General features: G+C 31.9%; 5 protein-coding genes, 2 non-coding genes and 2 pseudogenes across 8 annotated transcripts; 6 read left to right on the top strand and 3 right to left on the bottom strand.

The window, feature by feature from the left end:
- The first annotated feature begins 2,974 nt into the window (after positions 1–2,974).
- Positions 2,975–3,046, top strand: TRNAD-GUC (transfer RNA aspartic acid (anticodon GUC)). Its single transcript has one exon. It is a non-coding gene; the product is annotated as a tRNA-Asp (tRNA).
- A 74-nt stretch (positions 3,047–3,120) lies between these two features.
- TRNAD-GUC (transfer RNA aspartic acid (anticodon GUC)) lies at positions 3,121–3,192 on the top strand. Its single transcript has one exon. It is a non-coding gene; the product is annotated as a tRNA-Asp (tRNA).
- Positions 3,193–9,108: 5,916 nt separating this feature from the next.
- LOC148204256 (transcription initiation factor IIF subunit beta-like) lies at positions 9,109–14,074 on the bottom strand. Its single transcript, XM_088107371.1, has 6 exons — positions 13,748–14,074; positions 11,842–11,950; positions 10,329–10,462; positions 10,149–10,223; positions 9,675–9,824; positions 9,109–9,514 (listed from the first exon to the last, which is right to left on the bottom strand). The coding sequence occupies exons 1-6, from the start codon at positions 13,943–13,945 to the stop codon at positions 9,395–9,397; spliced, it is 786 nt and encodes a 261-aa protein (XP_087963497.1). The 5' UTR covers positions 13,946–14,074; the 3' UTR covers positions 9,109–9,394.
- A 3,749-nt stretch (positions 14,075–17,823) lies between these two features.
- Positions 17,824–19,611, top strand: LOC148204257 (cysteine proteinase-like). Its single transcript, XM_088107370.1, has 3 exons — positions 17,824–18,428; positions 18,692–18,938; positions 19,106–19,611. Exons 2-3 carry the CDS (start codon positions 18,743–18,745, stop codon positions 19,381–19,383), a joined length of 474 nt encoding a protein of 157 aa, XP_087963496.1. The 5' UTR covers positions 17,824–18,428; positions 18,692–18,742; the 3' UTR covers positions 19,384–19,611.
- Positions 19,612–21,564: 1,953 nt separating this feature from the next.
- LOC124847949 (uncharacterized) lies at positions 21,565–27,661 on the bottom strand. The gene is made up of 8 exons (XM_088107369.1): positions 27,629–27,661; positions 27,411–27,482; positions 27,047–27,158; positions 26,792–26,967; positions 26,582–26,705; positions 26,389–26,469; positions 26,079–26,280; positions 21,565–24,697 (listed from the first exon to the last, which is right to left on the bottom strand). The coding sequence occupies exon 8, from the start codon at positions 24,119–24,121 to the stop codon at positions 22,325–22,327; it is 1,797 nt and encodes a 598-aa protein (XP_087963495.1). The 5' UTR covers positions 24,122–24,697; positions 26,079–26,280; positions 26,389–26,469; positions 26,582–26,705; positions 26,792–26,967; positions 27,047–27,158; positions 27,411–27,482; positions 27,629–27,661; the 3' UTR covers positions 21,565–22,324.
- A 6,544-nt stretch (positions 27,662–34,205) lies between these two features.
- On the bottom strand, positions 34,206–36,799 carry LOC124847948 (protein SHI RELATED SEQUENCE 5-like; annotated as a pseudogene). The gene is made up of 3 exons (XR_015784553.1): positions 36,211–36,799; positions 35,433–36,132; positions 34,206–34,883 (listed from the first exon to the last, which is right to left on the bottom strand). The product of XR_015784553.1 is annotated as a protein SHI RELATED SEQUENCE 5-like (transcript).
- A 6,468-nt stretch (positions 36,800–43,267) lies between these two features.
- LOC124847950 (S-type anion channel SLAH4 pseudogene) lies at positions 43,268–45,545 on the top strand (annotated as a pseudogene).
- Positions 45,546–48,125: 2,580 nt separating this feature from the next.
- On the top strand, positions 48,126–50,611 carry LOC148204258 (S-type anion channel SLAH1-like). Its single transcript, XM_088108059.1, has 2 exons — positions 48,126–49,036; positions 50,287–50,611. The coding sequence occupies exons 1-2, from the start codon at positions 48,158–48,160 to the stop codon at positions 50,524–50,526; spliced, it is 1,119 nt and encodes a 372-aa protein (XP_087964185.1). The 5' UTR covers positions 48,126–48,157; the 3' UTR covers positions 50,527–50,611.
- A 5,751-nt stretch (positions 50,612–56,362) lies between these two features.
- LOC124826868 (agamous-like MADS-box protein AP3) lies at positions 56,363–60,097 on the top strand. Its single transcript, XM_047299811.2, has 7 exons — positions 56,363–56,718; positions 56,838–56,904; positions 57,000–57,061; positions 57,151–57,250; positions 59,121–59,162; positions 59,245–59,289; positions 59,590–60,097. The coding sequence occupies exons 1-7, from the start codon at positions 56,372–56,374 to the stop codon at positions 59,767–59,769; spliced, it is 843 nt and encodes a 280-aa protein (XP_047155767.1). The 5' UTR covers positions 56,363–56,371; the 3' UTR covers positions 59,770–60,097.
- Positions 60,098–60,948: the final 851 nt, after the last annotated feature.

Here is a 60,948-nt window from a genome sequence, read left to right on the forward strand (position 1 = left end):
GTTATTTATACTTTCTATAGTATTGCGGGTTTAGGAAATATATTATAGATAATTGTGTCATGTTTACACTTGTATGTTTCATTTTGAGATAGTTGTGTTTTATGAACTCCTTATTACATTTATTTTTTAAATATCTTAGAATGATTAATTAATTATTTTAATTATATATACTAATTTACAATTATAAATTAGATATTTGCAGTTGCAGAATCTTATAATTAACATTTACATATTATTCATAAAATTATAGTATATCATATAAATATTTTATATTTCCATATTATGCTTAATTATGTTTACATTAACGAAGTTAAATAAAATGTAAGTTTTGATTAAATTAATTTTTCCCATTTATCTGGATCAATAAATAGATAACTGAATATAATCAATCCCTATCTAAATAGTCAAAACTAAAAAAATAGCCCTTGATTTTTTTAAAGCAGCTATGATCATTAAATAGTGTAATCTTTACTATGTACAGTTGCATGATCTAAAATTAAACATTTCCACATTGTTAAAAAAAATTACCTAATATATCCTCATAAAAACTCTCTGAAGATATTTATTATATATTTGTTTTAGAAGTACAAAAGTTACCTTTTGAGTATTTTACTCCTATAAATAATTGTCAAATAATAATAACGGCCACGTAACTTTTTAATTTTAAAAGAAGTAAATACATGTTAACAAAGCTTTCAGCTAAAACGCATGCACATATATCATATTGATCTAAAATTCTATAAAATAAAATAAAATTAAAAGGCAATAATCGAACAATAGCAAGTTGTTGATATTTGTGTTTATTTTAAAAATAATATATGACCGTAACTTTGATGTATATACAAGATGTATCAGATGTTTTTAAACTAATTAATACCATTGTAGTAATATAAAGTTAAAGATAATAATTTTGAGAATAAATCATTCAATTAAAATTGATTAAATAAAGTAATAATTGATATAAATCATGTCGCATGTACATATAATGGAATATTCTTTACAAAACGTGTAACCAAAGTATATATTTTGTTGACGGAAATAAATAATTTTTCTTGAAGGGTAATTTCAAGTATGTTTGGTTGTTAGAATTTCCTAAGCTAACAGAACTTTTGACTTTCCCTACAGAGTGGGTCATGCACCAATTATCTAAGATCCATTGCTCCCATAGACAAAAGTGTTGTAGCTATTGTAAAGCAAATAAAAAATATTATTACATTGAAGGTGGTTGCCACATTCCTAACCTTTGATGGCAACAAATTACAATTGAGGTTTCCTTTTAGGCTCTTCTGCTCACCATTCCCTTTCAAATCTCTATTGTGCACCTACAAATTAAGGTTCAGTGTTTGTGCCACTTTTTCCATGCATCTACCCTACAAACAACATTGTCACAATCTGTTGCTGAATTTTATGAAAAAATGTAAAATAGAAGTTATGTTAGAAAGTTAAAATGCATTGTAGACGAGGTGTAGACAGGTAGGAATGGTTAAAAAGTGAATTTCAAGTCTAACTCGATTTTACATAATCGATTTGTAAGGTAAGATTTGCATTTATTTATATATTATAAATATGTCTTATCTTTAATCAATGTAAGATTTATAATGTATATAATAATAAGAAAGTAGTGAAAGTTTGCATGAAAATGAGATATATGAGAAGAACTAGAAGTAAAAATTGGGATATGGAAGATGCCTAAAAATTGTAGACGAGGTGTAGACAAGTAGATATGATTAAAAAGTAGATTTTAAACGTAATTCAACCTCATAAAATCAACTTGTAAAATAAGATTTATATTTATTTATATATTATAAATATGTATTATTTTTAATCGATTGAGAGTTTTAACCGAGAAGAAGTGGAAGTAAAAATTGCGAAATGGAAGATGACTAAACGTAAGTGAGCAATGAATGCAACCGTGGAAAGCACATTGATGAAGTTTGGTTGTGGTTGCGTCAAAGCTTTCTCTCACACACACACAGCTTTCAACATCATGCATGTTGGGGCATAACAGAGCATGGAGAGGAATAGCCTCTCTCCCATCAATTCAACCCGTAATCGATTTTATTCCCTATTTTTCAACATTTTAATCATCAACATTTTTCAATATCCATGCTATTTACAGTCAATGGATATTATGTGCTTCCTATAACATTATTATTGCCTTCTAATAATAATGTATTCTCGTTAATGGGCGGCATGCATGCACACCATCGCTTTCATCATTACCTTCCAATAACTTATTAACCATATCATCTCCAAACTCCGTTAACCTCAATTAAATTATTTCTTCATCCCTTTCCATTATTAATTATTTATTTTTCTTCTTTTAAATATTTTTCATTTTTTTATATATTAATGTTAGTGTCAGTTAGAACTTGATATTATATAAAAATAGTAAATTAAATAATACATATGTGAAAACATTCTGAACCTATTATTTTTGGGTTTTATTGTGTCGGAAAGGTAGTATAAATTTCTTTATGTAATTAAATAGTCAATCGATAAATATCTCTCCATATTTCCCCCTTCATATTATTCAACAAGTAATATTAGTGTTGATGATTAGTGATAATTTATAATTAAACAAGTAACATATTGACCAGCGGAATTGGATTTGGGAAAGATTATCACAATTGATATCCTTTGAGAATACAATTTAGTGATGGTTTACTTTGAGGAACCATTGAGTTTAATATGAATGATTGGATTTCAGACATTTAACTGAGTTTGATTGAAAGGGTTTAAACAAGAATTTATCCACGTCTATCTTTACTAGTTCAAACTTTAATTTAATTTGTATTATTCAAAGTTATAGTGGATAAAGGAATAACTAAGGAATTCATTTATTTTCAAATATAGATTTTCATCTAACTAATTCAAAACTCTGAAACTTTGACTGTGGAATTGTCTTTCAATGCGTCAGGTGAATAGATAAGCTTTTTGTTCTAATATATACTGAAGAAAATATGAAGTATCGGTCGTTGTAGTATAGTGGTGAGTATTCCCGCCTGTCATGCGGGTGACCCGGGTTCGATCCCCGGCAACGGCGACTAACATTTTATCTCTAAAATATATATAGATTCCCATAATTATATTAAAAACTGAAGAAATTGTAATAACTTGGTCGTTGTAGTATAGTGGTAAGTATTCCCGCCTGTCACGCGGGTGACCCGGGTTCGATCCCCGGCAACGGCGAGGGTTTTTTTTAAACCATTTCTGCTTGCCTGGTGGTTTAATGGGTAAGATCCCAGAAGACGTCTGGTCTTTTATTTTTAACCTATTAAAATGAAAAACTGATTTAGTAGCTCAAATTCAATTTTGAAATTCCCCAAGTTTTGGAATTATTTATTCTCAAAATTATGATATTTAACTTTGACCATATTGACTGAAAGTTTATTAATTTAAAAGTATTTAATACAACTTCCGTATACATCAAAGTTACGGTAATATATTATTTTGAAAATATATACAAATATCAACAATTAGCTATTGTTTGATTATTGTTTTCTGCTTTTATTTTTTATAGAATTTTAGACCAATACGAAATATGTTCATGCATTTTACAAAATAGGTTTGTTAACATACATTGACTTCTTTTTCTAAAAAAATAATAATATATCTATATCTTTACAATACAAAGAGAGTGTATACGAGGGCATATTAGGTAAGATCTTTTTTTTAACAATGTAAAGAATTTAAATTTAGATCATGCAATTATATATAAATAGTCAGGATTAAATATCGATCCCCACAACATGTGTTTGGATGATGCGTTCATTTTCTTCATTGCTTTTTAGTTTTGGAGTTTTGCGGGAAAAGGTTAAGCCATCTTCATCAGGAACACCGTGCCTCTAACTTTCACTCTCAATCTTTCCCACTACCAACGTTATTTATTAATAATATTATTATTATATATAGTTCAATTTTAATTAAAATATTCTCCACAATTTCAACATCGTTCAAAACTCGAATTAAGGTAATCTATATTTATAAATACTTTTCTGTCTTAATTTACCCAGACTTTTTTTAACAAAGCGTATAATTCAGAGAAATCACTAAAATGTAATTTTACTTGTGAAAAGACATAACAACTAATGCAGAAAAAAAAATTCCATTCAACTTGCTCCTAAAATGTATTCGAATTTCAGTTGAAAATATATTCAGTTATTACTTAATTGAAACATGAGTTAGTATTAATGTAAAAAAATGTTAATTATTTATTTTTAAATCATTCCATATTAATTTGAATTATTAAATATTTAAAAGTATTTAATATTTATTCTTTGATGATTAATAATAGTATTTTAGTTTTTTAAGTAACAAAAAGTATCCTATTTAAGCTAAAACAACTAAATTTTAAATTAATTTATATAAACAAAATATTTAAAAAATGAAATCAACAGAATTTAAATTTCCTTAAAATTTTATGATTACTGACCTGAAAATTTAATTTGATATTTGTGAATATGATTAGCTAGCACTTCCACGTTAACACGTCAAATAAGTTGTTTGTGTAATAAGCCCGTAACATAAAAAAAAAGTGTAATGTGATGTGTTTTTGTGCTAATTATTTCCAAGTCCGCCTTTTTGACCATACAATCTTTCGCGATGATTACGGAAAGAGTTGAAATCATATTCTTCCATCTCAATATGACAAAACCCACTTTTTTCAAAAAAATCTCACTTTTTCCATATCTATTAACTGTTTTTCATAATGAGTTAAAACCCAACTATTATTAGTATATAGATAACGAGAGAGAACAATTGTAAAATTAGTAAATTAACTTTTTTTTATTAATTAGTTTCAAAATACATTTAAAGTAAAGGAAATCCTACTCTATCTTTTATATATCTAAATGGTGCTGTACTCTCACTTGGTATTAAGTTCAAACTGTTTGGTTATACAGATAGTTTTACTGAAGTTCGAACAAGCATATTAAAATTACATTGTTTTTTTAATTATTATTTAGAGATAAAAGTGTTTGTAATTGAGAGTTTAGAAAGGTGAAATACTCACGACTCGAGTTAAATTTCATAGAATAAATAAATCTTTAAAAAGAAGTGAACAATTTTGAGTGTGATTAAACTTCACATTAAAGATTAGTTTTATAATCAGTCCAAAAACTAGAGTTTACAAAATACTTCAAAATTTCATCAAGCAATAAAACATCCTTATTGTGGTGGTTAAAATCAACTTACTGTTGTAGCAAAAAAATATAGTAACTAAAGTGTTTCCAAGTTTGAGACTCAGCTAAAATGTTGGAGAAAATGTCACGTAAATCATTACGTAAGTTAAAAGAGCATTATAAAATATATATTTGGTGTCGTTTTTTTTTTCTTGTAAAACCATCTTATTTTTCATACATTTTATTTTATTTTATTTTATTACCTTTAGTGATTTTTCTCCTCATTTATTTCTTCTCTAACAAATGGAGGCTTAGAAATGTGGCAACAGTGATGTTGAATAGAAGACAGTAAATTAAAAAGATACACTAATTTGAAGTTTCCAAGTGATGCTCTAGTAAACATTATTACTTTAAAGCATACTTATTTGTTAACAAAAAAAATTATTTTATGAATAAATTTATTTATTTTTATTATTATTATTGTGTCATTCATATTATAAAAATACAATTTATAAAATCATATATATCTGTGACTATCAATTCACACAAAAAACTATTAAAATTTATTAAAACATTAATTATTTTGCAAGACTTCAATGTCTAATACATTTAACTACTCATTATATTCTAACAGTTAATACATTCAACATTAAATATTAATATTATTTCATCTTATATAAATATTTTTTTTAAAAAAAAAATCTTATACTCCTAATTTAAGGTTGAATGACATTTAACTACTCATTATATTCTAACCATTAATAAATTCAACACCTTAAATATAAATATTATTTCATCTTATATAAATATATTTTAAACAAATTCTTATACTCCTAATTTATTATTAATTTCGAAAACTAAAAATTATTAAAAAATTAAAGAAATAAAAAAAATTAGACCTAGAAAATATTTAACCATATACTTCTAAATTTTTCATATTCATTTTTTTGAAAAAAAAAACTTAAAACAATTAAAAAATGTTAACACACTACTAATATATTTAACATGATCTTATATTTAATATTCTTTTTTATTATTAATTTTTAAGTGAAATTAAAAAATTTAAAAATGAGAGAAAAACTAAAGTTGTGCACTCCCTTACAACATTTTAAGTGAAATTATGCATCTCTTAACAACATTAGATTTAAATTGAATTCTATCTTACCTCTACACTTTTTTCTGTGAACCAGAAACTGAAGATACACAACTTTTTTAAATAAAATCATTATCCCTGATGGACTTGTTTTTTTTAATTCTTTTGAAATTTGCCTAGTGGCAAATTTGTGTACTAAAAAATCTCATAACATCATATCAAGGGATACTTATCTTTATTTTCTTTCTTTACCACTGTTATTAGAACAAGAATATCTTCCTTAGTTTTGTCTGGAGTTCAATGAATAAATGATGAGTGATATGGGAAGATATTTACTTATGCATGCAAAGAAATTTCATGAATGGGTAGGACAGCGACCATTGACAACATTGTTCAAAAATGACATTCCCCAATCAAAAACGGTTCTTCTCTCTTTTCTGTCTTTGTTTCTCTCTCTCATCGTTTATTAGGTTTCCCACGCTAGGAATCCCACGTTCATGGGAGTGAGAAATTAAAGTCCTGAAATTCCATTAAGCTGTTTGGTGGGACACTGAAACCCACACTCACCATGCAAGCTAGCTAAGCCAGGTCTACACCAAGTTGATCTTTGGCTTAATTCTGATGTGAAGATGGTATTGGAATCTTTGAAGACTGAAGAAAGTTTGCTCCAAAAATCTTCAAAGCTGACAAACAAGATTCCTAGTTGATTTTCCACGACGATAACATCCATGGTGGGGTGACCAATCGTCTTTCACACATTCAAAATTCCACTTCATCATCATCATGCATTCTAATAATATGCATACTCATATATGCTGTATGCTTTTCACACCAGATACCACCTAAGCCTAATCTTCTCATTGCAACCATGCAAATTTCATCTTATCAACATGCTGGATCATGGCATGCACATAAACACTCATGAGATTATTGTCTCAATTTTATAAATCTCTACCGTATTAATTAGTTACACAGATTTTTTTATTTTGGTTCCAACCGGGATTATTACAAGTCAATATTAAAAACTAAGTTTTTTTTGTTAAGTTGTAATTAGATTGTACATAATTTAACTGACTTATTTTCTATAAAAACTTCTTTTTAAGTTATACATAAATTAATAAGTGATAAAAATATTTTCTTCTAAAAGTATTTTTAGAAATTTTTCCTTAAACACAAGTGATTTCGCCAACATATGTAACATCAATAACTAGAAAAAGTGTATTAATTTTTATGTGTGTGTATAAAATCACACAATTTCATGTCTAAATTCTTTCTTGTCTCTGATTTGTGAATGATTCTACACAATTTTAATTTGGAAAACTATATATACAATTTATAGAATTAGTCACAGAATTTGAAATTGGGTGTCATGGAGTTATATTTGCAGTAGAGAGACCAAATCCCGTGTAAAGTAAACTATGAGATTGTTATTTGAAATGAAAATTATCATATCTCTTTATATTTTCCTTCTTAGTTATTGTGGTTTCTCTTTAATTAAAAACACATAACATCTAGTCAAACAAAAATAGAGGAAATATACTATGAATTGACTGTGAAATGAAATTATTCTTGTTATTTTATTAGAACTAAGTTAGTTGACTTTTACAACAATTATTTTAAAATTTATACAAACAATAGTTACCACGTAAATTTTATTTCACACTAATAATTCCTAATCAATAACCTCATGTTTATTTGAAGTGATTATGGTATCTTCAATTTTTTTAGTGGATAAAAAAATGATATATATATATATATATATATATATATATATATATATATATATATATATATATATATATATATATATATATATATATATTAAAACTACATAATAAATTATTTGAAATTTAATTCTAATGATAGTTAAATTTTATAATTAAAAAAGAAATTGATAGTTATTTTATTTTTGTAAAGATTAAACATAAAATATATAATGGAGAATAAAGGTCACTTTAGGTTACTTAACAATTAAAAATTAACAAGATTCTAAACAATAATTCACATTATTTATAAAGCGAAACTTATAGGTACAAGCATTTATACTTAATAGTTTATTAAATAAACAAAGAGTACTATTAAAATTAAAAGACAAGATAGAATTTACATTTACATTATATTAAAAATGAATTCAGCCCTGGTTTTTCTTTTCATTGTAAAACTTTGAACTGTTATGAGTTCAAAAACACCTCGTAATAGTCCTATGCAATAATTGAATGAATTCCATCAAACTCAACCATACTTTAAACTAGAAAGATATCAAATAGCTGTCTAAATCTATATAATCAAAAATCAGAAAGGGATATGAAATCCTCATCGCATATAGATGTCCTTATACTGATTTAATCTCCAATGGCACTTAACTTTTTAATCCAATTTTCAACCATAAATGAATAATTGCCTGGAAGCATTATTTTTTCTTTATCCTATTCAGAATATTCTCAAATTTTTTCGTGCGATTCCACATTCTTAAAGTTTCACTTTAGACCGATGATTTTCTTTTTTATCGGCAATCTTTGGTCAAAAATGGGGCACACATTTTCAATAATTGAAGAGCCCATCATCTTAAACTGGTACTGACTTAGCATAAAATTACACTATCACTTCAACGAAAGGGGACCAAGATTTTTAAAAACTTTTTCATTTATCAACTCCCATTAAGGAAATCATAGTGTTCCATACACCACACCATGCATCTTTCCTTTTGATAAAAATCAATATGGGGGCATAAATCAATTATCTGAAATAATCATAATAGGCTGTGGCTTACCTAATAAATTTTTCGCTCACAATAGATAAATTACCTCGCTAAAATATAGAATATCTAATATAGCATCTCTAATGCATACTAAATTTAAGACTTCAGTTTTACAAAAAGTAGAACTCGCGGGAGAGAGAAATTATACACTAACCAGGCAGCATATAATTATTTTTTCGGTTACTAAAATTCGTTTTTGAAGGTATACAGAACTGCTCTTTTGACAATTTATCGATAAAAAAATACATTAGCTAAGTATCCTTCACACTTCAGATACACTGTTTGCTTGTTGTTTGACCTCCAAAGTTTCTTTCTTCGATCACCCTATTTACCCTAAACATGTTGACTCTTCTCAGCTAAGAGAAAGATACTAAATTTCGTTTATGGAGTTAGAATAATAGGCTGTAAAGAACAAAACACTCATTCAGCATTTGTATCTTCAACAGATTTCTTGTACTCAGGCTTCAGCTCATAAGTTCCTTGATTGGCACCTCTTTTATTATAAACACACAGTTCGTTCAGAATCTCTTTCAAGAATTGCTGCAAAAGAAAAAGTAACAACCATTCAGGAGCTTTCAAATATTGCTGCAAAAGAAAAGAGGGGCGCAGTGTATCGGGACAGGCAGCAGAAAGTGTGTGCGTGCACGCGCTACAACGACAACAAAAAGTTAGGAACTCAAAAAAGATCAGAAAAGCATACGGCGGGTTGATCAGTCTCTTGGACAAGCTGTTTCAGGGCCCAGTTAGGCTGTCTTTCAAATAGCTTGAACATTATATCCTCCAGCTCTCCCCGATCTCTTCTTGTTCTCTTTGTATCAGATTGTTTAATTGGCTGTGTCTTTTTCTTGTCCTGTGAGAGTTTCATGAGCAATTAAAAAACCTCAGAATTATTCCAGCAATACACAAGTTTGAGGGACCAAACTTTCCAGTGAATTTTCATCGAGATTGCATGAATCTATGGTATAATTATCTAATATATATTGCTTAAGATTTATGACTGGCACTATATCAAAATGCTTTTAAAGCCAAGATACTTGGCTGTTCTAATTATTAACTAACGTAAAACTTCCACTCTGCCAGAAATTTCATGCAGGCAAAAAATGATAGATAGAGAGTCAATTAAAAGAACGTCACTAACATGTCCAAGAGATTGTATTTTGTGCACATTATGTACCTTGGAATTGGATGAAACTAGACCAATCATTCCGGGCATTGGCCTCATTAGAACTCCTCGATCATTATCAATAACCTTCCAATTGAGTCGAGGGAACCAGAGAAAGAGAATTAATTATTTAATCAGACAGAACGCAAGAAATGTTATAGGATAATTAAATAATACACCTGAACAAAATACCTGTATTTGTCGATTTTTAATCATAGATCTGTTTGTCCTCTCACGGCACAATTTACCATATTCTTCAATGTTTTCTCCGTGGGGCTTCATATCAAACTTATGTTCTACTTTCCCTTCCATTGCAACCTTGCCACCTAAAGTAAAATATAAAACCTGTTACTTAACACAAGGAAGCTAAGTTCATTGTGACAACCAGGGAGAAAATACTCTGTATATAGAAGTATTTTTTCATCCATTTTAAATTATTAAATTATACTATCACAATTCACAGTTACCACTTGCCATGTCATAATAAAGCAAATTATTTATTATAGTCAATCTGGTGGGTTTCTTAATTCCATTTATAATAGTCATCATCCCCGTATGTGAAGAGATTTTCACCCCCTTTCGGTCCCCAACTGGTGGGTTTGTTTACAACAGGGGCTACCCAAATTCATATTTGCTCCTATCCATTAAATTTGAGCCTTGAAAGTGGCTTAATTTCTTAATTCCACTTATAGTAGTCAATCTGGGTCAGTGGATGCATATCCCTCTCTATTAAATCTAAGTCATTTTACTAGGCAGAGAGCACTGACATAATTTCTTAATTTAATCGTAGCAATCGATCTTGATCAACAGCCAACTCCAATTCAGCCGCTAAGATGATATAACAGACCAATTCAGCCGCTACACTAAATAACAAATACTGAACAAACTAACATATTTATAAGATGCTAAACAATCAAGAAGTATCGTAAACTTAAGACATATTCAACATTAATACTTATAAGTCATATCTCAAAGACAAAATGATCATAGCTTGAAATCGCATAAATCCTCAATTACGCCACACAAAATGGTTATATTATAAAGATGTCCGGAACATGTCATAGATAATTGCAACAGTCAACGAAGGATCTGTTACCTCAGTCCAGTACTTGAATTGCAAAAAAGCGGTTGCCAATGTAAAGAGACAATGATGTCACTTTTACTTGTGCTTTTGTACAATCAGCAATTGCAATCACACTCACACTCAATGATTCAATTTCGTAAGATCAAGGTAGGACTGCCAAGCCAGATAATAGAAGTGGAGTAATTGCCTATCTTTAACATTCTATAGTTTTGCCATTTAAGCAGCACTATTTGGCACTATTGTTTTGACTATGATTATAATCTCCTTAGATAATGAAAATGACATGTTTCCCTTTTAAACTACAGTAACTATTTAAATTTCCTCTAAACATTTGCTATGTTAATCTATGCTTACCCTAAATGCTATCTAGACTCTAAAGAAAACCCACATGGTATCTTTTATCATATATATATATATATATATATATATATATATATCAAGTTAGAGAATGAGAAACATTACAGGCTTCGAATGAACTCGTAAATAATTGGTACAAATTACAACTGTTATAAGAACAGTACTTACTATTGATGAATAAAAAACTACAACAGATATAAAACATAACTTGCCATTGATGAGTAAAAACTACAAATGGTATAAACCTGAGATTACGATTCTCACCTTGGCTAGTCTCAGAGAAAACACACATAGGAACAAAGTCCTTAAACATATTCAATGAATAAGTTTTTGGCATATTCACAGCTTCAGAGCCAGCCATCTCCATTGTAAACTGTCATGGTTAAGGAGCTATAAAATCAATATCTCACATGAAAACAAGCAACAAATATTCATCAGAAATTATTGCCTATACTGTCAAAAATCTAGAAGCAGAATCTTTATTCATCTTGCACAATCAATAATGTCATGTGGTGGAACTTATCATGAAGAAAAATTAAATGAATTTGCAAGTCATATTCCACATTTGGAATACCTCAAAAATGAATAGAATTCATTTTAATTAAATGGGGCACTCCATCCGTTACTTAGAATATTTAAAACAGGTAACTTAATAAGGGAAAAAATTGTCTCTTATCACTAAAATCAAAGTAAACCCACTTAAATTCGTAGATTTTTAAGTATACATCACAGTTACCCAATAGCAGCAGTCTTTGATGATACAGGTGCATGATATATTGCTGCATTAACCATATGGTATGCAAGGGGATACTTGGTTGGTACAGTAGGGCATGTTTTTGGTGAAACTCCTAGTTTACAAGCGGATAAAGGCCCGCTCCCCAAAATCAAGCAGAAATGCAAGAAAAATTATTTTCTGGTGAAATTGAGCAAATGTGCTTGGGATTGATCAAGCTCACAAGTTCTACATGTAGTTTGTGAGCCCATTAAGGCTACCATTTCAGAGAAAAACCTCAACCTTTTACGCTGTTTTGAATTACAAAAAAGACAAGTTTCTGGAGTGTTAAGGCTCATGCGAAATCTGTTTCAAAGGTGCTTGTCCGACGCACGATTCTCTCTGTTCTTGGTTTTCATCCATAGGTCTGATCCAATTATCTCATCTTAGGATATTGGGTTTGGGGCCTAAGTCAAATCTACAGCTGAAACACAATATTTGTCACAATTGCTGATGTGGCCAGTTTACTAGAGGAGGCAATGTAATTTAGGGAGAGAGCGTGACAGGGCGAAGGCATGAGAAGTGGGCAGAGAGAGTCATCTCTTATTTAAGGAGCATTAGCTCTAGGATTACAGGGGTCATCTTCTGAAATAGTTTGTTTTTTCCCAATCAATAATATTGTTGCGTTTCTATTGATTGCTCCTATCATCTTGTCACGTCTATATGCAGGTGTCATTCCCTTATCTCCTTTCAACAGTACTCACATCCCCATCAGTGATGAAAAGAAACAAAATAGGTTCCCACCAACCTGATGTCAAAGCTCTACCCATTAGCAGTCTCAAATGCTCACTCCACCACCATGCATGGTCTAGCCAAGCTCCATACATCATTTTCCAGGAATTCGCAGGCAATGAACCACAAAGTGGAACAACCAAACCAATTCACACTACTCTAAGGAGAAACCAACTACCGTGGAAACATTCAATGAAAAAACATCCGCAATCAGAATTGCGGCCATAACACCATTAATGAGCTCTTCACGACCACAATTCAAGGTTTTCCATCATATAGGATCACATAATAAACAAAACCCCCCAACCAAAATTCAAAACCTTGGTATCATAGATAGAACTCGTATCTAAAGGATTCAAGAAACCAATCGATTCCTATCTGATGACCTTCACAGCAAGTCAATTCCATGACTCCACAGTGTCTAGCACACCTCGCAGTCATTTATTGGTCAACCACGACGTAGTAGAAAAGTTAAAGTAGTTGCTATTCATTGCATTTTTCCGAAATTGCGAACCACATAAGATTTTGACAATCTAAACGAAAGGCACGGTATCCAACTTAGAGTCAATATCAATTTAAAGAGCATCGAATATGTGTGAATCTGTCCGGTAACAGGAGCAGAATTGGATAAAAGTAAGGGCGTAAAAAAAGAATAAGAAGGAGAACCTGAACTGCAGAGGGATCTTCTTCAGGGTGGAGAGGATCGAGGGAGAGGACGACCTTAGCGAGGGGTTGAGAAGGAGGATGAGTCTGCCATGACTTAGCCACCACCAAAGGGCATTTCATCAACCACACAGATCTCTCCGCCTTCAAAGTCTCCAAATTGGAGCTGCTACTCCCACTGTAACCATTCTCTTCATCCATCTCTCTCTCTCTCTCTCTCTTTCTTTCTCTCTCTTTCTTTCTCTCTCACTGTGCTTCCTCCAGGTACCAACGGAAACCACGCTCGTGTCTGGAAACCGACACCGCCCCAAGTCAATTATATTTGACCTCGAGCTCAACCCCTCGTATTGAAACTTTAGCATTTACATAGCCTCTTCTTGGGCCAAATACAATACTATAGATTTACTGGGCTTATTCTGCTTATATGTAAAGCTATTGGGCTGAATGTTAGCATAGCCTGTTCTTGGGCCAAAAATAAAGTCATTCCAATCTGGGCTATTGCTTCCTGCACCCTGTCGTATTTCTTCCAACATCCTATTACTTCTCAAATTTATTTTCCGGAACACTATAAACATCTCCATAATTTTTTTCCCGGGAAGCAATCACCCTCTCCTGTTATGGAAAAAGTTTTCCGGAAGCTTTTGTATGGTGAGAGAGAAATTTGATAGGGGTGTGGGAAGCAACAGCCTCCAATCTAACGTATTCGCCCATAAACATCAAAGGTGAGTTGTTTAGTTAGCAGTTTCTTTGCGCAGTTCCATATTTTCTTCCTGTACCTCCATGTAATAAAAAATTTCAATTTTACTTTTTTTTATTTTTAGTTTCAAAATGCATAATTCTTAAACATGCATAGTACACCCTCCAAAATATAAAAAATTATAGTCCAAATTATACGTTTTGGAATACAAAAATTGTATTTTAAAATATACAATCCAAAATATAATTTTTGTATTCCAAATTGTGAATTACGAAATACAAAATAAAAAGATGCATTATGAATTAGATAATTTGAATGTATTTTTAAGAATAGTGTGAATGGTGGAAAGAGAGTGCTGCTGATAGTGAAACGAAGGTAACAAACAAATCGGGGAGAGTCAGTGAAAGAAAAAAAAGGGATGTGAGCGGAAGTGGAGGAAGAGGTGTCGTCATTCAAGGTGAAGGAAGAAGAAGGGGTACCGATAAAGATAGAGGACGAAGGACTAAAATGGAGTTCGAGGTGAGTAAAAAGGATACCGTTAGAGGTTGAGGAGGGAATAAACAGATGTTTTTAATATATATGAATATATTTATAATAAAGATACAAGTTATATATATATATATATATATATATATATATATATATATATATATATATATATATATGGGTTTGCTAACGCGCGTACGCCTGTTTTTCAGTTAGTACATTTTAGCAATGTGTACCGGGTTTTAGTAGACAAAAATATCCTTATATACCATGGATTCTAAGTTATAAGGTTAAGGGTATTTTAATAATTTTCATTTTCAAAACTAAAAAAAAAAAAAGAAACCCCCAAACCCTTACTCACCTCTCTCATTCCTCTCAACCCTTTCTCTTTCATCTTTCTCACTCTAATCTTTTCTCTGTCATCCCTACTTAGCCCCAATTGAAAAAATCAGAAACACCCTACTGTAGCCCCAATTGAAAAAATCAGAAACACTTGTCATTAAACAATCTTACAAAAAAATGATTTTATAATGAATTTTGATCTTATAATTTTTGTCTTATCTAATTTTATCCAATTTTCACAAGCATAAAGGAATTGGTAATTGACCTGGAAAAAATCAGAAATACTTGTTGTTAAACAATTTCTTACAAAAAATGATTTTATAATGAGTTTTTATTTTATAATTTTTGTCTTATCTAATTTTATCTAATTTTCACAAGCATAATGACATCCGAATGCAGATGATGAAATTAGAGAAATTAGTAAAGATGGTGAAATTGAAGAGATCTTGAATGAACATTTGCCTCAAGAAGGTGAAGATGTCAATGACTCAACTCTTTAGAAAGACAAATTGTTTAAAGGCAAGCAAGTGTTTCTGATTTTTTCAATTAGAGAAAAGGTTGGAGTGAGAGAGATGAAAGAGAAAGGATTGAGAGGAATGAGATATGTGACTAAGGGTTTGGGGGGTTTCTTTTTTTTTTTTTAAGTTTTGAGAATGAAAATTATTAAAATACCCTTAACCTTAAAACTTAGAATCCATGATATATAAGGGTATTTTTGTCTACTAAAATCCGGTACACATTGCTGTATCAACTGAAAAACACGCATACGCACGTTACCAAACCCCTATATATATATATATAATTTATTAATTAATCATTTGTATCTGAATGTAATATTACTTTAACTATTGATCATTTAAAAAATACATTAAAACCATGAGAGACAGTTGTTTTATTCTTATTAAATATTAGTCTGAGAGACGTCACAATTAATATTTAATGATGTTTCTTGTCTCAAAGTTTTGGGATAAAATACGGAGACATTTTGAGAAAAAAAAAACATTTATGAAAAAAACTTTTATTATGAAATATTTGTAAAATAAAAAAAATTGTGTTATAAATTATACATCAACCGAAAACAAGACAAAAGCAAAGTCATTAAAGAGTTATGTAACTTTAATAAAAAATAAATAAATATCACTTAAGTCGTCATAGAATTAAGCAACTTCTATTAAAAATTTTATCAAATCGAAATCGTTCTAACATTGAATCGAAATCGTTCTATTAAATATTAGTTACTTTGAAATCGTGTTTGACATTGACAATTTCAATCTAAAATAAATTTATACTGAAATTATGTCATGGCTCGATGACTGTCTAAAAATAAATGAATTGAAATTGTACTTTGAATTAGCTACTTCAATGTTAATAAAGATAAAATTGTTTTGATTTCTTTTTTAAATCGTTTCAAAAAATTTTAATCTTTTCTACTTATTATGCCTTAAATATTTTTTTCTTTGTTATTTAGGTATGACTTCCCTTTTTTCTTACTTAAAACCTCACATTTTTTACTTCTTTATTTTTATAATTGTTTGCTTTTCTCATATTTATGTATAATTTTTTTTTTCATTTTTATTTATTTTAAGAATTTGATTAACCTTTTACAATCTTCTAAATTTGTATATAATTATATATTTTTTATATTGATGTATTTATTTTAATAAAATAATTTTTGTATAATATTTTATATGTTAAATTATTATTTTAATAACTTCATTAATAATTTTTTAAAAGCTTTTATTAAGGAATACATATATAACTTTGAAAAATAAGGGTACAATAAAACAAAAAGAGAAAAAATAAATAAAAAGATGTAAGATTTTCAAAAGTAAGAAAATAAAAAAATCAAAGTCATTATATAAAATTACAACTTCATATTTATTTATTTTTATTAATAATAAAGTTGTCAAGTATTATTTCAATTCAAGTCATGACATTACTTCAATGCAAATTCACTTTAAATTGAAGTCTAAAACCAAAGACGACTGTAGTGTAACTAATATTTAAGCAGTCGCTAATTCCTCGAATGACTTCAATTTAATAATTTTTTTTAATAAAGTTGTTTAACTTTATAACGATTTTAGTGAGATATTTTTGCATTAAAGTCGTATAGTCCTTTGTTTAAGCTTAATTACATCTTATTAGTTAAATTTAGTATTCACAAAAATCTTTAACCCGTGCCACTTCAACATTGTTAAACAAATTTTGTTATTTTTCCACGACTTTGTAAAGTAAAAAAATTATACATTTATTTAACAACTTACAAAACAAATCCTTAACCTTTTCGATAATTATTTTTAAACCAGCATAAATCCATAATTTTGAAACTAAATTAACCAAAATTCTTAAAAAAAACGACATTCATCTTCAGTTTCGTCTTATTTATGTTGAAAATATCCGGCCAAGACGATAAGTGGGCCTGGAACTATGGGCTAAGAAGAAGCTTTTTCTAACCTCAATAATAGAGAAACACGTGTGGATATCGTATTGGTTACGTAGTTTACAATAATCAGGGAAGCGTGCATAAAGATTCCCCAAAGATCAAAATATCCATTGCTCTTTCTGAATTTTTTCTTCATGTAATGGCGACTCCGTCACTCTCCCTCCTCTTCAGTCTTCTCCTTTTCTCTGCCACCTTAGCCATCGCCGAACGAATCGACGGTGAAGACGACCTTCTGATCCGTCAAGTGGTGCCGGACGCGGAGGAGCACCTGCTCAACGCCGAGCACCACTTCTCCGCCTTCAAGGCGAAGTTCGGCAGGACTTACGCCACGCAGGAGGAGCACGACCACCGCTTCCGCATCTTCAAGAATAACTTGCTCCGAGCGAAGTCGCACCAGAAGCTTGACCCCTCCGCCGTCCACGGCGTCACGAAGTTCTCCGATCTCACTGCCGGCGGAGTTTCGCCGCCAGTTTCTGGGTTTGAAGCCGCTTCTTCTTCCCACCGACGCTCAGAAGGCTCCGATCCTTCCGACCAACGACCTCCCTAGCGATTTCGATTGGCGCGACCATGGAGCCGTTACTGGCGTCAAGAATCAAGGTTCTTGCGGGTCGTGTTGGTCGTTTAGCGCTGTGGGAGCGCTGGAAGGTGCTCATTTTCTTTCGACCGGTGAGCTCGTGAGTCTAAGCGAACAACAACTCGTGGATTGTGATCACGAGGTTAGTCTTTTTTATTTATAGAAAGTATTGTCTCTTCTTTTTGCGAATATGTCATTCATGCACTTGCATAGCAATTGATTTGACCACAGTTGTGATATATTGACGCATGATGCTCCGATCAGTGGAATCTTTTTATTTTTTTGAGAATTTGAACACAAGTTGGATAGTTAGGTTGATGCTAAAAAGTAAAATTAACCTCCTGTGACCTGGTTTGGATTTTGCAAAAACATCGTGCATTAATCATGTGCCTACAACTTTCTTAGTGTGACCCGGAAGAGCGTGGAGCATGTGACTCTGGTTGTAACGGTGGGTTGATGACCACTGCATTCGAGTACTCACTCAAGGCTGGAGGACTAATGCGAGAAAATGACTATCCTTACACCGGAAGAGACCGCGGCCCCTGCAAATTTGATAAGAGCAAAATTGCAGCATCTGTAGCTAATTTTAGCGTTGTTTCCCTTGACGAAGAACAAATTGCGGCTAATCTGGTGAAGAATGGTCCTCTTGCAGGTAGCTCTGTTTTTTTGCCTGACTCCCTTTTATTTATAATCATTTACCTCCAAGGAAATACTAAAATATCTCCAGGATAGTTTCAATAATTTGATCGTCCCACCAAGAATAAGATATGTTGAATCTCTGATTAGAGGAAACACTGACTTTTGCTTTCCATGGTACAGTTGGTATCAATGCAGTTTTTATGCAGACATATATTGGTGGCGTCTCATGCCCATACATCTGCGGGAAGCACCTGGATCATGGAGTTCTTCTGGTAGGCTATGGTGCTGGTGCTTATGCTCCAATTCGGCTTAAGGAAAAGCCTTTCTGGATCATAAAGAATTCATGGGGGGAAAGCTGGGGAGAAAACGGATATTACAAGATCTGCCGAGGTCACAATGTATGTGGGGTGGACTCGATGGTTTCAACTGTAGCTGCTATACATACTTCTAACAATTAAATATGGATGCCTAGACGTCGTAGCGGGCACCGGTATAGTGCGTATGTAAATAAGTTGGATGATGTCATGTTATGGAGGAGTAAACTACTAAGACAATGTTTATGATTTACTTTATTCTGCAATTCTCTGTGCTAGGTTGTCTAGCTTCAAAACATTACCCACCGTGATCGATAGTTATTGTATGTAACCTCAATGTGATGAATTTGTGTCCCCATAATTAAAGTTGTCCACATTCCTATGCCTTGTACACTTATAAGAGAAATCTGCTATAGGAGAACAGATAAACTGGTGTCAGTTATAAGTTGTCTATTACAGTAATTTGACATATGTGGTTGTAAACAGCAATAACTAACGGGTCAAAACAATTCCTGGACTTAATTGTCTTTCTTCATGCTGGAAAGATAGGTTTTCAATTGGGTAGGGCCTGATTTTAATCATGTAGGATAGTTTTACATATACGACAAGTTAAGCTGTCGTATTTCTATCTATTTGGAAATCATCCTAGCAGTTTCCAAACTTACAGCTCATCCTCATCATGTAAATAAAAACGAGAAGAACTTGTCATACCTCGTAGAATTTGTTCTGGAACTCCACCCATTGAAGTCTCAAAACATGCAAGAAAGCACAAGTTTCCATTATGAGTAACACACAACAGTTGCACAGATAAAAAACAAAAATGCCAACAACGAGAATAATAGTGTTATTATACCTTCTTTAATGGCCCGCCACTTTTCTATAACACAACTAAAGAACGTAACCCAGGCCAGAAGCAGAACTTTGTCATAGAAAAGACTTGACAGTTCCGAATAAGCTAAGCTTAAGCTGAACAAAACCAAAATACAAGGAAAAAATTATAATGAAAGGATACGATTTATTTAAAGTAGAACGGTTTACAATAAAGGGTTGAGCTAAAAGTGCCTTAAAAGTTGAGGAACATCAAATATGCACTAAATGCTTCTCTGATTAATTATCAAACAAGTGTTTCCCTTTCCAACAAATATCATCTTTTAGAAACAATTGAAGCATTGTCGGGTAATAAATAAAGAAGTATCTTCAAAAGAAAATTCAAACATTAATTCACCATATTATAATCTCTTCTGATAGACTCAACTTTCATCTAAAAAGTGTCATTTCCTTTTATATTTCCAATAATTTTCTTACCAGATAAATCTTTTTCTATTTTTACACCAGTCACTATTTATCTAAAATAAAATGGTATGAAAATCTTGTAGAACAAGTAGCTGCAACTAATGCGTGGACGACAATAAAACCGTATCAGTTTTTGTCATTTAACTACCCTGACTAGAATTTCCAAGCAACCAACCCTTGAAATGACAGAAAAGGGGCCCGATCCTGAAACTTGCTTACACAATAAAAAGGACAAGAAATTAGTGTCGAGGTTTCTTCATCAGAGCTAATGATAACTTTGTTATCAAATCAATAACACATACATGTGGACCTAACCAAGATATGTGGGCTTACTGACTGGTAAGTTACAAGATATAGGTTTTATACTGTCTTTCATGGTTTCGTCCATGATAAAATGCCTACATTTGCCTATCTATAAAAATCTAACCAAGGGGCGATGCATTCAATTCACGAAATTACTAGGCTGTGTACAATCAAAAGACGATGGTTTCACACTCCTTCAAAAACCAAGTAATTTTCGGAGGTTTCTTCCATTCTTAAGGCGATATCAGGATTCCAAAGCCCGTTGGACTTCATTCAAGTTCTTGCCATCCACGGGATGCAAGTTCATCAAAAGGCAATTTCCATGTCTATGTTGAATTTTGATTAATTGAAACAAAATTTTACATACCAGAATCGAAGGCTTTCAACTACCAACCTGAGGGCCCGAAAACGTAGATACGAAGCTGTATTAGACACAGCTCCAAGCGCAAATTCGATTATATGTATGAGTTGGTGCACCAAAACCTCGCTGAAGTCAAACTCATCATGGTCACGGGGAACACTGTGTGACTCTGATTCGACAGGATCATCCGTCTTGTATAGCAAAGAGTAAGATTAACCTTGATGCCCTGAGGAAGAAAGGTAGTAAAAATTAGAATGTGATGTAATAAAAATGAGAAGAAAAGAAATAAAATCGTAGTTTTGAGTGTACTTCTTGATGTTGCTTCTTCAGGAGAAACGGCTTCGGTGCTAGCATCCATGGTACAAAAAACAAGTGCCAAAAGTAGTAAGACAAGCTAACATCAATGAAACAGTGGACAGTTCATATTGAGAAGAGTTCCATCATCGTAATAACATAGCGTATACCAAAAGCCATTTCCATTAAGTCTCCAAGTTTCTGTCGTTATTAACAACATTGAACAAAATGATAGAGGCATAAAATAAAATAGGAGGAAATGTTCGGATTGACTACAAAAAATCGATGACTTTGAGTTAAGTAGCTGACCGGAAAATTGTTTCTCTACGACTACAAGACACAAAGCAGTCAGTAGTAGGCATATGCCATTGTTAGTACCAAATATACTTTTATTTAAAATAAAAGCTTTCAGAAATACAACAATCACTCTTTACTCTCACAGTGGTGCACACAATCATCACAACTCACAATAACTTAACACAATAACATACACTCCCACTCTTTACTTCTCTGGAATTTCACCCTACACACACCACACTCCTCTTTCTCTTTTTTTCACACACTCACAAACCTTTCTTTCTCTACTGCACCTTTGCTTATTTCTTTCTCGGTGGTGGTTGTTTTTCTTTGCACATCTTGCTCTCATTATATAACCAATAAAAGAACTAAACTCCAAGAAACATTGGTGCAGATTTTCGGTACTTCACTTCCTCAAAATCTTCAACTTTACAAAAGTGGGGAACATTGGCTTCCTTATTCAGCAAGTGGGCCCCATCCATTTAACGTTTACCCAACAAAATTCCCCCGTAAACGTAAATGGGTCTTGAGTTTTTCTCATCCTATACCAAATTTACTCATTCCATTATTACTTGGATTCTTCCTGTCGAACATCTCTTTTGCTTCGGTAGTCTTCTTCTTGACCTTGACTCTCTTCTTCTTAACCATAACTGATTTTTCACTAATTGGATTCATCTCTACACTTTCATCTATTCTATTCGCCATACTGCTGAAGTTTTCAGCCTCCGATCGCAGTGCGACCGTTGCACTTTCTTCTAGTTGCTTCGTCATTTCTTTCTTCTCACGAAAAATATCATCTCCCAAGTGGTCAATTTTATCACGCTTCTTTGTAGCATCCGGATCCATCATCTTTAATTGCTTTAATGAATCATGCAATTCGGACATCGTATTTTCCGCGGCAACACGGGCTCGACGCTCTCGATCCAGCTCTGCAAGAACCTCTTGAAATTTCTCTACAGAAACATAATCTGAGTTTCCCACTTTCTCTGATGGACTTTCCGGACTCTCCACCTGCTCCTCTACACTATCTGGCAAAATCATCAGCAAACTCTCCATTGTGCTTTCTGTTGAGCTATCCACCACGCTCTCTGCAAGCTCCTTCGAGCTATACAAACTGACCAAACACCTTTCTGGACTGTCTGATCTCCATGACTTTGCATAATCTGGATGCGTCTCGACATCCGATCTCCACAACTCTTCACACCTCGGACGCATCTCGGCATCCGGTTTCCACATCTTCACGCAACTTGGACGCAGTTCAACATTCGATCTCCAACTCCTCAATGCAGTGTCCGGGCTCTTTCTCGGCAACGCTGCGTCTGGACTCCTTGCCATCAACAAAACTCCTAACTCTTCACTTTCTTTCTCTGCTTCCTCTGTATGGAGATTCATCTCCTCCTTTTTCTCAGCCCTACAATATTTTGCTATATGACCGGGCTTACCACAATTATAGCACTCAGCCGATCTACAGTCATATGCATAATGGTCGTGCTTACCACATCTAAAGCACTCTACACTTGACCGATCTCCTCGGCCTTTCCATTGTCCTCGGCCACGCCAATTCTGCCGACCGGTTTGCTCTTCCTCATCTTCATAATCATTTTGGCCTTGACCTCTTCGTCCTTGGCCTCTTCCTCCAGGATCACCTCGGCCTTGAGTGTTCCGAGCTCCTCTCCTCAGATCAAACTTTGCCTGAAGTGCCTGATCAAGTGGCTGATACAACTTTCTTCTCCGTTGTTCGTGCGCCTCCAAAGATCCTGCAAGCTCTTCAACCGAGAGTTTTGACAAGTCCTTTGACTCTTCAATGGCACACACAATGCTTTCAAAATCATCTGTTAACGATCTCAGAATTTTCTCCACAACCCGACTGGCTGATAACTCCTCTCCGTTTCTACAAATTTGATTTGCCACTGCTTCCACCCGAGATATATACTCGGTTACTCTTTCTTTTTCCTCCATTCTCAAACTTTCAAACTCGCCTCTGAGAGTTTGAAGCCTGACTTGCTTGACTCGGTTGTCACCTTTGTATACTTTCTCCAGAATTTGCCATGCTTCTTTTGAAGATTTAGCATTTACTATCTTCTCAAAGCCAGATTCATCCACAGCTCGGTACAAAATGTATAGAGCTGATTTATCCTTCACACGCGTTTTCTTCAATGCTGCAAGTTGGGCAACCGTCTGTCCTTCGTCGTCTGTGGGTTCTTCGTACCCATTCTCCACTACATCCCATACGTCTTGGGATCCAAGAAGAGCTCTCATTTGCACACTCCAATTATCAAAGTTGACTTTCTTTGTCAATTGAGGAAGGGACACACTGTTTGCAAGGTTTGCCATTTCTCACTCTCTCCTTTTTTTATTTCTCGGACACTCAAGTTCTCACAGCTCTGATACCAATTTGTTAGTACCAAATATACTTTTATTTAAAATAAAAGCTTTCAGAAATACAACAATCACTCTTTACTCTCACAGTGGTGCACACAATCATCACAACTCACAATAACTTAACACAATAACATACACTCCCACTCTTTACTTCTCTGGAATTTCACCCTACACACACCACACTCCTCTTTCTCTTTTTTTCACACACTCACAAACCTTTCTTTCTCTACTGCACCTTTGCTTATTTCTTTCTCGGTGGTGGTTGTTTTTCTTTGCACATCTTGCTCTCATTATATAACCAATAAAAGAACTAAACTCCAAGAAACATTGGTGCAGATTTTCGGTACTTCACTTCCTCAAAATCTTCAACTTTACAAAAGTGGGGAACATTGGCTTCCTTATTCAGCAAGTGGGCCCCATCCATTTAACGTTTACCCAACAGCCATGACCCTAGTCACCAGCAAAAAAAGGAATGGAAACGTGATAATTGCGTATACACCAGGATTTGCTTCGTGGTACTTGACGACTCTGTCAAGAAATAACGATTATTTTAGTTTCAGGTTGATTATCAATAGATCAAGAAGCAACAAAGAATCGGTTATTGGACTTTGATGACTTCATTACTGTGGCCAAACACTTCAGCAATATTAGATATTAATAGAAAGGCTAGCCAGACACACTCTAAAAGAAAACACAAATCCTAATTTAATTACATAAAATACATTTGTTACCGTTGTAAGGTCTGTAAAAATTGGAAACCTGTATCTTGGGATGTTGGCCAAAAGAGTTGATTATCTTATGCCAGTCCCCGGTTTTTCAGAAAGTATGCTCCACTGTAAATTTAATATACATGATACATCATTGGAGTAGGAAAATGTTGGGTTAATATGATAATTTATAAATACGATATAAATTTCAATCTAATCGAGAATTTTTTTTTTGCATGATTTACGGGCCTGAGATTGATTTCTTATATAGGCTATAGCTGTCCACATATCCTGACAATAGAGAGATAAAAAACACTATTTCTATGTTGACCTACGAAAAACAAATCAATGTAAAATATGATAAATCTATAGACAACATGAGATCCATGGCAAGGAAAACAAAGAGGAAATCTTAATCGAGAATGAAGAAGAATGGAAAATATCGTGGACGTAGAGCAAGGTAGCATGCATGAGAAGGAATAAAATAAATACTTGGATTGGTAAAGTAATTTTTTTTTTCACTTCTTATATTGCTAATGGGGTTTGCGAATAATCACCAAAGTTTCATTTTAATTTTGGGGGCCAGCGCATTTTTGGCGGGACTCATAATGCAATCATAAAGATAGGGGATAATCTCTTTATTTTAAGATGTAAGTGATACTACCATATATATGTTAATTATGTACTTACCATATCTTGAAAAGTTACAACAATTATTATGTATAAATTATATAATTATCAGAGGAAGTACATGTTTGTGGAGACCTGAACTTGATATATGTGGTTCTAACACTTTTGCTGGGTTTAGTTTGGACATATGTATGTGTTATAGTGATCAAGTTTTAATCGAAAAAACATATTTCTAAAATTCATTGATGGATTAAAATTTCTTCTTTGTATAGATTATGTCTCAAAAATTTATATTAATCCACAGATATTTTATGATCTGTACTGGTCATATTCTAAGAATAAATAGTGACAAATTGTTGCTGCTAACAAGCCACCAAGCATGACAGAAGCTAATATTGTAGTGATTTCACTTTCTATATTTGTTCTCAGCTATAACAAAACAAATAAACAAACGAGTAAAGTTAGAGCGACCAAGAGGACCCGTATAACATGCGCCATCACATTGGATTAAAACTATTGAATCTTTAGGCATGATTCTTTATGATTGAAAGAGCAAGTCAAATCAAAATTACCTGATGGGGATTTTTTTCAATGAGAGGAGAATGAAATTTGAAATTCTCATGCTGAGGGCTAAATAAAGCACCCATAGGCATCTACTATTTCTTGAAAAGAATAAGTGAATTGTTTGTGCAAAAATAGGCAGGCTGTGATTCCTTTGTCCCTAAAACCTGAAATATCGCCTCAACTTGAGAACTGCTGCAATACTCTGTGAATCTGTCAAATATTGAATAAATTAATTAGCTATGCCATCCATTAAAACCGGCATTACTCGTATGCCTCAGCACAACGCATCAGAAATTAAATCACAATTCCAGGACAGACCCGGTTTATTGCAAAAATAGGACATTTCTTTGTCGCATTCATACTTAGCATATTTAGAGTGTGATAGATGCATATTTCCTTCTTCATCAATAAGTTAAAATGCAAGAAAGGAAATGTTAGCATTGGAATGAAGATTAATTGCAGAAGCTTAGAAATAAAGCTGAAAAGGAAAACATGAAAAACAATGAAATACTTCATCTAAAATGAAACAAAACTGAAGGCTCCACTGCTCATAGTGATATCCAATTGTCTGCAATAGAGTGCTCCGGTGAAGCAATCCTGCATGGAGTCTTCAATTCTGCAAGTCTTCCTGAAACCTATCAAGTTCGTAATAATCAGTAATTAGTTTCTACATATCTAATTGCAAGATGCTCAAGACTTAAATTTAAGAATTTAAAGTAACCTTCTCCCCTGACAAAAGATCAAGAACAGAATGTTCAACCACAGCCTGTTTGACTGTCTGAGAAAAACGTTTCCCCCAGTAGCACGAAATAGAATTTTTTCGAATGTAACTGATTTTTCCCTCGAAACAAGTCCACCGATAAACCCCAGCTTAATTTGCTTTGTTGTCATCTTCTCCTGAGCATAAATTTTCTTAGCATCAGAAAGAGAACAAAACTCTAAATTAACAAATAGAAACTACAAAGCTGCAGCTAACCTGTTCCAATAATAATGGGCTGTCAATAGATCTTTCAGCAGTTATCTGAAATTCAAGCTTTTTCTGGTGAGCTACGGCATTAACTTTTTGCTGAATAGAAAAATTCGCCAACCTGAAATGATATATCAAAAAAGGCATTACCACTTGGACCTCTGTTTTCTTATCCAATCAAGGAGAGAAAAGAAAAGACCAAGCTATATGATCATATATGAATGCAACTAGCCCGAGAAAAAGTTTGCTTCTGTACTAACTGTATGTATACACTTCTATTTAAAGTTTAAACACAAGAAAGATCAACAGCAGAGTTAACCTAATCAGAAGCGATTATAGAATTTGTGGCAGTGAAGAACTTAGCAAATCATACCTTCTTTTGAACAAGTTTATACTCTGATGGCTCATTGTAAGCGTGTTTCAACTTCTCATTATTTGCGTTAATCTGAAGATCACGTTCAAGTTCTTCAAGTTTAACCAAGACAAACAAAAAAATAATCACCAGATACTGCGTTCTTGAACAGAAGAACCGGTGACAATTTTCAGAGCATAAAACGACCTCCGAACTTTTCAGATCAACATTATCCTCACCTGCCGGCCATGTTGAGGGTGATACACCTGCTTTCGCCATTTGTTCCTTAAACAACCGCAGCCTACGCGCCATTTCCTCACATATTTTAATCTAGATGATAAAATGATAAGTTTCTCCATTCAGAAAATCAAAATCAATTCTCTTAAATATGCTGCCACGAATTTTTTTCACAACTGTTAAACGTACGAGGATATTGGGTATTTTAGGAACATTGATAATTTCCATTAGCATACGATACCAAAATTAATAGTGTGGAGCTTAAAGTTTCCTGAAAGACATAATACTATCTACATTAAGCTGACAAAAAAAATTAAATAAATAGTTACCAATGTAAGAAACAAATAACATTCAGATAGATGAAGGCATCAAAACACAACGGAAAAAAGTGAATCAGAGCATCAAATGTCATAGCAATGTAGGTTTCAAAATTCAGTGTAAAAGAATCTAAAACAAGAGCAATGAGAACTGAAGAGGAGCCGCACGTCTTTGAATTAGAAAAGGCTGAGATCGCCGAGGTAAGAGATGGATCGATAAGCTGATTCGATTGGAATGAGCAATCGAACTATTTGCATGGGCTCTCTGACTGTAGCAGATCCATCGTTGGGAGAGAGCGACCTCGATTCACCGTTAGGACTTCTAAAAATGCACAAACACAAAATAAATTAACCAAACTGTGAGGCAAATGCTCTGGCTCTACAGAAAAAGAATTCATTGGTAAATCAAATCTTGCCGCTATTTCCATCTCGCGGTTTCTAATGTTTTCTCAACTTCCCGCGCATACAAATAACATACATACATACGTACGTACGTACGTATATATATATATATATATATATATATATATATATATATATATATATATATATATATAAAATTTATTATTAATGTTATCTTTATTAATGTATCATATTTTATATCTCTTCTGTTTAGTTTTGCTCTAACCTATTTTAAAATCTTAGATTTGTTTATAACATTTATTTATTTTGTAAATGTTTTAACCTTACTTTGTAAAATGTAGTATTCCAATTTTTAACAGCTTACTGTGGTTTAAAATAAGAAGTTATAAAATTAATAAAATAAACATATTTATCGCGATTTATAGATATAGTATTAATACATACACAAAAAAATAACTATAATAATAAATATATCTAAAAGAATTAAAAGTAATTATTGAACCATGAAGATTCTATGTAGTATTCGGTATAAATGCTTCAATATATGAATTTCATCCACTCGTACCAATAAAGTGATATTGCAAAAGAAAAAAAATAACACACAAAAATCAACCAAAGAGACAACATGACGAGCAATTGTTCAAAATAAAACTTTATAAACAATTAAATATATCACACATTAATTCAACATTAAAAACATTTTATAACTCATATGTACATATAATCATTTGACTTTATACTCGATTATCCAGATACATACTTTGACATAAATTTCACTAAAGGTGTACACTTGTAGTATCGTATATCATTTATATTTTGCATAGACATAAATATGGGTTTATCAACCTACTACTTACAAGGTTAATCTTTCATTTATAAGACTAAAAATATAGAGTAAAGACCTATTGTCATTCTCTTCCCCACCTCAATCATTTATACACGAGTTGAATAGTTGGTAGAATATCACGATACCTCATTTATAAAATTTGTTTGTCAATCACAGTCTTAGTTTTTCAATCAGACGAACAAAAAAAAAGTCTTTAAAAAGAAGTAGGAAAATTCTAGAAAAATAATTTCTAAAAAAATGATGTATTTTAAAATAATAAAAATTATCTATAACAAAGCTATTTATATTAAAATCATTTCATATTAAAATAATTGATTCTTACTAATTTTCAATCATCGTCACTTATAAAGTATTACTTTATGAGTCTTTCATAACATATCATGTTTCTAATTAGTTTGAAAAAAGCTATAAAGCAAAATTTATATTATTAGGATATAAATATTATCGTAGAATAAGTGATCAATATGATACTTAATTAATATGCGTTATAGTTTCATTGTTGTCTAATTAATGTAAAAAAAAAGCGGTAAGAAATTTAAAGTGATTTATCATTAGCTTATATACACTTGACTTAGTATAACATGTTTTGTTAGTGCAAGATTGACAACTTTGATCAAATTTTAGTAAGCGTTAGGTGTTAATTTATAATAAAACATGTTTATCTTGATTTAGAATACTCTATAATAGGACATATATTTTATTATGACATTATATGGTTTATGTTATATTTCAGTTTGAAAAATGTATTTTTAACAATTTTTTTCACAATCTTTTTATAACAATCTATGTGATAATTTGTAAATGGTCAGTTTCAAATATATAAACCAAGAAAATAATGACACATAATCTATTGTCAAAAAGTTGTTAACATGTTATAGTCCAGTTAGTTTTCTATCTTTGCATGCTTATGTGTGTTTATAAGTAATTAAATTTCTAATTGATTTTATTAAAAATTACGTAATGAGTGAAAATTCACTTACTTCAGTAGCAAGTTAAATGAATTGTTTTAATCTTAAAAAATTATTTTATATTTTAACAAGTCAAGTATACCAAATCATTCAAGTAATACAATACAGCGAATTAAGTTAAGAGTATCGTTCTTCTAAGGGAATTTGAGTCATGTTATTCAATTAAAATTATTTATCAAGATCAATTACTGATAACATTTTAGATTTCAAATTGGCAATTAGCATGAAATTAACAACAGACAAAAATTTAAGATTTAAAAATACGATAAAAGATCACTGGAATTGGTCTAAGACTAACATTACAGTAATATCTTGGACAACATATATGATCGGTTCAAGCATTCACATAAGAGTATCTTGGTTTAATTCCTTAAAACAAGGTCTAAAATTATCTATTGAATTATTAATTCCTTAATTAATTCATCAGATAATTTTGCATTAAATTCAGATGTTGAGAATGACCAAAAACTCATAAGCTATTCCCAGCGTAGTTACTTTTAGTTTATGGTTCTAAAAATACTTCCCAGTACAAAAGAACTTTTAAAGAGAATAATACTTTCGTATAATCAAAAGCAAGTCAAGAAAAGAACAAGAATAGAAACATATATTGCACAGGAAATTTACATTAATGTGTCGTCATACAACCAATTTCAATGAACAGAAAATTTAGTCTATCCTAGACATCTCAAACGTACTCTTTACAACAATTCATTGTAGAAAATGAAGTCTTGATGTTTTGAAAGGTCTCCTGAGTTCTCCAGTATTTTTCTAACTTTTTCGTGTGTCAGAAGATGGTTTCTGCTTTTTTGTCACGTCTTTTAAAGTCACCTAACTTCATTAATTCGCTCAGCGCACAAGTGTGTGTTGTGCGCTGCTGTATCTAAGCTAAGGGAATGTGAGAGTAAAACTTCGTTTGAAACGAAAAATAAAAAGCAACGCGCGGCTTGAAAGACATGATTCAATTAGGGGTGGATTCTGATATCCGCCATTTTTTCTAGTATTTTAGAAATGAACATGCTCTTGACATCATTTTTTCTGTTCCACTAGACCCCCTTTTTTTGTTTTGGGGACAGGAAAGGGATTAATGATGTAAATAGTACATGATGGGGCTCGAATTTATTCATTTCTCGGGAACAAGTATCTAAAATTTAATAAATTATAAAAAGTTCATAAGTATATTTTTAACTGTTGCACTTTAACTGATGTTATTCGCTCAGCGCACAGGTATTGATACACTATGCGAATTTCTTTTTTCTGGCTGTGCGAATTTTGGCTTTCGTTTTGCGAAAATTGGCTGACAAACTCCAAATTATACACCTTTTCCTATACAATAATTTACATAACAATCTACTTCCTATTATAACTTTTCACTGAGTAATAACATGAATAATTATAAGATTGAGATCATTTATAAGTGTAAAAATAATTCTTTTTCACACTTATCACTCAAATTATATCAGCACACATGAATAATAAATAATTTCACAAAAAAAAAAAAACTCTCACGTGGACGCATATAAATAAAAGTAGCACTGTACTAGAATCTATGGATCTGTAAATAAAGAAGATCCATAACAGTGTTTCTAATTAACTGTCTGATATGAGAATTCTCGTGCACATTAAATTAATATGGCATCAGGGAAATCAATTTCGAGTTGACAATTGTAAGACATGCATGCTATTCCAATCAAATATTTCCACATAACTCTTCCAAGTGCCACAAATTTTCTCAATCTCAACAATGACACATTTTTCTAAAGATAGTTTATTATCATTGTTCTAAAGCTTCTTCAAGTAAATATTACATTGTGGAAGATTGGTTTCTTCCATTAGATTTAATCTTATTAATATTTTTTTGTGACTGTCATCAATAATGTAAAGAATCCAATGGTTTTTCTTGTCATTAATCTTTGTCGAGAAATTTAATTGATCACTTTTGAAGAGATTTTATTTTGTCTGCATCAGTAGAGCTTGAATCTGAAACATTATTTAAGAGATTGAAAGTGAGTTGTAGTCATACCAATCAAATGAGTCTGTATTTAGCAAATAAATGTATGTCCTTGAAGCAGTTGGTTGTGAATGAATTAATGTTGGAGCGAAAAATATTAATCCTGACATGCGCTTCCAATGCCCCAAAATGAAGTTCCGAATTTCGTGCATGCGTAATTTGGGGAAAGAAAGTCGTTGCTGGCATGGTAGATGGAACTATTTATTCGATCAGAGCACTCAGGATTTGATCGTCTGAAAACGAAACGATAAAATTCTAATGCTATTATAACTTAGCACTTTCGTTACACAGATTGTCGTCATTTCAACTAGGCTCCAATTTTTCAATTCTAACAATTTCTATTGCCCTTGCGTGATAAGTATTTTCAAAGTGAATGAAAATTTCAAAATAGCATCTTAAACTAGAAATTCATTAGTATTATCAATGCTTGAAAAAGCTTAAGAAATGCTCTACTAAAGACTTACAAATACAACACAAAGTGACGGACAAATTTCACAGACCCACCCATTCTGAGTAAACATAAGAAAGACCAAGCCTTTTGGAGTTATAGTGTTCAGTTGATCGATCATCAATCTTAGTAGACAACAACACATCACATATTTGGACATAGTATTTTGCTAACGAGGGTCTTGTAATGAATGCAATGTCATTGCACATCTCACTTTATATGTGCATGTGTGTCGTGTCCATTGCCCCTTATCAGAGTAATTTATCAGGCTTGAGTTATGTTATTGCTTGATGCTTCAGCGTATGAAGTTAACAGCAAAAATTAGCGTCTTGTATACCAATTCTTTTAGCAAAATCGGAATATTTAACGGTTTTATGGGCAACTTTTGTTTTTGTTTTCTTCTCTCTTTCTTTTCTATCGACGCATGTGGCCAACAGAAGTGACTAGACTTAGAGCTACAATTATAGATTTAACTCTTTTCTTTTTCCTGTCTGGCTTTTCCTCCAAAAAGCATGAAGTTTTAGTCAACTCAAGTAATCTTAATATAATCACAGAGACTATCCACAAAAGATAAGCAGAAATAACATTTTAAAGTTGATTTTGCCAATATAGATGACGGGATCGAGAATTAAAAGGGTACAACCATGCAACTTTATTTCAAACACCTTCTCCACAAGCATGATCAACACTGGTAAAAAGATCAAAGAATTAGAAACTGGAGGGGCAATATATGACAGAAAAAGATGTTATTAATCTTAGATGAAAGAGAAAGAGACTGGTATGTCTCAATCAAGTGAAGGTTCTGTAGCACATGTTATGGGCCAGTTATTACAAAACTAGGGAAATTTTTTCTAGAGTTTCTGATTCTCCCTTGTGCACTAAAACAAGCAGTCTATTAAAGTATTGTTAGCCCTATCATATGGTATGTACCTTGACCTATTTCATTGGGCACTGTACACACTTATATGTATAAACATACATCACATGCACATACTTTTAGATGCATTAAACATTGAGCAAAAGAAGACATTTGCCAACTCAAGTCACATCCCTGGATCATGGATGTCTATTTCAGTGGATAAATTTTATTGTTTTTCAGCGATACAGTTGGAAAATGTTAGTTGTAATTCTTCATTCAGACGTAGTGTAGTTATATATGTGCATATTTCGATCGATTAAGGAGGAAAAAGGCATAGAAAGTGAGCCATCCAGTGTTTCGATCACTAGACTGCTAGAATGCTTAATTGCCAATTAGCTCGCAATGCATGGGTGGCAAGTTTCTCCCATAAATCGTTTAAATAAAAGAAATAAAAAAGATGTAAAAGAGATAAAGAAAAAAAGAGGCTCTAAAATTCTATGCTAAACCACACACGAAACCTACTCATTCTATTTCGATCTGGCAAGCAAACGGATAAACGGGAAAAAGTGGCTTCGAGTTCAGCACCAACCAGAAAGCTCATTCAACATTAACCCAGAAAAAGAAAAATACTATAAAGAAATTAGAACATTCAGCAAAACACTACTTAACACAATGATGCACACATATCCAAATGCTGTCCGTGTCAAGCAAACACACCACAGCCCCACAGTCACGGTAAAACGAAAATGAAAATGTATGTGCTCTAGAATTGAAAAGTGACAATGAGTTTACCAATAAAATTAAAATACCAATGAAAATCTGAATTGACATTCGGATGACACAAAACAACTATCCCCGGCCCATTTAATTTCATGCACTGGAATCATTGGCATAATCATTCTTTTAAGAATTATTAACTACTTTTCCTTCTAGCTAGCTAGCTACTTCAGCTTGCATCAAGTTCCATGGATGTACCGAGGAGCAACCATAATCAATAATTCCAAGCAGACTCAATTAATGACAAAAAATAAGAGAGAAAGAAAGACTCGGTTTCTTCAATTACTGTCCGCATAGATAGAGAAAGAGACGTCTTTAGGACCTTGGGGGATGGAAGAATTGTGTACCAGACATGAAAGCATTCAGCGAAGCGGGGTAAAGTGAAGGCTCAAATGGGTTGTTTCCACCGACTGTTGTGGCTGTGGCTGTGGCTGCGGCGGTTATTAAACCAAGATGTCGGGGTTCACCACCGGAGGAACCCTCAGTAACTGCACCGGTGTAAGAACTTTCAGGACCTTGATCGTAGAGAATTCCCTTGAAAACATGCCCTCCGATGTTGACAGAGGTTTGGTACGCGCACTGTTCATCTGAAGCGTCCACTGCGCTGACTCTCACACACCGAACACCGCCGAAGTGCTCACTTCAGGTGGGAAATGCCCCAGCTCTAACCCTAAGTACAAAGAAATCACACATTAATTAAATCAAAGAATTAATCATCCAAAAAACAAAACTAAACCATATTAATTACTTGTGTGTGTGCCCTCTACTTTCCGCTATCATCACAAGAGGAAAAAAGGAAGAAAAAAAAAAAAGTCTTGGCAAAGTCTCACATGGATGGAGCTCAAATAATTTCGTCAGTTTTACTCAGAAACAGTGATGGAATATGGAAAAAAGAAGAAAGAGAGGGGCGGAAAAACCAAGAGAAAAATGTGATGGGTGACCAAGGAGCGTCGTTGCATTTTCATACTTTCAGTCAAATACTATGGACTAGTCAGTTGTATCTAGTCATAGAATAAAAGACTACAATGAGTGTTACATCGAGATCTCAGTGCATCATCATCTGTGTGTAGTAGCGGTAGCAGACTAGTTCAAAAAGTTACAAGGTTGAAATCCATATCTCAAGAAAGTTACATTTATATACAGAAGAGAGACAATTAATTAAACCATTTTTTATTTATTTGAAGTGAGGACGATACTGTAATGTAATATGAAAGTTAACCTGCGATGGGTTGTGGAGCGGAGACGAGCTGAGTGTCTCTATGATATCGTTTGGGAATATTCTCTGGGCGAAATTGTTGTGGGCTCTGCAAGGAAGCGAGTTGTTGTTGTCGTTCGCGGCGTTTGGCTGCTGGAACCCAAGTGCTCTTAACGTGGGTTTGGCACTGAAACCCTCGGGTCTTACAGCAGGTCCTGCATCTGAGATGTGTACAATCTTTCTTGGCTTGGTTACCACAGTCCTGACAGTTCATGCCGCTGCTTCCTGCACCTCCGGACCTCATGACAGTTAATCCAAATCTCGTTGACTCATCAGACACACAGAGCGAAACCTCCTCCTCGTTCACGCTCGAGCAGTTCCTGCGACTAGGACCCACTCCAAACGCAAAGTAGTTGCTCAAGTTTTGGGGTGCAGCTTGGGGCTGATACGACTCTGGCCATATCTCGAACCCCTTGTTGTAGATCTCCTCGTTCCTGAACAACAATAGGTTATTCCCGTTGTTGTTGTGGATATTGTTATCTCCTTTTTCCACCTCTCCCTCTTCCTTGTTTTGTGGACCTCCCCTTCTAGTTCCACCTAGAGAGAAGAACCCGGCCATTTGTTGCACCCCAAAGCTGAAACGATTTTCCCCAATTCAGACACAATATCCATAGCAGAACCTTCGCCCAATCTTAAAATCTTTTACCCAAGATCGGGGCTACAGCTGTAAATTTTGGGTTAATTAAGGCTAACCTTGCACATACAAAAAAAAAAAAAAAAAAACACTGCTAGGTTTGCTTACTGCTTACTACTAGTAATTTTTGACCCGATCGTTTTCTTTTCTTTCTCTTTTTTTTTTTTTTGTCTTATTCAGTCTTAGTATGTGGGTGTGATGTGTTGTGTGGTGGGGCGTCTGAAATATGATCTTCTCTGGGCTGGTTGAGTTTTTGCAGCTTTTGGGGGAAACTGTTTCTCACCAAAAAAAGAAAAAGACGTAAATTAAAGAAAACACAGGAATTATCAAATGTGTAAAGAAGAGAGGATTTGGAGTTGGTGAAACCGAATTCCCTTAGAAGCAATTATGGCACGGAATTAGAGCTTCTGCTACGCCGCCACGGTAACTGCACCCATCTACTCTACTGTATAAGTCTCATTTATGAATATCGTCTCACCAATCCCACACAATCTCTCTCTACCTCTTTGCTTTCTAGTTTAGACTTTAGACTGCTCTATCCTACGCTGCACGAGAGGAATTCAAGCTAGCTTTGTTTCCATGGTGTCTTGCCCTGTCTAACTGGGAGTGTGGTACTGTCATCTGATGAGAGTGTGTGTGTGAAAGAGAGAGAGAGAAGAGATAGGTGGTAGTGTGTCATGTGTGCGTGGAGGAACATGAAAATCTATCACTTAGCATTTCTCTACAGTTCTCTTTCAGTTTCAATAAATCTCGGCCGGGATGAGTGAACCACAACTGTGCTTTGACCATCCAACGGACACTACTTCTCCACGTGTCATATCACCAGCTTTTGCTTATTCGTCCTTGCACCGGAAAACCCGCTGGTACTTTCTCTGACCGTCCCCATAAATTAAGATTTTTTTTCTCTTATTTTTAACGTCTCTGAAGCAATCTTCCCCATTGTGGAATACCAGTACTGTGCACCACTCAACCATCAACCATCAACATGCATCTACGTCCCTCCTTTCACCGCTCAAATCTTTCACCCCTTACTATCCAACGGCTCTCATAACTCTTACCCTAGCATAAGTAGCCATATTTTCTAACTCTCAAGTCTCGTTCAATATCATAAAGGATGTTTTAAAATGACAGTAAATATTTTTTATGAATTACACTTTCTTTGTCCAAAAATTACAATATAGATTTATTAATGGTTATATATAAAAGATGTTTAATATAATAAAGATATAAAAGGTAATAAATAGAAGTAGAAGTATTGGAAAGGGAGTGTGGGGTAGGTGTTGGGAGTATTTATGAAATGGTTTACTACTCCCGCTGTGTTATCTGTCCCATGCCTCGTATTCCACCTCAAAATTCTTGGCATAATGATTATATGATTGACTCGCAATGTGGCATAATAATATGTTAATGGATGGAAAATTCATTGGAGGCAATAGAAAAAGAGTTTCTCCGTGAGAGGTCAACACCTGTGATGCAAAATTTGGCCAGACATGACCCAGGAAATACATCCCGTGTCGTCTACATGGAAATCGCACACGGGCCATTTCTCGCTAACAAGTGGGGTACTCCGATACTCTTCATTTTCACCAACTCAAAAAAGGAAACATTCATACAATACTAGAATTTCATCATCGTATTATAGTGCATCTATGTGTATTTTGAATTCACATTGGTGATTACGAATTGATGAATCATAAAGAAAGAGTTAAATTGTTGACTTGGTGCAAAAATAAATTTAGTTTATACACATAATGGTTTTTGAGTTGAGAATGTAGTCAATAATCATGCACGTTTCCCTTATTTTGCGTGAGTTTGTTTTTCTCTCATGAATCGTATTTCTTACAGCGTGTGTAGCAAGTCGTTTAGTAGTATATAGTTTTTCTTTGTTTTTGTATTTTATTCAACAAGCATGAGTAGTAGAATATGATTGTTGTTTGCTCGTGTTCCGAATTTATAGCAGCGAATACTGGAATATTAGTGCTGGATCAGACTCGGAAGACAACCAAACAAGTTTAGTGTGGGTTAAAGAGTAAAGCTCTATACTTAATATAGAAGTCATATTAAAAAAAAAAACCAAAGACACGTTATTTTCCGTGAAAATTATAATTAAAAGTGAACTATTTTATTTCAAAAACAAATAAAATTGTATGGATTCTTTTCATTTATACTAACAATTAAAAGTGATTTCGGTTTATAAGTTTTAAATTACTTTTTTATGTCAATGAGAACTAAATCTAGGACACACATTGACTAAAGGGAAAGATTATAAGATGATCTTTATAAAATGTATTGGACCACCTTGAAAACCTATATACATAATAACGCAAAATTTATTCATTATAAATAAATAAAGAAAACAATAATTAAAGGAACTTAAAATTATAATTAGGGAACAAAATTTAAGGTGTTTTCAAAAGAATTTAACATAATAAATGTTAGATAGCAATTGCTATTGGAGTGGAGGAAATAAAAACAATTGGAACAACTTTAAATAATTTTTTTGAAATAAATGATAAAAGAGATTTACCATTAGTAAAAAAAATTGTTAGAAAATATAGAGGTTGATAATTAATAATATAAGTATTTTTTTTATGTAATTGTGATTTTTAATTTAGGCGAGTACAAAGTATTAATAATTCTTTTTATCATAGATTTCCAAAAGAAAAATTATATATATATATATATATATATATATATATATATATATATATATATATATATATATATATATATATATATATATATATATAAGTTTTGAGCAGATTTGTATTCTACAAAAACTTCATCTTCAATTAATTTTGTGTATCAACCTCTTTCTTCTTTTTTTCAAAGAACTATCGTTCTCTATTTCCCATTTTTTTTCTAAATAGTAATTTCATGTTTTTTTATAAAATATTTCTGTTTATCTAATTCATAATTTTGAATTCATATTTCAATAATTTTTACCACTTTTTAATATTATCGTTGTCAATAAGTCAAAATTTGTTTAAAGAACTAATCTTTCCATGGTTTCGACAGTATTTTACTACACTTACCGCACACATAAATGCAAATGAAAAGTTATATGGTAGACAAAAACAAATAAATTAGTCACATATAAGTAAATATATAAGCAAACCTAATTTAGTAAGTATTAAATGGAACGAGGTAAAATTTATTGTGTGGTGACATGGTAGTTTATTATAAAAAATCTTGTCGGTGTTTATCTCCCGTAAAATATACGTATCTAGACCATATATATATATATATATATATATATATATATATATATATATATATATATATATATATATATATATATATATCAATAAACTTAATGTTAGAAAGCCTTTTTGTACTAGCATTAATTAATTTTAATATATAGGAAAACAAATCCTAAAAGTACATAAGAAATTAATCCAGAAAAATTTAAAATTAATCCAAAATTCAACAATTTAAAAAACCTAAAGATTACCGATAAGATTCGATCCACAGCCTGAACTTCCGCCCACAAAAAAGTACACAAATTAATTAATCTTTCATTCATCATTAACTGCATGAAGTTCTTAGTATCATTATTTTTAAAAATAATTGATTCTGAATTTATGTTCTCTATAATTCAGTTTGGAACTTAATTAATGGCTAGTTATATTTTGAAATTTGAAAAATGTGGCAGTATATTTATAGTAGAATTTATAATCCTTTTTTATTCTTATTGCAATGTAGGCATTGTTTCTCTAGAACTAAATGGCTAAGGTATCATCAATGTTTAAAAAAATCATGTATATAAATTGAATTGTTTTTGTTAGAATTAGAGTGAAGCTCTGTGGGATGAGTTTTTGATAATATTGTAATTTTCCTTATTGATTTAAGGACGGATTACGAGTGGATATGATAAAAGATATTTGAAACCAAAATTTGAAGATATAATATAAGTGAAATCTGAATATAACTTCATAAAAGATTAACATCACTATTTATAAAAAAAATTTAAAAAATAAGTGAATGAATCTTTAATTTATACGAAGCTTTACTTTCTATTTTTATGAAACTTAAACTCATACATGAAATTGTAAACATCAAAAACATTCAAATATCAGTCAAGTAGTATTTTTTTTTATTCCAAGTAAATAAAATAATAGTAGAAAAGGGAGAGTTGGGTGCAGCGTGGAAAACAAAATGTAAAGGTGAATGATTCAGTGTCACGTGAAGAGGAACGTAATTAATTTAAGATAGGTAACAGGTAAATAATTGGGCTCAATAATATAACGGAACCAGGTAACAGAGCTAAGGACAGGACCTATGGGTCTTCAAAGTCTAACCTAAGCTAATATGGCTTTGACATGTTAAAAACTTTTATGAACAATTAACCAATGGCTGCCAGATGCAAATGCTACTATTCTATCCTTCACATAACCAAACTTTTCAATTCTAAATTAATTTCTTATTTGGGGCCCGAGGAACCAAATCATTTTCCTTTAAATTCTCATCACTATTTTACTATTATTAGATACATTAAAATGATTCTCTCATGTCTTAATCCTTCGTGGTCGACAACAGGACCGACAGCTCTGGATTAAGAAATGTGTCCCAAAATCAAACGGGTTGATTAAGCCTTGAACGAATGATTGATAATGAAGTTGGTGGCTAATGGTGTGAGAATTACAGAGATTAAGATATTGGGTGTGCCATGATTGTTGGAAACAGGAGACCTAAAGGCTTGAGAAGACGTAACCTTCTTTTTTTTTCTTCTCTTTTCTTCCATTCCATTTCATCATTCGATTGTCGACCAATTCCAAAGTCTCTTCGCCCTGTCCCTAACTAAATTATTTACCTTCCTTAAGTACCCATCATTGCCCCTTCTGCCTTTTCTTTTAACCCATACCTTCCATTCAAATATACTTATTTCATTTCTTTTACGTTTTTAATACATATTTCTTTTAATATAACTATTTCTTTTATGTTTTTAATACGTATTATTAGTCCGGATTCAAGTTTCATTAAACAAAAACTAGAAAGTCGAACAACATATACAAATGAATATTTATTAATCTATTATCTTAATATTTTAAATAAAGAGTGGAGATGATTAATCAAGTGCTGCATCTTAATGCATTTTGGAAAGAATCAGTTACTTTTGAGTTTGAATGACATTTCATTTTAACCATAACTCATCCGTTGATTTCTCAACATCAATCGGTTTAGACTTTTACTTAGTTTCACCTAAGCAGTTATAATTATCTTATGAAGATTTGTGAACGTTTTGAAATATTTATCAAACTATTAGACGGTCATTCTGGGTCATTTAATGACTATCCAGTAATGATTTCTTTACAAAAGGCATCCTTTTAATTTAGGTCAATCCCATCTAAAAGTGACATATTCTTGATGTGTCAACTCAAAATATTATTCATCTATCTTAAAATAAATATTAGGGGACCAAAATCAATTATTCCAAAGTTTAGAAGGACAAAGATAATAATACTTCTTTAATAGAATCTAAAACCGAATTTCACACATTAAAAAAATATTTTAAAATGTTACAAATATGAAAAATAATTATTTTATAAAATCAAATAAATTAAAACTCACTGATTTTACACATAGTAAAACATTATTATATCAACATACTTTATCTACTTGGGAATAAAAGGGCCCGAATCCTGTTCGGGTTCTAGATATCGCACTTTTCAGTGGACCTGTAGAATATTCGGGTCCTATAGTAAACGCATCTTTGGGCCTAACTGTTTTTCTTGAACCTTGGAGGTTTGAAAATGGATCCAATTCCATTCACGTGTTTTTTTACCATACGAAAGTGTGTCTGCAAGTAGCAATTCCATTCTCTTTCAGAAACTTATTTTTTAGCATCCTTATTTATTATTCTTTACACGTCATCTACGTTATTATCTACAGGTTTATATATATTTCCCCCCTTTTTTCTTCTCTATAAAAAAAATAGCCGAATTTGATCAAAATTTCATTTTGTATATTTTATTTATTTTTTCCCATAAAACTTTACAATTTTTATATCGACAGTGTTTTCCATCAACACGATATTGTGCATGTTCGTCGGTAAATTATTGCAATATCGAATTCGTCCAAAGTATGTTACGAAGTTGCATTTTCGTGGTATTGATATTAGATGTGACTTTTTTAATGTTACTGAAATTACTTTTTAAAAGGCATACATACTTCAGAAGGTGATTTGAAGTACTTAATTAATACTTTATTATTTTTAAATTTATTTTATTAGGACTTTATCCTCACTTCCCTGTTTGTTGGAGAAAGTAAACACTCGACAAGATTCGTCGGCAAGAGAAACTAGGAAATGAGGTAAGCAGAATCGAGAATCACGTTCATGAAAGGGAACAGCAGAATAACAACAAGGACTTCGATGCTATAACATTGCAGCTTAATTTAGTGTTTGAATGGTATAAAATTAAATTAAATAATGACAAAATTTAAACATGGTAATGTATTTCTCTTAAAAATAATAATTTATTAAAGAATCCACGAATATTCTCTTCTAGAAACCAAATTGATGACACAATATATCCCAATCTCATAAAGTTGAAAAAATAGTTGGACTTATGTTACATTTTGCAGCCCTTTAAAGTCTTCCTGATTGCTTGATTCATGAATCATGAGACACACCCGTGTACATTCATGCCTCGTGCAACAAGTGATAGCAGAAACATAAAATTCTGAGAACAACATTAAATATATGGAAAATGTTATTTGGACAACAAAAGTTTGACACAATTTTGACAACGGCGACGTGGCAGCTGTGCATTGGCTCAGTGAACCGGGGTGAGGGGTATTTTGGGTTTTTTCTGGTTTGTTTTCAATTCACTGAGCCAATGCACAGCTGCCACGTCGCCGTTGTCAAAATTGTGTCAAACTTTTGTTGTCCAAATAACATTTTCCTAAATATATACGAGAGAGAGAGACACACACATACATACTATACTGTATTATTGTCCAGCTACGACGTGCCAAAGCAACTGAAAAGGATCACCCTATTCCCTTGTTTGAATCAAAATAAACAAAAACAGAGCTTCTATAATTTATTTTTAAACTCCCACTTGAACATTCCTATGGCTCATGTTCTAATCTTACAAAACCCTTGCATTGCATGAATTCCCTCTCACAAAAACTCTTCTTCTACGAGTTCGACAACGAGGGCATGGCAACCCAAGGTTCGCCATTTCAGATTGAACTTGTGGTAGACACGACCATGACAACCTCAAACGTTTGTAGCCACAGCGACAGTTTCAGCAATCACCAACATTCAACCTCTTTCTCAAAGCTCCTAATGTCTGTTCTAACCAGATTCCATGCAGGCTACTTCAGAATAAGCCTTTCCCTCGGAAGCCAAGCATTACTGTGGAAGACGGTAATGACATCGGCACAAGACAAAACCACTCTACCGCACGTGCTTTCCACGCTTCCTTCAGTGGCTGTCTATGCACTCTGGTCTTTCTCCCTTTTCACTCTAGTGTTACTCTCCCTCCTCTACCTCCTAAGATGCTTTTTTTTCTTTAAGATGGTGAAGGCCGAGTTCTTGCACCCTGTGGGGGTTAACTACTTCTTCGCCCCCTGGATTTCGTGGCTTCTCTTGCTTGAATCAGCGGCGTTCGTGGCGCCCAAAACCACCTTGTACATGGTTCTGTGGTGGGTGTTTGCGGTGCCGGTGGTGGTGCTTGACGTGAAGATCTACGGACAGTGGTTGACGAAGGGGAAGAGGGTTTTATCCTCTGCGGCGGGGAATCCGACGAGCCAGGTGTCAGTGATAGGGAACTTGGTTGGAGCACAGGCTGCTGCGCACATGGGATGGAAAGAGTGTGCGTTGTGGTTGTTTTCGGTGGGGATAGTGCATTACGTGGTGCTGTTTGTTACGCTTTATCAGCGATTATCGGGTAGAGATGGGGTTCCAGTATTGTTAAGGCCAGTTTTGTTCTTGTTCATTGCAGCGCCTAGCGTAGCAAGCTTGGCTTGGGAATCCATTGTTGGAACCTTTGACACTGCTTCCAAGATGCTCTTCTTTCTATCCATTTTCCTATTCCTCTCACTGGTAAGATTAGTTCCTCTACGTGTGCTGTTCAAAAATTATTCTCCAAAGGACTTTGATAACTGACATTTTAATACACATTTCTTGGAAGACATTTACGATATGGTGTTTATATTATCGACAGATTAAAATATATTTTATCTTCTTTTGCAACCGTTGTTAGCATAAAAGTTAACATCCCATTCCATAATGATTGGATGAGTGTATAAATTTTATACTATATTTTATTTAACTTCTATCTTTGATTTTATTTGTAATTTTTGTGTCCTGGTATGTATAATTATATACTACTTTTGTTAAATTGTTTAAAATAAATATAAAAATAAAATAAATCTGTCTTTTTTTGTCTCTTTTCTTTGCTAGTTTACGAACTGTTTATAAGCTCGATAAAATGATAAAAAAAATCCAAAACTGTGAATTATTTAATAAATATCTCGAATATCTCAGTTTCCCCCACTTTTTAATAGCAGTAGATTATAATGGATGATGGTATTTTTACATGAAAGAAGTTTTTACTCTCTTTTAATATTATCTTTCATTCATTTTTTTTCCTTTTTTTTAAATATTAAAAAAATATTTTTATTAAAATAATAATAATATCACTTTTGTGATGGATTATCAAACGATAATAATATGTCCAGTAACTTTTTTCCATTATAAAATTACAAAGGCTGGAAATTTATTTCCTAGTACATCATCACGATGGTAAATTTCTTAGACTGTGTGTTTGATTTCAGTTTTATCTGTAAATTTTTTTGGTGGAAAACGGGAAAGGTGGTTGAACAGAGGAGAAGAAAGACACCCTGTATTTAACTCTAGTTATTACTTTCATCCATGCAATTAATAATGGTCTCTTTCCCATCCCTAAAATGAAAAAACATACAGGCTGATACTGTTACAATAGCTTGGAATTAAATAAAATTTTGCAGTATGTGGGGATCTATCAATCCGATTCATCTTTCAAGTAAATGACAAAACTTCCATCTAGATATTTAGTGATAGAGAGATTTATTCATTAAATAAATACCAAATAAAATTGGAATGTACTCATTCTCTTGTAGCCTGCGCATATGTTTTTATATGAAACAATTATATATTGATGATAATCAACATCCATAAGCAGATTTGCAGGCCAAACCTATTCTGGAGATCAATGAGAAGGTTCAACGTTGCATGGTGGGATTACTCGTTTCCCGTTACTGCACTTGCTCTTGTTTCAGCAGATTATGCAGAAGAAGTGAAAGGAACTTTTTCTCACATTCTAATGCTCTTTCTGTTGGCTCTTTCTGTTCTTGTCTCTCTTGCTCTCACCATGTTTACTCTTCTCAACTTTAACATGCTTCTAGTGGATATATATCCTTCCAAGCTTTCTCAGTCAATCCTTGTAATGTAATGTAACAAGCCCTATTAAAAATTAACACCACCTCTAACTTCAAATTTCTGGGTTCTGTTTTAAATATCATCTAACTTTATAATTTTCAATTATAAAACTTAAATTCACACTAGTAATGCCAACAATAAATAGGATTAAATTAATCTTAATTTAATCACAATTTCCCATTTAAGATTAATATCTCACCGACTATATTGAAACATATCAATGATTGATAAAATATATGTATAAATTTTCATTACTTTAAACACTATTTTTCCTTTTTTCCTTTCTATATCTCAATTATATAAATTATTATACAAGTTTTAGATGAAATTTCTCTATATATGAGAGAGAAAAAAAAATCATTTTCATAAAGTATTAATTAAAAACAAAACTTTAGAAAAATCAGTAAAAAAATCATTATTTACATAACTTTATAAGTAATAATTTTAGTTAAGGAATAAAATTTTATTTTATTATTGTTTATATTTTTCTCTTTCAAAAATACTTAAATATCCTCCGAAGGATTTAAAAGAAAGTACAAAAGAAGATAGGATAATATGCAAATGAAAAATAAAATAAAATAAACTACTCTTTCTAACTCCTGAAAAGGTTTATAAGGAAAGATAGGTACATAACGATTATGAGTAAAATTACAATGATTATATATTTAATTTTTTATTAATAATCTTGACTTTTAGATAAATAATTAAAAAAACTTAAATAATGAACTTAAAAAAATAATAATCTATCTTAAAATAAATATTAGAACCAAAATCAGTCAATTAAGATTTTAGAAAAATAAAGATAATTTTAATTTTATCGAAATTAGAACCAAATTTGACACATCAAAAGAATAATTTCCAAATGTTAGAAATATGAGAAAAATTATAAAATAAAATAAAAAATCAAAACCCACCAGTTTCACGTATAGTAAAACACAATTATACCAACATACTTTGTGTGTTATATATTTTTGGGTAGAAGGGTCCGGATCCTGTTCGGGTCCTAGATATCAAACTTTGGAGACTCCTCCATATAGTTCCACAGCTTTTTCCTTCTCCAAACTTTCTCATAATGCTAAAACACAAAGGGAAATTTTTTCTCTTTTTTATAATTATCTAATGCACTTTCATTTTTTTTCTTAACCTAACTCTAGTCTCTCTCTCCTTTCTTTTTTTGTCTCTGTTCATTTTCACCCCACTCATGCACCATATTTTGTCTTGTTCATATCATTTTTAACTCTTCCTCAATAAATCGTTCTTATTTTGTTATATTTGATTATAAATGTTTGATATAGTTTGATGGAGACAAAAATGACTAATTTAAAGTTACGAAAACTGGAGAAATAGAACGAAGTTCTTTTATGGATTTCGAAATTTAATGGTTATTTATTAGTGTTTTAATTTTATTCAAAAACTTATCCATTATATTTCATTACTAAAAAAAATACATAGCAATATATATTTGTATTTAATTCTGATTATAATGCTATTAAATATAATATTTATTAAACTTAATAATTAAAATTTAAACTTATTAAATATAAATTTTTAAACTTATTAGATATTAAATATTTATTAAACTTATTAAATATATATATATATATATAATATTTATTATTTTATAAAAATATATCTTTTATTTTAAACAACTCAAATATTTTTAAGCAATTTAGAACTCATATAAGATTTATAATTAAAAAAACATTTACCAAAAACAGTTCATACACACGAAAAATATTTACTTTATGGAAATTTAAATTTAGTATAGTAAGAAGAAGATTTGGTAAAACTTTGAGATCAATTTATACTTTAGAATATTTCACGGACTCATACAAAAATTAATTGAAATGTTATAATTTATCAAGTTCACTCTATGTCTGATCTTAACACACTTTATATAGAAGTTTTGGAACTGAATTTTGTTTTAACTCATTTCGTTTGTTGAAGATGAAAAATAATTTATTTTAAGAGTGTGTTAAAATATTTTTATATAACATATATGTACCTTTTTACGGGTTTATCATTTATTTATTATTATACTGATTTACTTTAAACTCAATAAATAATAAATAACACTACACCTGTTAAGTTGTCAAAAAAAATCTATGTAAACACTTGGAAACTTTATCTAGAACTCAAAACAATATTCTCCTCTACAAAGGTCAACAACACACAGCAAGAACCCCTCTCATCAAGTTGAAACAAAAGTGGTACCTATGTTAGACTTTCGTGCCCTCAAGTCTTCCTGCAATTCTTCATTCATGAATCATGACACACTCGTGCGTTCATGCCTCGTGCAACAACATTGACAGTAGGAACACAAAATTGGAAGAACCATACTTTATATATATAAATATATGTATACTGTACTCCATTAGAATGTATTTGTTATCCAGCTACACAACGTGCCAAAACAACTGAAAAAGGATCACGTTATTCCTTTGTTTGAATCAAAATAAACGAAGACAAACCTTGTATAATCTGTTTTTATGCGCCCACTTGCACATTCCTATTGCTTATGTTCTAATCTAACCTTCCCCTACAAAACCCTTGCATTTGCACGAGGAATTCCCTGGTACGTCACAGAAAATTCTTCTCTTTGCGAAAGTGTTGGACAACGTGGGCATGGCAACTCAAGGTTCCCGATCCCAGATTGAACTTGTAGTAGACACGACCACGACCACCTCAACCGTTTCCAACAGTTTTAGCAACTACCAACACTCAACCTCTTCCACAACGCTCCTAATCTCTGTTCTGACCAAGTTGCATGCAGGCTACTTCAGAATAAGCCTCTCCCTCGGAAGCCAAGCATTACTGTGGAAGACGATAATCACATCGGAACAAGACACAACCACTCTACCGCACGTGCTTTCCACGCTTCCTTCAGCGGCTGTCTATGCACTCTGGTCTCTCTCCCTTTTCACTCTAGTGTTACTCTCCCTTCTATACCTCCTGAGGTGCTTTTTTTTCTTTAAAATGGTGAAGGCCGAGTTCTTGCACCCTGTAGGGGTTAACTACCTCTTCGCTCCCTGGATCTCGTGGCTTCTCTTGCTTGAATCAGCGCCGTTCGTGGCGCCCAAAACCGCCTTGTACTTTGTTCTGTGGTGGGTGTTTGCGGTCCCGATGATGGTGCTTGACGTGAAGATCTACGGGCAGTGGTTGACTAAGGGGAAGAGGGTTTTGTCATCTGCGGCGGGGAACCCCACGAGCCAGTTGTCGGTGATAGGGAACTTGGTGGGGGCACAGGCTGCTGCGCACATGGGGTGGAAAGAGTGTGCGCTGTGGTTGTTTTCGGTGGGGATGGTGCATTACGTGGTGCTTTTTGTTACCCTTTATCAGCGATTATCGGGTAGAGATGGGGTTCCGGTGTTGTTAAGGCCAGTTTTGTTCTTGTTCATTGCAGCGCCTAGCGTAGCAAGCTTGGCTTGGGAATCCATTGTTGGAACCTTTGACACTGCTTCCAAGATGCTCTTTTTTCTTTCCCTCTTCCTCTTCACCTCACTGGTAAGATTAACCTATCTACTTGTTTGCGTTCAAAAATCAATTTTTGTACTGTAGAATTCGGTAATCCACATTGTAGGAGACACTCTGGTGATACATTAAAAATCAAAATAATTATATTTTTTCAACTTAAAATTTCAATACATATTATTAAATTACTAAAATGTGCTGTTATAAGTAGGCTTATTTCTTTGTAGCAGCAAGTGTCAAAATACTATGTTACAGATATTTACAATATAAATTTTATATTATCGAAAACTTAAAATATATTTGAATTTTTTTTGCAGCCGTTATTAGAATAAAAGTCAATATCCCATTTCATAACATTCGGATGAGTGTATAATAAAAGAATTGTACACTATATTTTCTTATTTAAATTCTACTAAAATGGCACGTGTAAATTTTATGTTTTGGTATGCATCGTCTTATACTAAGTTGTTAAATATTTTAAGAATAAAAATAAAAATAAAATAAAATGTGTCTTTTTATTTTAGTAATTGTCTCTTTTCTTGGGTAGTTTGCGTTTGAAAGAAACAAAAGATGTGTTACGATCGAACTGCTTATAAACATGTCGAATCTCTTTGAGTACACCCAATTTTTAATAGCACATACAAATCCTAGAATTAGTACATGATGAAGTTGGTATATTTATTAGACTGTGTGATTTCGGCTGTTTTAAAGTGTATGCGAATTCAATATCCCCTTATTTCTAATTTTTTGTCGTGGAAAACAGGAAAGGTGGTCGAACAATGGAGAACAAAAACATTGTATAATTTAAACTGTAGTTGTTTTCATCCATGCAATGTTTTTCCTTTCCCCGAAATGAAAAACATAGAGGGGTATACTATTATAACAGTTTAGAATTAAACAAACTGTTGTAATCTGTCTCTCCGATTCATCCTTCAAGTAATGAAAAATCTCATAGCTGGATATTTAGTGGTAGAGAGATTTATTTATTTACTAAATAAATACCAAATAGAAAAAAAGAAACAAGTGATATTGGTCGAAGTCAACATCCAAAAGGATTTCAATTTTCAACAGCGGTGATTTGATTGGATGAAACATAATTGGTGGTGTTGCCAGCTAATATTGAATGCTGTTTTAATTTTTCAAACAAATGAAAACGAATTTTTCTTTCAGAAGTAGACTGATAGAGGAAATGAAAAATATGAACGAAAATTCATTTAAAATGTATTGAGATGTTGTGTAGCCTGAATATATGGTTGATATATATAATTTATATGTTGAGGCAGATTTGCAGGCCAAAGCTGTTCAGAAGATCAATGAAAAGGTTCAACGTTGCATGGTGGGCTTACTCATTTCCCATTACTCTACTTGCTCTTGTTTCAACGGATTATGCAGAAGAAGTGAAAGGAACTTTTTCTCACATCCTAATGCTCCTTCTGTTGGCTCTTTCAGTTCTTGTCTCTTTTGCTCTCACCATGTTTACTCTCCTCAACTCTAACGTGCTTCTACCGGATACATATATATAGCCATATCCTATTATTGCAACCTTCTTCCTTACTTAATCCATCCCATCATATCTAATGTAATTACATAACATACAAATACCACTCCAACCCTAAATATTTAAGATAATCGATGTGTGACTCTTGTTTGTTTTAACTTTGTTTTTTTTATAATTAATGGAAGATTTAGATTCATCTACTCTTGCTGAATTAATATTCTAAATAAATTTAATGTACTGTATTCAAATAAGTACAAATTTAGAGAAATAAAAGAGAAATCATTATTAGAGAAATTCATAACTTTATACAGTTTTAGTCAATGAATAAAAATGATTTCATTTTGTATTTTTCTCTTTCAAAAATACTGTTAACAAAGAATTAAAAAAGAAAACACACAACGAGATAGAATAATGTTTAAAATTTAAAACAAAATACTCTTCTAAACTTTCTGAAATTCAGATAGATAGGAATATACTTAATATTTTATTAATAATTACGTTTTTTAGATAAAAAATTAAAACTACAAAATTTTTAAATAATAAATAAATTTGATTAATTTAAATTTTAATAATTTGTAAACTAATTTACGTTAATATATTATTATTTTAAAATATATATTTTATTTGTAAAATTTTATAATAATTTTAGTTTTATGTTAACTCTACTTTATATATATATTTTTTAAAATAAATTAATGTAAAAAAAATCACTTTATTATATCAACCCATCAACTACAATATTTTCTCTTATTTCTCACATCACTTTCTAATATCTTTCCCTCGTTCATATACCTACACTTTCTACTTCCATTCTTCTTTTGTTATATATTTTTCTTCAATTCAAATATGTCCTAAATAAATCTTTCAAATGTGTCTCTTCTCTACAATCAAAATTTCCATACCCATCTTCATATACAATTTAACTTATGTCATACTACCATATTTAATTTTATTATTATGGGTGAAGTATATGAGAAGGGAAATGATATGTTTGTCATCTCTCCTTAAAAAAACATAACTACTTGATATATTAATATTTTAATATTATTATACTGTTAAAATAGGTTGTAAAATGAATATATTTTGTTTTATTAGGTGTGTATGTATAACTTTTTATGTGAAAAATATAACTGATATCCGAAATTTGAACTGTGCTACCAGCTCGACCAACTACACAATCAACACAAGTTACTGCTACCTCTTACTGAGGAAGTTATAAATATAGACTGTTAATTTCTGCTTCATGTTATGTCAAAAATAGCCACACCTCTACCAGAGTTTAAGTTTTACCTCTCTGGCAAGCCAGAGAAAACAATTATTCACAGTCAACACACTTCTCTCTGTTTTCTTTTTTTCTTTTTTTCTTAAACAATATATACGTTGCTTATCCCTTTGTCGAAACGCAAATTAAACACATATTTAAAAAGGGGAAACGGAAACGTAGAGCATTTGGAAGAAAAAATTGGATTTATATGCATAAAATTGAGTACTGATATGCATTACTCGTATAATATACGTTTACATGTTCAGTTTCTTTGAACTAAAGATCACACCCTGTCAATCATATCAAACTAGCATGAAAAAAATAATAATAAATAGGAGTTTTCTATGCATACAAACAAAAGTAAATTTTTTAAATTAAAAATGGTGGATTTTCTTTAAAAAAAAATATCAAAAGTAATGTTATTTAAAATACGAGACACGCAAGTCCAAGGAAAGGAGGAAGCGAATTCGCACAAGGAATAGTATCGACAAGGGTGTTGGCTAAATATAAAGACAGCCAAGTTCGTGCATCTTCATCCTGTTGTCGAAGTTTTGATATTTTGTTGCAATACATTAATTATATCTTCTTTTTACCTAACTCTTTAATTCGAATTTAGATGAAAATATCTTTTTCGTTCATTTGTGGGATCAGGCAACGAAGGGTAGGTCCTTAGTTTATAATCAAGCTATGGAAACAGTTATAACCATTGAAGACCACTTATTTAAAATACTATATCTGTTCTAATCACACCCTGACCCATTTTTATTTAAACCAAAAAAAATAACTTAGTTAAATAGCACAAAAGGTGCATGCTATTTGATTATTCTTGCGAAAATGTTGATCTTTAGGGTGTGGAAATACAGCCAAAACGTAAAAGAAATTAGGCATGTCAAAATCAAATGGATTAGGTAGAGGTAAGTGTATGACTTTTATGTTCTTTTCGAAATGCAGATCAAACGTGAGATTTTCTATTGTCTTCTTGAAAGCTATATACAGAAATATAGGAGCGACCAAATACTCAAGCAAGGGGAAAACATTAAACAACCGAAGAGTACATATATATGTTCGATCATCAAGTGAATAAAATAATGTCTTGATAAAAAAAATAGCATCACAGTTAGTTTCGCCATAGAGAAATGTAATTAGTTAATTAGATTTGAAAACAACAATTCGCCGATGTTTTTGTAACATGGTCGTAGAAAAATATATATCTTTAATGGGATAAAATAGATATTTCACTCTTTACTTTATAATGAATACAAACGGTGAAAATTGAGCTTGAGAATACCTTCACGGGGTCAAATGCTCATCTAATGATTTTTATTTCTCTATTGTCTTAATTATTTTTTTGTTCAATTAATGGTTTTGTTTTGTGATATTACTTTATATATCATGACAAAAGCCATACCTACTATTAGGTCTTATTAGTGGTTGGATTTGAAAAATTTAGGTCCAAAGTTACCAATTTGGCCCAAATTGACCAAACCATTTGAAGGTCAAATGCATGTTTGTTTGTTGGATGACTTTAAGCAGGTCCATGTTGGAACGTACAACGAAAAATTATTAGGTTACACGAGTGAAAGCCTCAAAAAGAATTGTTCGGTCAAACTTCAAAAAAAAAGAAAAACTAAACTTTGAAAACTTAGTTTCTCGGCTTGTATATCTTGGTTCTTTTTAGCTAGATTATAGCATGTTTGATGTATGAAAAGCTAGGGGCATATGTGGAGGATATATTGGAATAGTTTTTGAAGGAAGTCTCATATATTTGTCATGGAAAGGTTCACAAAAACATAAGTAAGAACAATGATGTTAATTAGGTTGACTTAGTAGTAAAATTGGACAAAAGAGTGGAAGAAATTGAGTTCAATTTTTTTTACTAATATTTACGAGTTATAAGGTCGATTCAATGAATTTTAAAAGAAACAAAAATTATAGGTTTAATTCTTTTTTTATTGACAAAATACTAATACAAATTATGAGATTTGATTTCTTATATATGTAAGAGTAAGTGCATAAGAACTTGGTTTGAATTGTGATTGTTTTTTTTTCTTGAAGGTTTCTTGGATGATATGTGAGGTTAGGCGAAGGATAAAGTGGTTTCTTGAAGAAACTTGGTTAGGTGTAGTGAAAGGAGTTTACTAAAATATGCCTTGGATTTTATGTGGTTCTTGACAAGATTTAATTATGAAAAACTAAGAAAATATAAACAAAAGCACAAAAATAAAATGAAAAATGAAATTAATACTAACAATGGAAGATAGTGAATATGAGAAAAATAAATGCAATAAAGATAACGTTGAGTTATTAACATCATACTAAATGTGACCATGAACCTGTAGGGTCTCTTGAAATATTCTTTTGAATATTCTAAGAAAGACAAAGGGAATAAAATATCAAACAGGAAACCATAACTCCCACACAAAGAAAATAAAAAAAGTTATTAATTTTTTTTTTCTATCAGGCATTTATTCAAAGGCGATTCCTTATAAACATATATGATTTCCTTTGATAGGATAACAAAATCTATCTTAAATAAATAAATGACTTCATTTTACAAGTTAATATTTAGTGCCAGGACAAAATTAACGTAAAAAATATAAAAAAAATAAATTTATCATTGTTTTAATGTTATCTATGATAAACTAATATTCTATCCTTTTAACAACTTAATAATCTCATTTTAATAAAATAATTTAACAAGTATGAGCACTCAAAGTGCAAAGTACTTAAGCTATTGAAGGAAAAGAAAAACATAAACTTATAAATCAAAAGTTCTGAAAGACACTATACATGTGTTTACGCATTTTAATGAGTTTTTATTTTTAAGTCTAAATCTTAATCTGAAGTTTCACATTGAAAAATATACAAGAATAAAAGGCATATATAAATACTTATTGATTTTGGTAATGTCTTAATAAAACTTCGAGTTAAATATGATATTGAATTCATTTCAATGGTTGATTCTTAGCATATTAATAAAAAAAAATGACATTATATTTTCTCTTACATATCAGGAATAAATATTATGAAAAATAAATTAATGTTCAGTATAGATTTTGTGGAAGTCTTGTATCGAAAGTCATTCCAACCATATATGAAAATTGAAAGTTTTGTTTTTAATGTAAAGTTAAATATATATGTTTTTTTTTTTTAATTTGAACTAACAATGGTATAATTTATCAAAAACAGTACTCGTTAATAATGAAACTTTAAAGAGAATATTTAATATGGAAGAAACGTAAATTAAAGAATAAAAGTGTCAATAAATGGAACAAATATAAACGATAAGAAGGACAAACCTAATGCTTATGTTTATCAAAGTCAGCATAAATTTATTTATATTAATTGTAAATAAATAATAGAAAATAATGTTAATACAAAGCCACTGATTAAAAAAATATAGAAACAAATATAAAAGTTTGATGAATGTTCAATATAAGAATATAATTTTTTTATTTTAAGATTAAGCTTTTGTATTATTATTTATAAGCACTTATTATACTTCTCTCCGTTACAAAATTACTAACCTAAAGTTAAATTGAGTTCTTGCAATCCACTATCAAGTCATGAGTTGTTCTGACATGATTGTTCTATTCTTCTTTAAAATGGTATTTATGTCTTTCAAAATAATTTTACTCGAATTGAACGACTATCATGAAATTAGGCGACAAAGCCCTAATAGTTATAAAAATTTAGTAAAAAGAGATGAGAGCGTTTATGAAATCTTTAAGAGGGAACAAATTAGAACTTAAAAATTGGATAGGTTAATAACTTTTTTAACAACTTTTTTACAATACTATTTTAGTCAGACCAACTAAGAACTATCACATGAGTAATTGTAAAAAAGTTAAAAAAAAAATGTTAAAAAAGCATTTTCTTTTTAAAAATTTGGTGATGAGAGAATTGGAAATGTAAAAAAGTTATAAAAAAAATGTTAAAAAAACATTTTCTTTTTTAAAAATTTGGTGTTGAGAGAATTGGAAATGACAAGACCAGAAGGCCTGGATGAACAACGTTAACTTTTTTCCAAATTAGTGGGGCGTGACAAGGTAAAGCTTTTGAATGTTTGAACTTTAAATCGGTCATTCACTTTCATTTAACACCTAAACCTAGCTACGAGTAACACAACAGGGGTACATATAACTATATATATCAATGTGAGGAGAAATCTGTATAATCTCAAGGATATAGCGTTGCGTTCAACGCCGGAGGCAACAGTTAACACGGAACTCGCTTCTTATGGAAATCACAGTTTTTAATGGCATCACTCACAGCGTTTGTTTGCTTCAGATAGGAGCCATTCAGACGGCGGAAACTCAGATTATAATTAAGTGGTTTTAATGATGCGACATTCTTAAAAATATCATGCTGTCATCTTACGTTAAGAGTGTTTGAAACGGAAGTGTATAACGAAAGAGTTGCCCTAAGCATGAAGCATGGTGAATGATGGTTAACGGTTGGGTGACGGAGAGAGACGGAAAGTAAGGGTCCCCAGTGGGCACATGGGAGCGGCGTTGACGATGAAACGAGAAAGAGCATAGGACGTTTATGACAAAGCCTGCAATAGCTTTCGTTAATTTGGCAAAGAGGTGTCCCATTTGAGGCAATGCATCTCCCCCCACCTTCCCTTTGTATTTCTCTTTCCCTCATTAACTCATTATCCTATTCCTGTTCCTATTATCACTCAGAATTCCCAGAAGAAGCAGATAGAAAGGAACAGAAGCATAAGCATAAGGAAGCAGAAGCAGATACAGCAACAACAGCTATGGCTCGTGGAAAGATCCAGATCAAGAGGATAGAGAACACCACCAACCGCCAAGTCACTTACTCCAAACGACGCAATGGCCTTTTCAAGAAGGCCAACGAGCTCACCGTTCTCTGCGATGCCAAGGTTTCTATTATTATGTTCTCCAGCACTGGCAAACTCCACGAGTACATTAGCCCCTCCACCTCGTACGTGTTCGCATTCTCTTCTCTTCTCTTCTCTTCTCTTCAATTCAATTCCCAAACAAACCCTACCTACCTACCTATCTATCTATCTATCTTCTCTCTCGTGTCCTTTTCTTTTCCAGAACAAAACACTTCTTTGATCAATACCAGATGACCCTAGGAGTTGATCTCTGGAACTCTCACTACGAGGTTCTTTTCTCTTTTCTCTCTCCTCTCTCTCTCTCTTTCTCTCTCTTCTTCAGATTTACTTCTTCCAACTTATTTTCTTTCTTCTTCTTCCCCAGAATATGCAGGAGAACTTGAAGAAACTCAAAGAGGTCAATAAGAATCTTCGCAAGGAGATTAGGTATAATTTTCGCTCCATGTTTTTCTTCTGGATCTATATGCGTGTGCACGTGTTTTGTATTTTTACTACTGTCGTTGCTCATGGCTTAGGCAGAGGATGGGAGATTGCCTGATCGATCTGAATATGGAAGATCTCAAGCTCCTGGAGGATGAAATGGACAAGGCCGCCAAGATTGTTCGCGAGCGTAAGGTGAAATTACTTTTCCCTTTTTCTCTCACGGCTTAATTAATGTATGCATGTGTCTTAATTGAAAACTTTCTGGTGTCGGGTAGCTATCTATATATAGATAGGTAGATACATATCATGAGGCACAGATTTGAGACTGCTAGCTATTTTGGCATCAGTTTTTTCCGGGATATAGTTCTTTGGTGAAATTTCATACAAAAATATAGATTTAGTTCCTAATTTAATTCTTAAATTTTATCATGTTTTTGGTTTACCCTTATTAAAATGAAGATCACAGAACTTGAGATTATTATACTTAGTTATTCTAACTGTGACTCATACCGATCTTGATGCATTGGATTACATCAAAATTCTTCAGCCAAGATTAAAAATTAATGAAGGAAATGATTTGATAGTTAGGTTAGGATTTCATATTTAACTCTAACACCGAGTCGTCCAAAAATACCATTTTTAATAAGATAATTAGTTCCATATGTGAAATAAAAGTCTTAAATACCTCTTGGTAAAATAAAATTAGTGACGAGGTAACTAGGTATTAAGGGATCATTTTTATTAAGGAAATGTAAGTTTATAGGTTTTAACCTTGAAGCGAATAGTGTTTTAAACTCTTAAGCAGAACTGGCTAATTCTTTCCCAACTTTGCTTAAAAATCCTTGGTAGGAAGGGAGCCCTCTGCTATTTGAAGACAAGAGTAATTTTTAAAAAATGTTTATTAATAAAATTTCATATTTCTTTTAACTTGTTCATTAATCTTTGAAATCCACCAAACAATTTCAGTTGGTATATATATTTTTTAGTGTATATGTAATTTAAGAGTGTACATAGGAACAAAGCCTATTTACGATGTGTGTACAGTAATGATTAATTAGTTGTCCAATATTGAATTGGTTTGAGATATCTTTCTGCTGAACTTTGGGGACCCCCTTTGTTCTTTTGGATTCATTGCCTGTGACACAATTTTCGGATCTGAGCAAAACCACATGAGCACACGACATCATTGGAAACTGTATATTTTCAATTAAAAACATGTGAAGTTATTATACAAAATTTGCTTCTTTTCTGGGTAGGATTTCTTTCTATTGGTGAAGGAGGGTTATGTGTGTTCCTTTTCCAGTTCACTTGTTAATCTGGAGCTAGCTGGAGCTGCTCAATATTTAGTTTGAACATATATATGCTCTGGATGACTGAATTTTAATCTGCTTGTTTTTCCAAAATAATATTTTTTTCATAAAAAATGTGGTATGAAATTTTGTCGAAAAAGTCATGCCATAACAAGAATTGAAAATATACCCACCACTAATTCTTTAAAAAAATTAAGTACAGTCTTCCAAAAAATCATTTTTTCCAATAATTAATTTCGTAATATTTTTTTTTAATTTTTATTTCATTAATAGAGTTCCTTCCTTTAGATTACTTGTTAAATTTTGTTTTCATGCATGAAAACGTAACTCCTTTCAAAAAACTTTGTCAGGCTTATAAAACTTATTTTCAATTATTATCTATTTATCCATACAAAGACACAAAAGATTATTAGACAGTTTTAGATACCTTCTTTTCCACATATTTTTTTTCTTAAATCTAAAAACTAAATATATATTACTTTAGATGGAATGAAACACTGGTATTATCTCCGAAAGTTATTTGCACCAAGCAAGTAATATTGCTGTTTACTGAAGTTAAACTGTTGAATATGATTGAAATGGAAGCACTTTAATTAAGACGAGTGAGAAATTTGATTACAAAACATGTACACAGGAACATAATTTGGTTGTTTTTAAAAGGAAAACAGTGGTTGTGGTCCTGTTTGAAGATTTCGAAATTACCATATCTTACCATGCTAACGAGTTCCTTAAATTGTGACAACTGTTGACAGTATAAAGTGATAACAAACCAGATTGACACCCAAAGGAAGAAGGTAAAGTAGTGAACATATTTCGTTAATACTGTTTTCTTTCGTGCTTGCTTCACTCATATTGACATTTCTGATTTTTTTTTAGTTTAATAACGAGAAAGAAGTGCACAACAGACTCTTGCGTGACTTGGTATGTATTTTAACACACTTTTGTTTTTGATTTCAGTATACCTCATGCTTCCTAACTTATATAAAAACACACAAAGTGAAACAACAATTGTAGTCTTATATTAATTTCTTTATTGCTGCTTACAATGTCCTTCTTTGCGCATTTTCACCTCAATCAATTTTCAGTTTTCTTGTATACATATCAGACTAATATTTCTTCGTATATACCTTGTTTCTCTTATTGATCCTGATCTTTACGTTAAGACTTTGGTATGAGCTTGGAAGTTACTTTGTCTGATTAATAACTTTTGGTGTATTGAAGGATGCAAGAGCAGAAGATCCACGTTTTGCATTGATAGAGAATGCAGGAGGAGAGTACGAGTCTGTGATCGGGTTCTCAAATTTAGGTCCACGCATGTTTGCCTTGAGCCTACAGCCAAGCCATCCTAGTGCTCATAGCGGACCAACCTCTGATCTCACCACTTACCCCTTACTTTTCTAGTATGCATCGGAAATACCACCTTTTCTCTCAGTTTTCAATAAGTAATAGCCCTTAAGTTCTAAGTTCTGTTCCCTCAAACTTTACTTATATATCACCAAAACAATCTCACCAATCTTCTGCATGTTTCAATTCATTTGCAACTCATCGTCAACTATTACTTCTACTGCTATTTACCCTAATCATACCTGATCAACTATTATCTCTATGTTACTTACTACTGTTTACCCTAATCACAGAAATGCGTCCTCCTTTCATCACAGAATGTTGAGTATGATTATTCATAGATATAATAGTCAGTTACATCTCAGTGTTTGAAAGATTAGTCAAATCATTATTGATTTCCCGATAAAAAAAAAATACTTATCCTGATTTTTTATGTTACAGACACTTATGTATATATCTTCTAATTTTAAACTAGGAATCAACTTCTTCTTTTTTTTAATAAAATAACCAATGGATTTGTTCTACTTTTTACAAGACAAATGTTTTTTTCATACTTCTAATAGAATGATAAATTCGTCTTCCATATGTTTTTAATCTTATTTTATGTTAAAAAAACATAATGTTCAGAAGTTAATTAAAATTATGGAAATTGAAACTTAAAATTTTAAATATAAAAATACATTTTTATAAATAAAAACTTCACTCATTTAATTATGGAAAAATTATATCCGTGTTTCTTGAGTTTTTTGTTAAATGATTTCATACTTTTTCTAGTTCTAAAACAGTAATTTTAAGCCCTTAAATTATTAATATAATAATATTTATATTTTTTATTTGATTTATATTTATACTTGTATTTTTTATAACATACTTATACTTGTAATAATGAAAATCATATTTAAATATAATAACAAGTAATGAAATTAATCACATATATTATAACTATTTGTTCATTTATATGAAATATAAATATTCTATATTTTAGAAGACAAATTATAATTAAAGTATAACTTTTTCCGATGATGTTAAAAGATATTGCTTAAGTTATTCATTTTTTTAATATTTTTATATTTTTTAAAAATTGAGTCTTTTTTTTTATTTAAGATTCTCAATATGTTGTTTTTACTGAAGTATTCAAGAAATAAATGCTTCTCTATTAAAAATATGAAAAAGATGAATATTATTTTCGTACAAATATTAAAAGATAAATATTTTTTAAAATGTTGATAGAATATA

This window comes from Vigna umbellata, chromosome 2 (genome assembly GCF_029865625.1).
Source record: "Vigna umbellata cultivar VRB3 chromosome 2, Vumbellata_1.0, whole genome shotgun sequence".
Lineage (NCBI taxonomy): Eukaryota > Viridiplantae > Streptophyta > Magnoliopsida > Fabales > Fabaceae > Vigna > Vigna umbellata.

Excerpts from the sequence above, each read along its gene's own strand:
- LOC148204257 (XM_088107370.1), top strand. The coding sequence starts at position 18,743 with ATGACCACTGCATTCGAGTACTCACTCAAGGCTGGAGGACTAATGCGA. Across the intron at positions 18,939-19,105 it reads GAAGAATGGTCCTCTTGCAG|TTGGTATCAATGCAGTTTTT; the intron begins GTAGCTCTGTTT and ends TCCATGGTACAG.
- LOC124847949 (XM_088107369.1), bottom strand. The coding sequence starts at position 24,121 with ATGGCAAACCTTGCAAACAGTGTGTCCCTTCCTCAATTGACAAAGAAA.
- LOC148204256 (XM_088107371.1), bottom strand. The coding sequence starts at position 13,945 with ATGGATGAAGAGAATGGTTACAGTGGGAGTAGCAGCTCCAATTTGGAG. Across the intron at positions 11,951-13,747 it reads AAGATCCCTCTGCAGTTCAG|TTTACAATGGAGATGGCTGG; the intron begins GTTCTCCTTCTT and ends TAACCATGACAG. Across the intron at positions 10,463-11,841 it reads TTTCTCTGAGACTAGCCAAG|GTGGCAAGGTTGCAATGGAA; the intron begins GTGAGAATCGTA and ends ATTTTACTTTAG.
- LOC124826868 (XM_047299811.2), top strand. The coding sequence starts at position 56,372 with ATGCATCTCCCCCCACCTTCCCTTTGTATTTCTCTTTCCCTCATTAAC. Across the intron at positions 56,719-56,837 it reads TACATTAGCCCCTCCACCTC|AACAAAACACTTCTTTGATC; the intron begins GTACGTGTTCGC and ends TTTCTTTTCCAG. Across the intron at positions 57,062-57,150 it reads AATCTTCGCAAGGAGATTAG|GCAGAGGATGGGAGATTGCC; the intron begins GTATAATTTTCG and ends CTCATGGCTTAG.
- LOC148204258 (XM_088108059.1), top strand. The coding sequence starts at position 48,158 with ATGGCAACTCAAGGTTCCCGATCCCAGATTGAACTTGTAGTAGACACG. Across the intron at positions 49,037-50,286 it reads TCTTCCTCTTCACCTCACTG|ATTTGCAGGCCAAAGCTGTT; the intron begins GTAAGATTAACC and ends ATGTTGAGGCAG.